The sequence below is a fragment of the Chiloscyllium plagiosum genome, unplaced genomic scaffold, assembly GCF_037043375.1.
Source record: "Chiloscyllium plagiosum isolate Xiang-an unplaced genomic scaffold, Cpla_swu_hap1 HiC_scaffold_40, whole genome shotgun sequence".
Lineage (NCBI taxonomy): Eukaryota > Metazoa > Chordata > Chondrichthyes > Orectolobiformes > Hemiscylliidae > Chiloscyllium > Chiloscyllium plagiosum.
Genome location: NW_028270178.1, coordinates 12538737 through 12610825, shown reverse-complemented (window position 1 = coordinate 12610825; position 72089 = coordinate 12538737). Strand labels below are relative to the sequence as shown.

At 42.8% G+C, this 72089-nt stretch overlaps 3 protein-coding genes across 4 annotated transcripts; 1 reads left to right on the top strand and 2 right to left on the bottom strand.

The window, feature by feature from the left end:
• Positions 1–5400: 5400 nt before the first annotated feature.
• Positions 5401–10317, bottom strand: LOC148138328 (putative G protein-coupled receptor 139). Its single transcript, XM_087981743.1, has 2 exons — positions 10251–10317; positions 5401–6278 (listed from the first exon to the last, which is right to left on the bottom strand). Exons 1-2 carry the CDS (start codon positions 10315–10317, stop codon positions 5401–5403), a joined length of 945 nt encoding a protein of 314 aa, XP_087837869.1.
• Positions 10318–20011: 9694 nt separating this feature from the next.
• LOC148138327 (putative G protein-coupled receptor 139) lies at positions 20012–24913 on the bottom strand. The gene is made up of 2 exons (XM_087981598.1): positions 24847–24913; positions 20012–20889 (listed from the first exon to the last, which is right to left on the bottom strand). Exons 1-2 carry the CDS (start codon positions 24911–24913, stop codon positions 20012–20014), a joined length of 945 nt encoding a protein of 314 aa, XP_087837724.1.
• A 3214-nt stretch (positions 24914–28127) lies between these two features.
• LOC122544134 (uncharacterized) lies at positions 28128–61736 on the top strand. 2 transcript variants are annotated; one of them, XM_087981751.1, is made up of 12 exons: positions 28129–28365; positions 34624–34735; positions 37579–37672; positions 40370–40424; positions 42295–42435; positions 50239–50399; positions 52780–52878; positions 55916–56061; positions 56218–56389; positions 58282–58394; positions 60625–60709; positions 61219–61736. In XM_087981751.1, exons 1-12 carry the CDS (start codon positions 28251–28253, stop codon positions 61273–61275), a joined length of 1350 nt encoding a protein of 449 aa, XP_087837877.1. In that variant the 5' UTR covers positions 28129–28250; the 3' UTR covers positions 61276–61736. The 2 variants fall into 2 exon arrangements, with proteins under 2 accessions (XP_087837876.1, XP_087837877.1); XM_087981750.1 differs by lacking the exon at positions 60625–60709 and having other exon boundaries at positions 28128–28365.
• The last annotated feature ends 10353 nt before the right edge of the window (positions 61737–72089 follow it).

Genomic DNA, 72089 nt, shown 5'->3' with positions numbered 1-72089 from the left:
ACTTACACATTTCTGCAAATCCAGTAAGTTTTCATTTAGTTTTAGGACCAGGAATTGTACTCGAGCCTTCACTTTTGCTGTCCTTGACAATATCTTTGTGCCTGTCGGTGTATGTCTGTATGTGTTTGGACATGTATGTGCCCCTGTGTGTCTGCATGTACGTGTCTGTTTGTGTGGACATGCATCTGAGAGTATCTGCATGTACGCGTGTCTTTATGCATCTGCGTGTCTACCTATTTGTGTTTCTTTGTGTATGTATGTGTCTCTGCACATCTGTTTGTAAGCATGTGTATCTGTCAAGGTGCGCATGCGTGCTTCTGTATCTGTGTATTTGTGCGTTTCTGTCTGTTCTTCTGCGTGAGTAACTTTGTACGTGCGTTTGTAAGTATATGTCTGTGCGTTATTCTTTATTAGTGCATGTATTACAATGTGTATCTATGCTTGTATGCATCTGTGTGTATGTCCGTGTGTCCAATTATGCATGCTTGTGTCTGTCATCTCTTCATGTATTAGTGTGCCCCTGTATATGTGTACCTCTGTGTAATGGGGTCTCTGCTCTTTTGGGGTTGAACGAATTGAGATGGGGTCAATCTCCCCTCTCTGTGTCTGCCTTATCCATAAAATGATTATATTGACGCTCATATTAATATATGCATCTATATGTGTGCCACAATGTTTGTGTGTGTGCGAGTGTGTGTGCCTGTGTATCTATTTCTGCCGAAAACAGGAATCACTTTGTCCTGATGGAGGTTTGAATGAATGGATTACAATACGGAAACTCAAAGGTTCAGAGTCTCTGTCTCCCTTTGCCTAGCGCCTCCTCTTGTGTTTAGAGTGATGTAACGCCATCCTCTGCTGGACTGCGCATGCCAATGCACAAGCCTGTGTTTGTGAATTGTGATTTTGCTGTCACTTTAAAAGGTTAATTTTAACCTTGATTTTTAGAAGAGAGGTTGTAAAGGCAGTGGTGCCGAAGAGACTAGGAAGTTTAACAGTTTAACAATGAAAGGTGAGTGGTCAGTTCTCCCAGTTCAGGTATTTTTCTAGTCTTTTTTTTAACTGTAGCAATCACAAGATGTTGGAGTCCGGAAGAATGTAGAACATTAGAACAGTCCATCACAGTATGTTCTGAGAGACAGGATTTATGATTACTTGGAAAACGATAGCTTTATTAGAGATAGTCAGCATAGTTTTGTGAGGAGCAAGACATACCTTACAACCCTTATTTAATTCTTTGAGGATGTGACGAAACACGTTTATGAAAGTAGAGCGGTAGATATGGTGTCCGTGGATTTTAACAAGGCATTTGATATGGTTCTCCATTGTAGGCTCATTCATAAAATAAGGAAGCATGAGATATAGGAAATGTGGCTGCTCGGGTAAAGAATTGGGAGGCCCATAGAAGAGAGAGTGTGGTAGCTGATGGAAAGTATTCAGTCCACAGCTTGGTGACCAGTGGTGTTCCACAGGGATCTGTTCTAGGACCTTTGTCCTCCGTGATTTTTATAAATGACTCGGATAAGGAAGGTGGAAGGATGGATTACTAAGTTTGCTGATGACACGAAGGTTGGTCGAGTGGTCGATAGTATGGAGGGTTGTTTTAGGTTGCAATGGGACATTGACAGGTTGCAGAGCTGGGCTGAGAAATGGCAGATGGAGTTCAACCTGGAAAAGTATGAAGTGATTCATTCTGTAAGGTCGAGTTTGTGTGCAGATTACAGGGTTAAAGGCAGAATTCTTAGCTGTGTGGATGAACAGAGGGATCTTGGAGCCTACACCCATAGGTCTTTCAAAGTTGCCACCCAAGTTGATAGGGTTGTTTAGAAGCTGCATGGTGTGTTGGCTTTCATTAACAGGAGGATGAAGTTTAAGAGTCACGAGGTTGTCTCCAGTTCTATGGATCTCTGGTTCGACCACACTTGGAATATTGTGTTCATTATGGGAAGGGTGTGGAAGTTTTAGAGAAGGTGAAGAGGAGATTTACCAGGATGCTGCGTGGACTGGAGGGTATGTCTTATGTAGAAAGGCTGGGGAACTCAAGCGTTTCTCATTGGAACGAAGAAGGATGAGAAACGTCTCAGTGCAGGTGTACAAGTTGATGAGAGGCATAGATAGAGTAAATAGTCAGAGATTTTTCCCCAGGGCGGAGATAGCTATCACTAGGGGGTCATAATTTTAAGGTTATTGGAGGAAGGTTTAGGACAGAGGTCAGTTCTTTACACAGAGAGCAGTGGGTGCGTAGAATGCACGACCAGCGGTGGTAGTAGACTCAAATACATTAGAGACATTTAAGCAAGTCATAGATGAGCGCATGTATGATTATAAAATGAATGGTACTTAAGTTAGTTTGATCTTAGGGTAGGGTAAAAGGTCTGCACAACATGGAGGGCTGAAGGGCCTGTGCTGTGCTGTACAGTACTATGTTCTATGCACTGCCCTGTTCAGCAATGCCACTCCCTAATCTCAGTTACCTTCCTCCCTACTCGTTTTGAAACATCAAACCCTGGAACATCCAACAACAATCCTGCCCCGCTGATATCAAGTACCGATCCATGCTCTAAGTTCATCAGCCGAATTCCTAAAACTCCACGCATGAAATAGACACACTGCAACCCATAAACCCATCAAGTATTGCAAGCTTCTTTGTAAAGTAAAGGATTCCTCTGATTTTCTCTGAATTCTCTCTCTGGATGTTTTTTCCTCCTGTTTGTAAGAATCTGTGTTTGAATTTATCATGAGAAAAAGCCAAGGGATGTGTTTTTGGGAAGTTACTATACTGGAAAAGTTAATTAGTAATAGTTGTTGTATCAAGTTGGTTAAGTTTTCCGAAAGTTAAATTATTCCAAATTCCACTTTCTTTTGCTTGTGTTTTAACTGTAGTAGAACACAGGACAAAGAAAAGTACAGCACAGAACAGGCCCTTCAGCCCATGGTGTTGTGCCGAGGATTAATCCTAATGTAAAATAAAATAACCTAACCTACGCACCCCTCAATTCACTGCTCTTCATGTGCATGTCCAGCAGTTGCTTCAATGTCCCTAATGACTCCACCACCATCATTGGCAACGCATTCCATACATTCACAACTCTCTGTGTAAAGAACCTTCCTCTGACGTCTACTCTATACCCTCCTCCCTATATCTTAAAACTATGACCCCGCGTGCCAGTCAATCCTGCCCTGGGGAAAAGTCTCTGGCTATTGACTCTATCCATGCCTCTCATTACCTTGTATACCTTGATCAGGTCACCTCTCTTCCTCCTTCTCGAAAATTTCGAGCTTTGTTAACCTCTCTTCGTTAGACAAGCCCTCCAGACCAGGCAGCATCCTGGCAAACCTTCTTTGCACCCTTTCCAAAGCCAGAATTGGACACAATATTCCAAGTGTGGCCTCACCTGGGTCATGTGGAGCTGTAGCAAAACCTTGGATACAAGATGCATGTATCTGAGTGTGTGTGCATGTGTGCTTGTGTGTATGTGTGTTGTGCTATGAGTTTGGATGATGTTATGTGAGCTGCTGTCCTCCCTCTCTCCCTCTCTCGCTCTCTGACTGTATACCAGATGGTTTCAGACTCCACCACAGCTCTTAACATGGATACTCCTGTTAGTGGAAGTCAAAACAGCACATGCTTTATTAACAAGTGTTCAAATAAATTATGTTTTGCTTAAAGTCGAGTGATTCGACCTGTCGCAGCACCCCGAGAACATTCACTTCACATCTGCCTTAAAAATAAGAAAAAGTTAAGACCTAAGCTACCTTCATGAAATATTTTCAGGGGATTCTGGCCTGATCCTTAAGAGAATCTGTCAAATTAAATGTTTGGTGCATTCTTCAAAGAATGTCTTTGGAGCCACAGAGCAGCTTTGCCCTCTACCTTGTGATGTTGGCTTTGATGTATGAGGAGAAAGAACTGAACACAACTGGTGCTCGTCTCACTCCCGCCACGTTTGAATAATTTCTCACTGACAATTTGTGCAGAAAGTGCAATTAAATTCGTCCTGTCTCCTTACAAAATGGTTCACACAGAGGTGCTTGGGTACAATTACAGCAGAAACACTGTTTAATACATATAATGTGCGGGATCTTGCTGAAAAACAACCCATTTCCATGTTGTGGAGAGAGCAGAAACATTTCTTTGCAGGAGCATGGAGTTCAGTACAATTGCAATCCACTCCACACGTGTGTGTGTGTGTGTGTGTGTGTGTGTGTATATGTGTTGTGGTATCAGTTTGGATAATGTTGTGTGAGCTGCTGCCCTCCCTCGCTCCCTCTCTCGCTCTCTGACTGAATACCAGAGGGTTTCAGACTCCACCACCTCCTCTGCCATGGCGTGGAGAGGCCAGCGGAGGAAGACATTCAATTCCTTTCAACACAAGGCAGCTAGTTTGTATTATTTTGACTTTTGACCCCATGAAAGACATTTCTGTTTGGACTGCATTGGAGAAGCAGCCCATCAGAATCCGGAAATAGCATGCTGAAAAATAGGAAGGTCGGACCTTTATGATCATTTGTTTGGTGAGTGGGTTCGGTAATCACCTGTCATAATTTCTCTATAAAGAGTTTGTCTTTATGTGACATTAATCTGGGCTGTGTTGAATTGTTCCTGTGGAGTGAGACAATGTGTTTAAATAGTCAAATGTTTTCTGATTAACTATTCCATCGAAGTTCATCATAACCATCTAAAGTCTTTAATTTTGATGGACTTACAGTCGATTGCAAACTGCTAGGAATTACCCAGTGGGAAATACCATTTTTCTGGAAATTTTGTTTTAGATTATACTGAAATGAAGAATTTACAGTTTACCAAATAAACTCTCTTACTGCACTGCAATCAGGACTGTCTGTCAGGAGTATAATGGGAGATTCCCCACTTGCCTGGATGGTTGCATTTTAATAAAACTCAAGAAGATTGACGTCATTCAGGATGAAACAACCCGCTTGATTGGCAGTGCATTCACAAACATCCAATCCCTCCCTCACCGAGGGTTATGAGCAGCATTGTGTACCATCTACAAGATGCTCTTCAGAAATTCACCAAAACTGCTTAGACAGCACCTTCCAAGCCGATGACCACTTCCATCGATAAGGGAAAGGGCAGCAGATGCATAGGAACAACGCCCTTTGCAAGTTTCCCTCCAAGCCACTCATCATTTTGACTTGGAATTGTATCACCGTTCCTTCACTGTCGCTGCATTATTTCCACCTGAAGGAATATTGTGCACCTTCCACCTCACATAAATTGCAGTGGTTGAAGAAAGCAGCTCACCACCACCTTCAGACGTTGTTACAGGGAATGGGGACAGTGATATAAAAATCCCAACACTGAAATAAAAATCAATCATTTCATGTTCTGGAACAATACGACCCACCTGTGGGGTTTTATTTATTGGTAACCTGAGGAATTCATGTAACGAGATATTTTACTGCATTACTGATCTTCGCTCTGAACCGAGACAATGTTGCTGCATAAATAAATGTGTTTGTGCAACAACTTAATGTTTGCAGCATGTAACCAACTCTACTGAAGTGTAATAGAAAAGGCGGGTAATTGTCAGGATCAATTTCTTGAATGATGAAATAGAAGAAATTTACAACATAGATTAACCACAGGAGGATGAAGCTCCCAGAGATGGTGAAGAGCAAAACCACAGATCTCCTTCTGCTCTCCATCTCTGGGTCTCTGTGATTCTCTCCTTTGCTGTCACCCTTCAGCCTCTTCCGGACTCGACTGGTCACTAAAATGTGTCTGACTGTCAGAGCATTGAGCAACAGAATTAAAACGAATGGCAGTAAAGGAGTGAAAACTGTATCAAGCCAATTTAATCCCACCCACCAAGTCTCAGTATAGTAGCTTGATTTTGAATCACAGTAGAAAGGCACATTGTTGATAATCCGAACAGGCTGGTACTGAAAATAGAAGGGGATGTTTTTCAAACAGAACAAGGTGCAGGTTGTTGCTAGAACCACAGTCGCAGCTTTCTCAGTGCAATATTTTGTTTTCAGCTTCTGACAACAAATGGTCATGAAACGGTCAAAAGAAAAAGCGACAGTGAACCAAACAGAGCAGTCTCTGGCTGCACGATATAACACCCCATTAATACTACACACAGGAGTGATGTCCAGGAAGCAGCGTGAGTAATAATAATATCGAAATCTCCTCAGTACAATGTCAGTGATCAGGACCATCAGATCGGCAATTGACATAAACACCAGGTAGCGAGTAGTGCGAAGGGCAATACCACACATTCCCCTGCAAAGGATGACAATCGCCAACAAATTTACTGTGGAAAACAAATGGATGTAGAAAGAGTGACTAACTGATCAGGAACTAACTCTGCCTGTTCCAACAAACAAGAATAAGATTTTTATACTAACAACTGTTGCACCGTGTGACTGGAAAGGTTAGTGGTTCATTGAGTTGGAATTTTAACATTTGAGCACCAATGTTAAATTGTCCTCCAGCCCCATCACTGCAGAGATTATGGATTTTGGACAAGGAGTAAAGAAAACAAAAGAAAGTCTGTGATTTTATTCATCTAGCAGGGATCTATTTGAATGAGATGAATAGATTCTTCCAGTTCTCAGCTCCAAATCTGGCAGGTGAGCATCCCATTAGAAACCTTGCTCACAACTCATTCAGAGGATGGACGATTGGAGTGTTGACAAACACTCTCCTCGTCCCCCTGGACCAGGTCATCCACTGCTCTTAGCCCCTGATTGGAGCCACAACAAACCAAGAAAGAGATTATCACAAACTGTGCAAGATTTCAGACAAGACTACTCCAAGTGACTTACACACATGAATCATAAGATATAATGCAGGGCTGCTTTAGTGTCAATGCGTAAATGTTTTGAATGTTGCGATATTTACGTTGTCAATGTACACATATGTCCATAGAACATAGAACATTACAGCGCAGTACAGGTCCTTTGGCCCCCGATGTTGCACCGACCTGTCATACCAATCTGAAGCCCATTTAACCTACACTATTCCATAAGTCCCGAAGACCATAAGACATAGGAGTGGAAGTAAGGCCATTCGGCCCATCGAGTCCACTCCACCATTCAATCATGGCTGATGGGCATTTTAACTCCACTTACCCGCATTCTCCCCGTAGCCCTTAATTCCTTGTGACATCAAGAATTTATCAATCTCTGCCTTGAAGACATTTAGCGTCCCAGCCTCCACTGCACTCCGCGGCAATGAATTCCACAGACCCACCACTCTCTGGCTGAAGAAATGTCTCCGCATTTCTGTTCTGAATTTACCCATCTAATTCTAAGGCTGTGTCCACGGGTCCTAGTCTCCTCGCCTAACAGAAACAATATCCTAGCGTCCACCCTTTCCAAGCCATGTATTATCTTGTAATTTGCTATTAGATCTCCCCTTAATCTTCTAAACTCCAATGAATGCAATCCCAGGATCCTCAGCCATTTCTCGTATGTTTGACCTACCATTCCAGGGATCATCCGTGTGAATCTCCGCTGGACACGCTCCAGTGCCAGTATGTCCTTCCTGAGGTGTGGGGACCAAAACCGGACACCGTACTCCAAATGGAGCCTAACCAGAGCTTTATAAACTCTCAGTAGCACAACGGTGCTTTTATATTCCAACCTTATTGAGATAATTGACAACATTGCATTCGCTTTCTTAAACACGGACTCAACCTTCATATTTACCTTTAGAGAATCATCCGACTAGTACTCCCAGATCCCTTTGTACTTTGGCTTTACGAATTTTCTCACCGTTTAGAAAGTAGTCCATGCCTGTATTCTTTATTTCAAAGTGCAAGACCTCGCATTTGCTCACATTGAATTCCATCAGCCATTTCCAGCACCACTCTCCCAAACTGTCTAGATCCTTCTGCAGCCTCCCCACTTCCTCAGTACTGCCTGCCTGTCCACATAACTTTGTATCATCGGAAAACTTCGCTAGAATGCCCCCAGTCCCTTTATCCAGATCATTAATATATAACGTGAACAGCTGTGGCCCCAACACTGAACCCTGCGGGACACCGCTTGTCACCGGCTGTCATTCCAAAAAAGAACCTTTTATCCCAACTCTCTGCCTTCTGTTAGACAGCCAATCCTCAATCAATACCAGTAGCTCACCTCGAACACCATGGGCTCTCACCTTGCTCAGCAGCCTCCCGTGTGGCACCTTATCAAAGGCCTTTTGGAAGTCTAGATAGACCACATCCACTGGGTTTCCCTGGTCTAACCTACTTGTCACCTCTTCAAAGAATTCTAACAGGTTTGTCAGGCACGACCTCCCCTTACTAAATCATGTTGACTTGTTCTAATCCGACCCTGCTCTTCCAAGAATTTAGAAACCTCATCCTTAACGATGGATTCTAGAATTTTACCAACAACCGAGGTTAGGCTAATTGGCCTATAATTTTCCATCTTTTGTCTTGATCCTTTCTTGAACAAAGGGGTTACGACAGCGATCTTCCAATCATCCAGGACTTTCCCTGACTCCAGTGACTTTTGAAAGATCTCAACCAACGCCTCCGCTATTTCCTCAGCCACCTCCCTCAGAACCCTAGGATGTAGCCCATCGGGGTCAGGAGATTTATCAATTTTAAGACCTTTTAGCTTTTCTAGCACTTTCTCTTTTGTAATGGCAACCATATTCAACTCAACCCCCTGACTCCCTTTAATTGTTGGGATATTACTCATGTCTTCCACTGTGAAGACTGATGCAAAGTACTTATTAAGTTCTCCTGCTATTTCCTTATCTCCCATCACTAGCCTTCCAGCATCAGTTTGAAGTGGCCCAATGTCTACTTTTGCCTGTCGTTTGTTTCTTATGTACTGAAAGAAACTTTTACTATCATTTCTAATATTACTAGCTAACCTGCCTTCATATTTGATCCTCTCCTTCCTTATTTCTCACTTTGTTATCCTCTGTTTGATTTTGTAGCCTTCCCAATCTTCTGATTTCCCAGTGCTCTTGGACACTTTATAGGATCTCTCTTTTTCTTTGATAGATTTCCTGACTTCCTTTGTCAGCCATGGCTGTCCAATCCCTCCCCGGATAATCTTTCTCTTCTTGGGGATGCACCTCTGTACATATCCTCAATTTTACCCACAAACTCCTGCCATTTTTGCTCTACTGTCTTCCCCGCTAGGCTCTGTTTCTAGTCTATTTTCGTCAGTTCCTCTCTCATGCCCTCATAATTACCTTTATTTAACTGTAACACCATTACACCCGATTTTGCCTTCTCTCTTTCAAATTTCAGACTGAACTCTACCATATTATGATCGCTGCTTCCTAAGTGTTCCCTTACTTTAAGATTTTTTTAGGTCTGGACCTAATTCTCCATGTACGTCCATATACCTGTCCAATGACGACTTAAATGTACTTAAAATTGTCGAAGCGTTGGAATCAGGAGGATAATCTGTCAAGATTTGGATCCCTTGACCAGAGATGGTTCAGAGGACAGAGTCCCAGAGGGACGGTTGTTAAATTACCTCAACCCTCTGGAATTTCCTCTCATGAATTCCCTTCCTAATGGCATTGTGGGTCAACCCACAACAGGTGGACTGCACCTGTTCAAGATGGGAGCTCACCACCACCTTCTCAAGGGGAACTTGGGACAGGCAATGAACTGTGGTGAGGCAATGATGCCCACATCCCTCAAATTAATAAAAGAAAGTTAAATGAATTTTTATGAATCAAACAGCGGTACATATACCTTTATGATTTTGCTGAACAAAAGAAAAAAGTTATCTCAGATTTGAAATGAACAACTGGGTGCTATATCCAATGTTGTTTTAGGAAAACAGTTCCAAAGCTGTCCTAGTTTTGCGTGTTGCAGTGCTTCTGAACATCTCTCTCTGGACCTAATTCTTAGACTATGCAGTTATATACCCTGTCATTTCCATGTGGGACTTCATTGAAAGCACCCATTAACCCTGTAAACTGCAGAGAAAATAGGCTTCATCTGTATAATAAAAACAGAAATTGCTTAGCATCTGTGCAACAGGAATCAGAGTTAATGTTTCAACAGGTATAACTTGCTCACACCTTCAAAACGTTATCAAACCGGAAAAGACGGTATAGAAGTGAACACAGAAAATACAGCAGCGGCAGTGAAGTTGGGAGTCTGTCAGTGCAGAATTGTACTGAGAATGCTGCTCAGTGAATTTCAGTCACTGTTCAGCTTGTGACGTTATTGTTCAAAGAGTAAAAACAGACAGCAGATCAGCAACACATTGAAACAAGTTCACTTGTCTTAACGCCATACCAGGTACGCCAATAAACACAAGGGTGGTGTAGAATGCTTTCTCCACGTGTTGAATCGGTCGATGCATTTATCTGTACGAGGTGATCTGTGCCTTCAGACAGCTGACAAGCTCCTCGTTTGATCAGATACATTTCCAGAGACGCTGCCTTATATTGTATGGAAGCTCCTTGGGGAGATAGAGGTTACAGCATTGCTCAGCTTGGTTTTTGCTCTGTTTTTCACATTTCTCTAAATCAACAACTAAATTTCAATTGTTGCCACCCAATACATAGTCATGAAATAACAAGAGCAGATGTGATATGCCAGCAATAATCCTGTCCATTCAAACACCATTAGCCTAATTCCAAGATCACAAATTATTTCAACCGATGTTGCATTGAATCAGATTAATCTAAGAGTGAAAATATATAGTGTGGACTCGAGGTAAGGAGCTTCCCTCTTTAAACAAGAATATTTAACTCACTGATTCAACGTGCGTCTTCTTACAGACTGAATGTGTGCAATGCTGCCGAGGTCAGCATTTACTTCCCAACCACAATTGCCCAGGATCTGGAACCACGTGAAGGCCCAAGAGAGGAGAACATGCTCCCCGTCCCTTACACTCGTCCCAAGGATAAAATAAATCACAAGAAAAGGTTCCCATCACACTGACACACATCCACCATCACAGCAGCACCCCATAATAATGCAGAAGCTGGTGGAATACAAAACCTCTAATCGTCACTAACCATCTGGAATCATCATTGACCTCACTCTTATAGAACATAGAACAGTACAGCACAGAATAGGCCCTTCAGACCACCATGTTGTGCCGACCATTGATCCTCATGTGAGGTAAACCTAATGTACGAACTCTCAAATCTCTGTGACCATATGCATGGCCAGCAGTCTCTTAAATGTCCCCAATGACCTCGCTTCCACAACTGCTGCTGGCAACGCATTCCATGCTCTCACACATGCTTGTCACTCTCAATCCAGATACATCACTACTCCCCTTCTTATTGTCATTCCACATTCAGATACATCACTAACCTCATTCCCATTGCCATTGTGCGTTCAGATACGTCACTGACCTTACTCTTATTATCATTGTCCATCCAGATATATCGCCGACCTCAGTTGTGTTCTCATTAGTCACCCCGCTCCGTCACTGAACTTCTGATAAATCTGAGCTGACCATAGCAACACGACGGTTGGAGGAATAGCACCTCATCTTCCGCCTAGGAACCCTCCAACCACAAGGGATGAACTCAGATTTCACCAGTTTCCTCATTTCCCCTCCCCCCACCTTGTCTCTGTCAAATCGCTCGAACTCAGCACCACCTCCCTAACCTGCAATCTTCTTCCTGACCTCTCCGTCCCCACCCCACTCCGGCCTATCACCCTCACCTTGACCTCCCTCCACCTATCGCATTTCCAACGCCCCTCCCCCAAGTCCCTCCTCCCTACCTTTTATCGTAGCCTGCTGGACACACTTTCCTCATTCCTGATGAAGGGCTTATGCCCGAAACTCGATTCTCATGTTCCTTGGATGCTGCCTGACCTGCTGCGCTTTTCCAGCAACACATTTTCAGCTCTGTTCTCCAGCATCTGCAGTCCTCACTTCCTCTTCTGATAAATCTGTCAGGAAATGAAGATCTATAACACTATATTCGCATATTAAGCATGAATGATTAGTCAAGTGTGGGTTGGGGTCCATAAGGGACAGGGGAGAAAGTGAGGAATGCAGATGCTGGTGATCAGAGTCGAAAAGTTTTGCGCTGGAAAAGTACAGCAGGTCAGGTAGCACCCGACGAGCAGGAGAATCGACGTTTCGGGCATAAGCCCTTCATCAGGAATTCCTGATGGACTCTTAAATAGCCTTCTTCACAGGAGATTACACTGGATTCACTCCGGCAGAGGATTGTTGTACATACTGAAGGCCTGGCACAAGGATTGGTGTTGGGACCACTATTGTTTGTCATTTACATCAACAATTTGGATGACAATATAGGAGGCACTGTGAGTAAGTTTCTGGATGACAGCAAAAGCGGTGGTTTAGTGGACAGTGAAGGGCTCCCGTTTCCACCACTCGTGCTGACAGTGTTCCACACCCAAGCTGAAGCCTTTCTGTTCCGTTTTACCGTTTAATTTATACTATCCCTCCTGCCCTAATGTCCAAAAATCCTCACTAAACATCTCATTGTATTTCGCATGCAGCAGAGGGAGAGATGATAACGTCCCAAGTGTGAGATATGCCCTGGGCTGCAAGGCAGGACTAATACTTCTGAAGGAATCAGTCAGACTGTTTAGTTAGCTGCAAATTCTCGTCTGTCCCTATGGATATTAAAATGTGGTTTCTCGAACATTGTGAAACCGAAGTTGGAAGGAAAACTTTAAACAGTGCATTGAAGATACTTTTAAGACGTTAACAGTATACTTGAGTAAAACCTGTTGTCAAAGAAGGCAGGAAATGATGACATTACCTATATCTTTATTACATTCTGACTTATGTTGACTCTTAGATTTGACGCTTGTTAAAACTTGCTAAGCATGGGAGAATAAAATGCGATTTTACACAACTAATTTCGATTAAATTTCTTATGGTTTTGAACACTTCAACAAACAGCAGTGGGTGCTAGATCACCTGTTAGTTTTAAATCTGAGGTAGATAATATTTTGTTAACCGAAGATATTAAGGGATACAGGCCAGCAGCATTTGCCCAGTGGTGTTAGCACTATTATCCAGAGAGCCCAGTGATGGTCTGGCAGCCCAGGTTCAAATCACACCATGATAAGATTAGAATTCAATAAAAATTCTGGAATTATGAGTCTGATGATTATCACGATATCACCATCTGGGGAAAAAAAAACAAGAAACACTTGGCTCTCTAACGTCCTTTCGCGAAGGAAATCTGCCATTCTCACATGGTCTGGTCGACATGTGACTCCAGACCCATAGCAATGTGATTAACAATGTGACCGGTGATACAAACATCCTATGAGTACATTTCATAAAATCTATAATGCTATGTCACAGATAAGCATTGAGTGCCAGAAGATGTTCGAGGGGCTGAATATCCTCCTCTTGTCCCTATGACCCTAATGTCGAGACATGAACCAAGTCTTGAAAAGTTAACACATATCAGATTTAACTTCACGAATACGTTGTATTGTAAACGGCATAAATTAAAATGGACACAGAACATTTTTAGCTCAGAAACCCGAGAGTCGAACTGTTGTTATAATGTAGTCATCCTGACGGACGGGGGCACACAGTGAGTACCGAGTGGGTTTGGAGACATGACCTTGCTGGTTGACAGACTGTGCCAATAAGACGGATGGTGAGCTCAAGGCAGGTCTGTTCCCGCTCAGTCTGAGGGAATCTGCCACATTTTCAGCACAAAAATCATGTCAGGATTGCTGAAGCTTCGGCCCAGTTCAAACTCTTCAGAGAATTTATGTCTCTCCGTCAATGAGAACATTCTCAGAGAATGCCACTTGCTTTACACGGACTCAAGTCAGGGTAAGATAACGTGGCGGGGGTGGGGTGAGTGTTTGGGGAAAATAGTGAAGTTGTAAATATTTTCGAATCAATCTGTTCAGAAATGGTATTTCACTCTCTGAAGCAGGACTCCCATTTAGGGACAATAGCCACTTCATCACAGGAGGACCCCCACCCCCATCACCCCCCCAGAGTGAAAGATATTTTTAACGTGCTTCCAGTGTACAGCTGAGTTCCTCGTTGCCCTGTTTGAAAGGCAGCAGCTGGCACATTTATTTCAGTGTTTGTGAGTCATTCGGTTCTCAAGTATCATGAATCTTGAATTAGCTGCAGCTGAACTCTGTAATGCAGCATTCAACAGGACTTTTGTAGAACTATCACTGAGATCAGTGGAGTAATGTCACACACATACACAATCTCAGATTTTCTCTCATACACTCTCTCTCACAAACGCGCACACAGGCACTCATACTCGCTCACTCATTAACTCAGTCTCACGTACAATACAAACACATGCATTCTTACAATTTTCAGTAATTTTCACAGTCGCACACATTGACTCACGAACTGACCAACTCACCAATTCCTGATGCAGGGCTCCTGCCCGAACATCGATTCTCCTGCTCCCCGGATTCTGCAGGACCTGCTGTGATTTTCCAGCACCACTCACTCTCGACTACTCACTTATTCACTGATTCACACGCACTCACTCAGGCACTCGCGCGCACTCACATAAAGTCATTCACAGACACAAAGAATTACACACCCACATCCAAATAATTTCACACATACTCGAGAATCAAACAGTCAAACACACATAGGCTCTGTCTCACAGACACCCCCCCCCCCACACCCCTGCACATACAGGAATCACTCCAACAATTCACAGCCTCCTGTTTTAGAACATAGAATGTAGAACGGTCCAGCAAAGTACAGGCCCTTTGTCCCACTCCCGCCCAATTTACTGCCGTCCATGTGCTTGTCCAGCAGTTGCTTAAATGCCCCTAATGTCTCCGAATCTACTACCACCGCTGGCAGTGCATTCCACGCACCCACCATTCTCTGTGTAAAGATCCTACCTCTGAGATCGCCCCATACTTTCCTCCAATCACCTTAACATCATGACCTCTCATGACAGCCATATCCCCCTTGGCGAAAAGTCTCTGGCTATCTATCTGTGTGTACCATGGTTTATGTGGAGGTTTTTGTAGAATTTATACAATTCTATCAATATGCCTCCCTATGTGACACGCTACATATTGAATCTGAGCTGTGCATTTCACTCCAACTTGGAGGGTACTTTCTGCTTTAAAGTCACTGGACCTTCATGCTGCCAGCAAAGATGGGCGTGAATGCCAAGTACAGGAATGGCAATGAGATTTAACGAATGATATAATCGATGTGATATGTACAAAGTGAGAGCAAAAGAGTGAAATTCATGGATGGCGTAACATAGACTGGAATTATCAGAGTGAGGATGAAAAAGCTGTTCACTGGGTGGGCAAACGGTTGGGAGTCCTGCAGAGGGTAGCAGTGGGTTCTTTAGTGAAGGATTAGGAGAGAAATGTGCAACCTGAGTGAACGGACATGTACTTTATGGATTGTGGGCAGAGGGAGTTTCATTTCCAACACGCTGGAATAACAGGAATTTGCAAATCTTCTAATCCAAGTTAAAATAAAGAGGTTACGAGGGAGAGATATTCAGAGTGATTCGATTCAGAGTGAATGCATTGAAAACGTGGGAGTAAGGAGATCGTGAATTTTCTCAAACTACTTCAATGCAACTAATGATGGTGATCAGTCTCATTCCTAAGTATCTGGGTTCACTCCAAATCCCCCGATTCCTTAAGGATGGAAATGGTTGCCTGGCTCAGCCTTAAACATTGTCTTATCCGATAGTCCACACTTCTGCAGGTTTACAGTAATTCACAATCCAGTCAATGACTCATGTGAGGCTTTTGTTTCTAATGTCAAGCGTGATTGATTGAACCCATATCCTCTGACCATGATCCCAGATAATAAACTCCCCAGCTTAAGATTCAGCTTCTCAGTGTCTACCCTTTAAATCTCTGTGGGACTAATGCGTTTCATTTTGACCAACTTCCAGCCTTCTACATCCCAGGGAGTTGTTGGGCAATTGGTGGAATTTTCTAATATTCCAGAATCGAACTCAACTCTCTTTTGTCATGCACTCTGCAGCACAAGGTCATCATTCCTTTGAATGCAATCTAGGACTGAACACGTAGAATCATAGATGAAACAATTTAACCCATTCTGTCTGCACTGGCTCCTGAAAAAGCTACCCAGCTCGTCCCATTCTCCTGTTCTATCTGGGTAGCCCTTGAACTCATCACCTGCAAATATATATGAGCTCTCTTTTGAAACCTCCCATCAAATCTGCCACCAGCACTCTCCCAAGTAGCACAGTTCGAATTCCTGAATAAAGATGTTTCTCCTCTTCTGAAGGAGCGTCACTGGGCCTGGGACATTAACTCTGCTTTCTCTCCGTAGGTTCTGGTGATCTGCTGTGTTGTTCCAGCAATTTCAGATTTTTTTTCTGATTTACAGCATCTGCAATTCTTTCGGTTTTTGTCGTTATCTCAATCCTAGCTCTCTTGCCGACAGTCATGAAATTCTAAAACTTATTACTGACACACGAAATGGAATTTCCATCTTTAGCCACTCAAAATTGATCATAATTTTGAACATCAATAAAGCAACATCTCAATCTTATCTTCTGCAAGTAAATTACGCCCAATTCTTAGCTGTGTGGATGAACAGAGGGATCTTGGAGCCTACACCCATAGGTCTCTCAAAGTTTTCACCCAAGTTGATAGGGTTGTTTAGAAGCTGTATGGTGTGTTGGCTTTCATTAACAGGAGGATTAAGTTTAAGAGTCACGAGGTTGTCTCCAGTTCTATGGATCTCTGGTTAGACCACACTTGGAATATTGTGTTCCGTCCTTGTTGCCTCATTATAGGAAGGGTGTGGAAGTTTTAGAGAAGGTGAAGAGGAGATTTACCAGGATGCTGCGTGGACTGGAGGGTATGTCTTATGTAGAAAGGCTGGGGAGCTCATGCGTTTCTCATTGGAACGAAGAAGGATGAGAAACGTCTCAGTACAGGTGTACAAGTTGATGAGAGGCATAGATAGAGTAAATAGTCAGAGATTTTTCCCCAGGGCGGAGATAGCTATCACTAGGGGGTCATAATTTTAAGGTTATTGGAGGAAGGTTTAGGACAGAGGTCAGTTCTGTACACAGAGAGCAGTGGGTGCGTAGAATGCACGACCAGCGGTGGTAGTAGACTCAGATACATTAGAGACATTTAAGCAAGTCATAGATGAGCACATGTATGATTATAAAATGAATGGTACTTAAGTTAGTTTGATCTTAGGGTAGGATAAAAGGTCTGCACAACATGGAGGGCTGAAGGGCCTGTGCTGTGCTGTACAGTACTATGTTCTATGCACTGCCCTGTTCAGCAATGCCACTCCCTAATCTCAGTTACCTTCCTCCCTACTCGTTTTGAACTATCAAACCCTGGAACATTCAACAACAATCCTGCCCCGCTGATATCAAGTACCGATCCATGCTCTAAGTTCATCAACCGAATTCCTAAAACTCCACGCATGAAATAGACACACTGCAATCCATAAACCCATCAAGTATTGCAAGCTTCTTTGTAAAGTAAAGGATTCCTCTGATTTTCTCTGAATTCTCTCTCTGGATGTTTCTTTTCCTCCTGTTTGTAAGAATCTGTGTTTGAATTTATCATGGGAAAATGCCAAGGGATGTGTTTTTGGGAAGTTACTATACTGGAAAAGTTAATTAGTAATAGTTGTTGTATCAAGTTGGTTAAGTTTTCCAAAAGTTAAATTATTCCAAATTCCACTTTCTTTTGCTCGTGTTTCAACTGTAGTAGAACACAGGACAAAGAAAAGTACAGCACAGAACAGGCCCTTCAGCCCACGGTGTTGTGCCGAGGATTAATCCTAATGTAAAATAAAATAACCTAACCTACGCACCCCTCAATTCACTGCTCTTCATGTGCATGTCCAGCAGTTGCTTAAACGTCCCTAATGACTCCACCACCATCATTGGCAACGCATTCCATACATTCACAACTCTCTGTGTAAAGAACCTTCCTCTGACGTCTACTCTATACCCTCCTCCCTATATCTTAAAACTATGACCCCGCGTGCCAGTCAATCCTGCCCTGGGGTAAAGTCTCTAGCTATTGACTCTATCCATGCCTCTCATTACCTTGTATACCTTGATCAGGTCACCTCTCTTCCTCCTTCTCGAAAATTTCGAGCTTAGTCAACCTCTCTTCGTTAGACAAGCCTTCCAGTCCAGGCAGCATCCTGGTAAACCTTCTTTGCACCCTTTCCAAAGCCAGAATTGGACACAATATTCCAAGTGTGGCCTCACCCGGGACATGCCGAGCTGTAGCAAAACCTTGGATACAAGATGCATGTATCTGAGTGTGTGTGCGTGTGTGCTTGTGTGTATGTGTGTTGTGGTATGAGTTTGGATGATGTTATGTGAGCTGCTGCCCTCCCTCTCTCCCTCTCTCGCTCTCTGACTGTATACCAGATGGTTTCAGACTCCACCACAGCTCTTAACATGGATACTCCTGTTAGTGGAAGTCAAAACAGCACATGCTTTATTAACAAGTGTTCAAATAAATTATGTTTTGCTTAAAGTCGAGTGATTCGACCTGTCGCAGCATCCCTAGAACATTCACTTCACATCTGCCTTAAAAATAAGAAAAAGTTAAGACCTAAGCTACCTTCATGAAATATTTTCAGGGGATTCTGGCCTGATCCTTAAGAGAATCTGTCAAATTAAATGTTTGGTGCATTCTTCAAAGAATGTCTTTGGAGCCACAGAGCAGCTTTGCCCTGTACCTTGCGATGTTGGCTTTGATGTATGAGGAGAAAGAACTAAACACAGCTGGTGCTCGTCTCACTCCCGCCACGTTTGAATAATTTCTCACTGACAATTTGTGCAGAAAGTGCAATTAAATTCGTCCCGTCTGCTGACAAAATGGTTCACACAGAGGTGCTTGGGTACAATTACAGCAGAAACACTGTTTAATGCATATAATGTGTGAGCTGCTGCCCTCCCTCGCTCCCTCTCTCGCTCTCTGACTGAATACCAGAGGGTTTCAGACTCCACCACCTCCTCTGCCATGGCGTGGAGAGGCCAGCGGAGGAAGACATTCAATTGCTTTCAACACAAGGCAGCTAGTTTGTATTATTTTGACTTTTGACCCCATGAAAGACATTTCTGTTTGGACTGCATTGGAGAAGCAGCCGATCAGAATCCGGAAATAGCATGCTGAAAAATAGGAAGGTCGGACCTTTATGATCATTTGTTTGGTGAGTGGGTTCGGTAATCACCTGTCATAATTTCTCTATCGGCTCAGAGTTTGTCTTTATGTGACATTAATCTGGGCTGTGTTGAATTGTTCCTGTGGAGTGAGACAATGTGTTTAAATAGTCAAATGTTTTCTGATTAACTATTCCATCGAAGTTCATCATAACCAACGAAAGTCTTTAATTTTGATGGACTTACAGTAGATTGCAAACTGCTAGGAATTACCCAGTGGGAAATATCATTTTTCTGGAAATTTTGTTTTAGATTATACTGTAATGAGGAATTTACAGTTTACCAAATAAACTCTCTTACTGCACTGCAATCAGGACTGTCTGTCAGGAGTATAATGGGAGATTCCCCACTTGCCTGGATGGTTGCATTTTAATAAAACTCAAGAAGATAGACGTCATTCAGGATGAAACAACCCGCTTGATTGGCAGTGCATTCACAAACATCCAATCCCTCCCTCACCGAGGGTTATGAGCAGCATTGTGTACCATCTACAAGATGCTCTTCAGAAATTTACCAAAACTGCTTAGACAGCACCTTCCAAGCCGATGACCACTTCCATCGATAAGGGAAAAGGCAGCAGATAGATAGGAACAACGCACTCTGTAAGTTTCCCCCAAAGCCATTCATCATTTTGACTTGGAATTGTATCACCGTTCCTTCACTGTCGCTGCGTTATTTCCACCTGAAGGAATATTGTGCACCTTCCACCTCACATGAATTGCAGTGGTTCAAGAAAGCAGCTCACCACCACCTTCAGACGTAGTTACAGGGAATGGGGACAGTGATATGAAAATCCCAACACTGAAATAAAAATCAATCACTTCATGGTCTGGAACAATACGACCCACCTGTGGGGTTTTATTTATTGGTAACCTGAGGAATTCATGTAACAAGATATTCTACTGCATTATTGATCTTCGCTCTGAACCTAGACAATGTTGCTGCATAAATAAATGTGTTTGTGCAACAACTTAATGTTTGCAGCATGTAACCAACTCTACTGAAGTGTAATAGAAAAGGCGGGTAATTGTCAGGATCAATTTCTTGAATGATGAAATAGAAGAAATTTACAACATAGATTAACCACAGGAGGATGAAGCTCCCAGAGATTGTGAAGAGCAAAACCACAGACCTCCTTCTGCTCTCCATCTCTGGGTCTCTGTGATTCTCTCCTTTGCTGTCACCCTTCAACCTCTTCCGGACTCGACTGGTCACTAAAATGTGTCTGACTGTCAGAGCATTGAGCAACAGAATTAAAATGAATGGCAGTAAAGGAGTTAAAACTGTATCAAGCCAATTTAATCCCACCCACCAAGTCTCAGTATAGTAGCTTGATTTTGAATCACAGTAGAAAGGCACATTGTTGATAATCCGAACTGGCTGGTACTGAAAATAGAAGGGGATGTTTTTCAAACAGAACAAGGTGCAGGTTGTTGCTAGAACCACAGTCGCAGCTTTCTCAGTGCAATATTTTGTTTTCAGCTTCTGACAACAAATGGTCATGAAACGGTCAAAAGAGAAAGTGACAGTGAACCAAACAGAGCAGTCTCTGGCTGCACGATATAACACCCCATTAATACTACACACAGGAGTGATGTCCAGGAAGCAGCGTGAGTAATAATAATATCGAAATCTCCTCAGTACAATGTCAGTGATCAGGACCATCAGATCGGCAATTGACATAAACACCAGGTAGCGAGTAGTGCGAAGGGCAATACCACACATTCCCCTGCAAAGGATGACAATCGCCAACAAATTTACTGTGGAAAACAAATGGATGTAGAAAGAGTGACTAACTGATCAGGAACTAACTCTGCCTGTTCCAACAAACAAGAATAAGATTTTTATACTAACAACTGGTGCACCGTGTGACTGGAAAGGTTAGTGGTTCACTGAGTTGGAATTTTAACATTTGAGCACCAATGTTAAATTGTCCTCCAGCCCCATCACTGCAGAGATTATGGATTTTGGACAAGGAGTAAAGAAAACAAAAGAAAGTCTGTGATTTTATTCATCTACCAGGGATCTATTTGAATGAGACGAATAGATTCTTCCAGTTCTCAGCTCCAAATCTGGCAGGTGAGCATCCCATTAGAAACCTTGCTCACAACTCATTCAGAGGATGGACGATTGGAGTGTTGACAAACACTCTCCTCGTCCCCCTGGACCAGGTCATCCACTGCTCTTAGCCCCTGATTGGAGCCACAACAAACCAAGAAAGAGATTATCACAAACTGTGCAAGATTTCAGACAAGACTACTCCAAGTGACTTACACACATGAATCATAAGATATAATGCAGGGCTGCTTTAGTGTCAATGCGTAAATGTTTTGAATGTTGCGATATTTACGTTGTCAATGTACACATATGTCCATAGAACATAGAACATTACAGCGCAGTACAGGTCCTTTGGCCCCCGATGTTGCACCGACCTGTCATACCAATCTGAAGCCCATTTAACCTACACTATTCCATAAGTCCCGAAGACCATAAGACATAGGAGTGGAAGTAAGGCCATTCGGCCCATCGAGTCCACTCCACCATTCAATCATGGCTGATGGGCATTTTAACTCCACTTACCCGCATTCTCCCCGTAGCCCTTAATTCCTTGTGACATCAAGAATTTATCAATCTCTGCCTTGAAGACATTTAGCGTCCCAGCCTCCACTGCACTCCACGGCAATGAATTCCACAGGCCCACCACTCTCTGGCTGAAGAAATGTCTCCGCATTTCTGTTCTGAATTTACCCGTCTAATTCTAAGGCTGTTGTCACGGGTCCTAGTCTCCTCGCCTAACAGAAACAATATCCTAGCGTCCACCCTTTCCAAGCCATGTATTATCTTGTAATTTGCTATTAGATCTCCCCTTAATCTTCTAAACTCCAATGAATACAATCCCAGGATCCTCAGCCATTTCTCGTATGTTTGACCTACCATTCCAGGGATCATCCGTGTGAATCGCTGCTGGACACGCTCCAGTGCCAGTATGTCCTTCCTGAGGTGTGGGGACCAAAACCGGACACCGTACTCCAAATGGAGCCTAACCAGAGCTTTATAAACTCTCAGTAGCACAATGGTGCTTTTATATTCCAACCTTCTTGAGATAATTGACAACATTGCATTCGCTTTCTTAAACACGGACTCAACCTGCATGTTTACCTTTAGAGAATCATCCGACTAGTACTCCCAGATCCCTTTGTACTTTGGCTTTACGAATTTTCTCACCGTTGAGAAAGTAGTCCATGCCTGTATTCTTTATTTCAAAGTGCAAGACCTCGCATTTGCTCACATTGAATTCCATCAGCCATTTCCAGCACCACTCTCCCAAACTGTCTAGATCCTTCTGCAGCCTCCCCACTTCCTCAGTACTACCTGCCTGTCCACATAACTTTGTATCATCGGCAAACTTCGCTAGAATGCCCCCAGTCCCTTCATCCAGATCATTAATATATAACGTGAACAGCTGCGGCCCCAACACTGAACCCTGCGGGACACCGCTTGTCACCAGCTGTCATTCCAAAAAAGAACCTTTTATCCCAACTCTCTGCCTTCTGTTAGACAGCCAATCCTCAATCAATACCAGTAGCTCACCTCGAACACCATGGGCTCTCACCTTGCTCAGCAGCCTCCCGTGTGGCACCTTATCAAAGGCCTTTTGGAAGTCTAGATAGACCACATCCACTGGGTTTTCCTGGTCTATCCTACTTGTGACCTCTTCAAAGAATTCAAACAGGTTTGTCAGGCACGACCTCCCCTTACTAAATCATGTTGACTTGTTCTAATCCGACCCTGCTCTTCCAAGAATTTAGAAACCTCATCCTTAACGATGGATTCTAGAATTTTACCAACAACCGAGGTTAGGCTAATTGGCCTATAATTTTCCATCTTTTGTCTTGATCCTTTCTTGAACAAAGGGGTTACGACAGCGATCTTCCAATCATCCAGGACTTTCCCTGACTCCAGTGACTTTTGAAAGATCTCAACCAACGCCTCTGCTATTTCCTCAGCCACCTCCCTCAGAACTCTAGGATGTAGCCCATCGGGGTCAGGAGATTTATCAATTTTAAGACCTTTTAGCTTTTCTAGCACTTTCTCTTTTTTAATGGCAACCAAATTCAACTCAACCCCCTGACTCCCTTTAATTGTTGGGATATTACTCATGTCTTCCACTGTGAAGACTGACGCAAAGTACTTATTAAGTTCTCCTGCTATTTCCTTTTCTCCCATCACTAGCCTTCCAGCATCAGTTTGAAGTGGCCCAATGTCTACTTTTGCCTGTCGTTTGTTTCTTATGTATTGAAAGAAACTTTTACTATCATTTCTAATATTACTAGCTAACCTGCCTTCATATTTGATCCTCTCCTTCCTTATTTCTCTCTTTGTTATCCTATGTTTGTTTTTGTAGCCTTCCCAATCTTCTGATTTCCCAGTGCTCTTGGACACTTTATAGGATCTCTCTTTTTATTTGATAGATTTCCTGACTTTCTTTGTCAGCCATGGCTGTCTAATCCCTCCCCGGATAATCTTTCTCTTCTTGGGGATGAACCTCTGTACATATCCTCAATTTTACCCACAAACTCCTGCCATTTTTGCTCTACTGTCTTCCCCGCTAGGCTCTGTTTCTAGTCTATTTTCGTCAGTTCCTCTCTCATGCCCTCATAATTACCTTTATTTAACTGTAACACCATTACACCCGATTTTGCCTTCTCTCTTTCAAATTGCAGACTGAACTCTACCATATTATGATCGCTGCTTCCTAAGTGTTCCCTTACTTTAAGATTTTTTTAGGTCTGGACCTAATTCTCCATGTACGTCCATATACCTGTCCAATGACGACTTAAATGGAATTAAAATTGTCGAAGATAGAAGAGTCGACGCTTGGAATCAGGAGGATAATCTGTCAAGATTTGGATCCCTTGACCAGAGATGGTTCAGAGGACAGAGTCCCAGAGGGACGGTTGTTAAATTACCTCAACCCTCTGGAATTTTCTCTCATGAGTTCCCTTCCTAATGGCATTGTGGGTCAAGATGGGAGCTCACCACCACCTTCTCAAGGGGAACTTGGGACAGGCAATAAACTGTGGCGAGGCAATGATGCCCACATCCCTCAAATTAATAAAAGAAAGTTAAATGAATTTTTATGAATCAAACAGCGGTACATATACCTTTATGATTTTGCTGAACAAAAGAAAAAAGTTATCTCAGATTTGAAATGAACAACTGGGTGCTATATCCAATGTTGTTTTTGGAAAACAGTTCCAAAGCTGTCCTAGTTTTGCGTGTTGCAGTGCTTCTGAACATCTCTCTCTGGACCTAATTCTTAGACTATGCAGTTATATACCCTGTCATTTCCATGTGGGTCTTCATTGAAAGCACCCATTAACCCTTTAAACTGCAGAGAAAATAGGCTTCATCTGTATAATAAAAACAGAAATTGCTTAGCATCTGTGCAACAGGAATCAGAGTTAATGTTTCAACAGGTATAACTTGCTCACACCTTCAAAACGTTATCAAACCGGAAAAGACGGTATAGAAGTGAACACAGAAAATACAGCAGCGGCAGTGAAGTTGGGAGTCTGTCAGTGCAGAATTGTACTGAGAATGCTGCTCAGTGAATTTCAGTCACTGTTCAGCTTGTGACGTTATTGTTCAAAGAGTAAAAACAGACAGCAGATCAGCAACACATTGAAACAAGTTCACTTGTCTTAACGCCATACCAGGTACGCCAATAAACACAAGGGTGGTGTAGAATGCTTTCTCCACGTGTTGAATCGGTCGATGCATTTATCTGTACGAGGTGATCTGTGCCTTCAGACAGCTGACAAGCTCCTCGTTTGATCAGATACATTTCCAGAGACGCTGCCTTATACTGTATGGAAGCTCCTTGGGGAGATAGACGTTACAGCATTGCTCAGCTTGGTTTTTGCTCTGTTTTTCACATTTCTCTAAATCAACAACTAAATTTCAATTGTTGCCACCCAGTACATAGTCATGAAATAACAAGAGCAGATGTGATATGCCAGCAATAATCCTGTCCATTCAAACACCATTAGCCTAATTCCAAGATCACAAATTATTTCAACCGATGTTAATCTAAGAGTGAAAATATATAGTGTGGACTCGAGGTAAGGAGCTTCCCTCTTTAAACAAGAATATTTAACTCACTGATTCAACGTGCTTCTTCTTACAGACTGAATGTGTGCATTGCTGCCGAGGTCAGCATTAACTTCCCAACCACAATCGCCCAGGATCTGGAATCACGTGAAGGACCAAGAGAGGAGAACATGCTCCCCGTCCCTTACACTCGTCCCAAGGATAAAATAAATCACAAGAAAAGGTTCCCATCACACTGACACACATCCACCATCACAGCAGCACCCCATAATAATGCAGAAGATTGTGGAATACAAAACCTCTAATCGTCACTAACCATCTGGAATCATCATTGACCTCACTCTTGTAGAACATAGAACAGTACAGCACAGAATAGGCCCTTCAGACCACCATGTTGTGCCGACCATTGATCCTCATGTGAGGTAAACCTAATGTACGAACTCTCAAATCTCTGTGACCATATGCATGTCCAGCAGTCTCTTAAATGTCCCCAATGACCTCGCTTCCACAACTGCTGCTGGCAACGCATTCCATGCTCTCACACATGCTTGTCACTCTCAATCCAGATACATCACTACTCCCCTTCTTATTGTCATTCCACATTCAGATACATCACTAACCTCATTCCCATTGCCATTGTGCGTTCAGATACGTCACTGACCTTACTCTTATTATCATTGTCCATCCAGATATATCACCTACCTCAGTTGTGTTCTCATTAGTCACCCCGCTCCGTCACTGAACTTCTGAGAAATCTGAGCTGACCATGGCAACACGACGGTTGGAGGAAGAGCGCCTCATCTTCCGCCTAGGAACCCTCCAACCACAAGGGATGAACTCAGATTTCTCCAGTTTCCTCATTTCCCCTCACCCCACCTTGTCTCTGTCAAATCGCTCGAGCTCAGCACCGCCTTCCTAAACTGCAATCTTCTTCCTGACCTCTCCGCCCCCACCCCACTGCGGCCTATCACCCCCACCTTGACCTCCCTCCACCTATCGCATTTCCAACGCCCCTCCCCCAAGTCCCTCCTCCCTACCTTTTATCTTAGCCTGCTGGACACACTTTCCTCATTCCTGAAGAAGGGCTCATGCCCGAAACGTCGATTCTCCTGTTCCCTGGATGCTGCCTGACCTGCTGCGCTTTTCCAGCAACACATTTTCAGCTCTGTTCTCCAGCATCTGCAGTCCTCACTTTCTCTTCTGATAAATCTGTCAGGAAATGAAGATCTATAACACTATATTCGCATATTAAGCATGAATGATTAGTCAAGTGTGGGTTGGGGTCCATAAGGGACAGGGGAGAAAGTGAGGAATGCAGATGCTGGTGATCAGAGTCGAAAAGTTTTGCGCTGGAAAAGTACAGCAGGTCAGGTAGCATCCGACGAGCAGGAGAATCGACGTTTCGGGCATAAGCCCTTCATCAGGAATTCCTGATGGACTCTTAAATAGCCTTCTTCACAGGAGATTACACTGGATTCACTCCGGCAGAGGATTGTTGTACATACTGAAGGCCTGGCACAAGGATTGGTGTTGGGACCACTATTGTTTGTCATTTATATCCACAATTTGGATGACAATATAGGAGGCACTGTCAGTAAGTTTCTGGATGACAGCAAAAGCGGTGGTTTAGTGGACAGTGAAGGGCTCCCGTTTCCACCACTCGTGCTGACAGTGTTCCACACCCAAGCTGAAGCCTTTCTGTTCCGTTTTACCGTTTAATTTATACTATCCCTCCTGCCCTAATGTCCAAAAATCATCACTAAACATCTCATTGTATTTCGCATGCAGCAGAGGGAGAGATGATAACGTCCCAAGTGTGAGATATGCCCTGGGCTGCAAGGCAGGACTAATACTTCTGAAGGAATCAGTCAGACTGTTTAGTTAGCTGCAGATTCTCGTCTCTTCCTATGGATATTAAAATGTGGTTTCTCGTGCATTGAGAAACCGAAGTTGGAAGGAAAACTTCAAACAGTGCATTGAAGATAATTTTAAGACGTTAACAGTATACTTGAGTAAAACCTGTTGTCAAAGAAGGCAGGAAATGATGACATTACCTACATCTTTATTACATTCTGACTTATGTTGACTCTTAGATTTGACGCTTGTTAAAACTTGCTAAGCATGGGAGAATAAAATGCGATTTTACACAACTAATTTCGATTAAGTTTCTTATGGTTTTGAACACTTCAACAAACAGCAGTGGGTGCTAGATCACCTGTTAGTTTTAAATCTGAGGTAGATAATATTTTGTTAACCGAAGATATTAAGGGATACAGGCCAGCAGCATTTGCCCAGTGATATTAGCACTATTATCCAGAGAGCCCAGTGATGTTCTGGCAGCCCAGGTTCAAATCACACCATGATAAGATTAGAATTCAATAAAAATTCTGGAATTATGAGTCTGATGATTATCACGATATCATCATCTGGGAAAAAAAAATAAGAAACACTTGGCTCTCTAACGTCCTTTCGCGAAGGAAATCTGCCATCCTCACCTGGTCTGGTCGACATGTGACTCCAGACCCATAGCAATGTGATTGACTCTGAACTGCCCGGGGATCAATAAATGCTGACCTAACCGGTGATACAAACATCCTATGAGTACATTTCATAAAATCTATAATGCTATGTCACAGATAAGCATTGAGTGCCAGAAGATGTTCGAGGGGCTGAATATCCTCCTCTTGTCCCTATGACCCTAATGTCGAGACATGAACCAAGTCTTGAAAAGCTAACACATATCAGATTTAACTTCACGAATACGTTGTATTGTCAACGGCATAAATTAAAATGGACACAGAACATTTTTAGCTCAGAAACCCGAGAGTCGAACTGTTGTTATAATGTAGTCATCCTGACGGACGGGGGCACACAGTGAGTACCGAGTGGGCTTGGAGACATGACCTTGCTGGTTGACAGACTGTGCCAATAAGACGGATGGTGAGCTCAAGGCAGGTCTGTTCCCGCTCAGTCTGAGGGAATCTGCCACATTTTCAGCACAAAAATCATGTCAGGATTGCTGAAGCTTCGGCCCAGTTCAAACTCTTCAGAGAATTTATGTCTCTCCGTCAATGAGAACATTCTCAGAGAATGCCACTTGCTTTACACGGACTCAAGTCAGGGTAAGATAACGTGGCGGGGGTGGGGTGAGTGTTTGGGGAAAATAGTGAAGTTGTAAATATTTTCGAATCAATCTGTTCAGAAATGGTATTTCACTCTCTGAAGCAGGACTCCCATTTAGGGACAATAGCCACTTCATCACAGGAGGACCCCCACCCCCATCACCCCCGCAGAGTGAAAGATATTTTTAACGTGCTTCCAGTGTACAGCTGAGTTCCTCGTTGCCGTGTTTGAAAGGCAGCAGCTGGCACATTTATTTCAGTGCTTGTGAGTCATTCGGTTCTCAAGTATCATGAATCTTGAATTAGCTGCAGCTGAACTCTGTAATGCAGCATTCAACAGGACTTTTGTAGAACTATCACTGAGATCAGTGGAGTAATGTCACACACATACACAATCTCAGATTTTCTCTCATACACTCTCTCTCACAAACGCGCACACAGGTACTCATACTCGCTCACTCATTAACTCAGTCTCACGTACAATACAAACACATGCATTCTTACAATTTTCAGTAATTTTCACAGTCGCACACATTGACTCACGAACTGACCAACTCACCAATTCCTGATGCAGGGCTCCTGCCCGAACATCGATTCTCCTGCTCCCCGGATTCTGCATGACCTGCTGTGATTTTCCAGCACCACTCACTCTCGACTACTCACGTATTCACTGATTCACACGCACTCACTCACTCACTCAGGCACTCGCGCGCACTCACATAAAGTCATTCACAGACACAAAGAATTACACACCCACATCCAAATAATTTCACACATACTCGAGAATCAAACAGTCAAACACACATAGGCCCTGTCTCACAGACACCCCCCCCCCCCCCCCCCCCACACCCCTGCACATACAGGAATCACTCCAACAACTCACAGCCTCCTGTTTTAGAACATAGAATGTAGAACGGTCCAGCAAAGTACAGGCCCTTTGTCCCACTCCCTCCCAATTTACTGCCGTCCATGTGCTTGTCCAGCAGTCGCTTAAATGACCCTAATGTCTCCGAATCTACTACCACCGCTGGCAGTGCATTCCACGCACCCACCATTCTCTGTGTAAAGATCCTACCTCTGAGATCTCCACATACCTTCCTCCAATCACCTTAACATCATGACCTCTCATGACAGCCATATCCCCCTTGGCGAAAGGTCTCTGGCTATCTATCTGTGTGTACCATGGTTTATGTGGAGGCTTTTGTAGATTTATACAATTCTATCAATATGTCTCCCTATGTGACACGTTACATATTGAATCTGAGCTGTGCATTTCACTCCAACTTGTAGGGTACTTTCTGCTTTAAAGTTACTGGATCTTCATGCTGCCAGCAAAGATGGGCGTGAATGCCAAGTACAGGAATGGCAATGAGATTTAACGAATGATATAATCGATGTGATATGTACAAAGTGAGAGCAAAAGAGTGAAATTCATAGATGGCAAAACATCGATTGGAATTATCAGAGTGAGGATGGAAAAGCTGTTCACTGGGTGGGCAAACGGTTGGGAGTCCTGCAGAGGGTAGCAGTGGGTTCTTTAGTGAAGGATTAGGAGAGAAATTTGCAATCTGAGTGAACTGACACGTACTTTATGGATTGTGGGCAGAGGGAGTTTCATTTCCAACACGCTGGAATGACAGGAATGACAAGAAAGATTAACCGGGGAGGGATTAGATAACCTTGGCTGACAAAGGAAGTCAGGAAATGTATTAAAGAAAAAGAGAGATCCTATAAAGTGGCTAAGAACAGTGGGAAATCAGAAGATTGGGAAGGATACAAAAGCAAACAGAGGATAACAAAGAGTGTAATAAGAAATGAGAGGATCAAATATGAAGGTAGGCTAGCCAGTAATATTAGAAATAATAGTAAAAGTTTCTTTCAGTGCATAAGAAACAAACGACAGGCAAAAGTAGACATTGGGCCACTTCAAACTGATGCAGGAAGCCTAGTGATGGGAGATAAGGAAATAGCAGGAGAACTTAACAAGTACTTTGCGTCAGTTTTCACAGTGGAAGACATGAGTAATATCCCAAAAATTAAAGGGTGTCACGGGGCTGAGTTGAGTATGGTTGCCATTACGAAAGAGATAGTGCTAGAAAAGTTAAAAAGTCTTAAAAGTGATAAATCTCCTGGCCCCGATGGGATACACCCTAGAGTTCTGAGAGAGGTGGCTGATGAAATAGCAGAGGCATTGGTTGAGATCTTTCAAGAGTCACTGTAGTCAGGAAAGGTCCCGGATGATTGGAAGATGGCTGTTGTAACCCCCTTGTTCAAGAAAGGATCAAGGCAAAAGATGGAAAATTATAGGCCAATCAGCTTAACCTCGGTTGTTGGTAAAATTCTAGAATCCATCATTAAGGACGAGGTTTCTAAATTCTTGGAAGAGCAGAGTCTGATTAGAACAAGTCAACATGGATTTAGTAAAGGGAGGTCATGCCTGACAAACCTGTTGGAATTTTTTGAAGAGGTAACAAGTAGGTTAGACCAGGGAAACCCAGTGGATGTGGTCTATCTAGACTTTCAAAAGGCCTCTGATAAGGTGCCACACGGGAGGCTGCTGAGCAAGGTGAGGGCCCATGGTGTTCGAGGTGAGCTGCTGGGATGGATTGAGGATTGGCTGTCTAACAGAAGGCAGAGAGTTGGGATAAAAGGTTCTTTTTCAGAATGGCAGCCAGTGACGAGCGGTGTCCCGCAGGGTTCGGTGCTGGGGCCACAGCTGTTCGCATTATATATTAATGATTTGGATGAGGGAACCGGGGGCATTCTAGTGAAGTTTGCCGATGATACGAAGTTAGGTGGACAGGCAGGTAGTACTGAGGAAGTGGGGAGGCTACAGAAGGATCTGGACAGGTTGGGAGAGTGGTCCAGGAAACGGCTGATGGAATTTAACGTGAGCAAGTGCGAGGTCTTGCACTTTGGCAAAAAGAATAAAAGCATAGACTACTTTCTAAATGGTGAGAAAATTAATAAAGCCAAAGCACAAAGGGATCTGGGAGTGCTAGTCGAGGATTCTCTAAAGGTAAACATGCAGGTTGAGTCCGTGATTAAGAAAGCGAATGCAATGTTGTCTCTTATCTCAAGAGGGTTGGAATATAAAAGCAGAGGTGTACTACTAAGACTTTATAAAGCTCTGGTTAGGCCCCATTTGGAGTACTGTGTCCAGTTTTGGTCCCCACACTTCAGGAAGGACATACTGGCACTGGAACGTGTCCAGTGGAGATTCATTCGGATGATCCCTGGAATGACAGGTCTAACATATGAGGAACGGCTGAGGATACTGGGATTGTATTCGTTGGAGTTTAGAAGATTAAGGGGAGACTTAATAGAGACGTACAAAATAATACATGGCTTGGAAAAGGTGGATGCTAGGAAATTGTTTCCGTTAGACGAGGAGACTAGGACCCGTGGACACAGCCTTAGAATTAGAGGGGGTCATTTCAGAACAGAAATGCGGAGACATTTGTTCAGCCAGAGAGTGGTGGGCCTGTGGAATTCATTGCCACGGAGTGCAGTGGAGGCCGGGACGCTAAATGCCTTCAAGGCCGAGATTGATAGATTCTTGTTGTCTAGAGGAATTAAGGGCTACGGGGAGAACGCTGGTAAGTGGAGCTGAAATGCGCATCAGCCATGATTGAATGGCGGAGTGGACTCGATGGGCCAAATGGCCTTACTTCCACTCCTATGTCTTATGGTCTTATGGAATTTGCAAACCTTCTAATCAAAGTTAAAATAAAGAGGTTACGAGGGAGAGATATTCAGAGTGATTCGATTCAGAGTGAATGCATTGAAAACGTGAGAGTAAGAAGATCGTGAATTTTCTCAAACTACTTCAATGCAACTAATGATGGTGATCAGTCTCATTCCTAAGTAGCTGGGTTCACTCCAAATTCTCCGATTCCTTAAGGATGGAAATGGTTGCCTGGCTCAGCCTTAAACATTGTCTTATCCGATAGTCCACACTTCTGTAGGTTTACAGGAATTCACAATCCAGTCAATGACTCATATGAGGCTTTTGTTTCTAATGTCAAGCGTGAATGATTGAACCCATATCCTCTGACCATGATCTCAGATAATAAACTCCCCAGCTTAAGATTCAGGTTCTCAGTGTCTACCCTTTAAATCTCTGTGGAACTAATGCGTTTCATTTTGACCAACTTCCAGCTTCTACATCCCAGGGAGTTGTTGGGCAATGTGTGCAATTTTCTATTCTTCCAGAATCGAACTCAACTCTCTTTTGTCATGCACTCTGCAGCACAAGGTCATCATCCCTTTGAATGCAATCTAGGACTGAACACGTAGAATCATAGATGAAACAATTTAACCCATTCTGTACAGGCTCCAGAAAAGGCTACCCAGCTCAGTCCCATTCTCCAGTCCTATCTAGGTAGCCCTTGCATTCATCATTTTCAACCATATATCACTCACGTTTGAAACCTCGTATCTAATCTGCCTCCAGCACTCTCCCAGGTAGCACATTCCAAATTCCTGAATGAAGGCATTTCTTCTCATCTGAAGGAGTGTCAATGGACCAGGAACATGCTTCCTCTCCACAGGTACTGGTAGATCTGCTGCGTTGTTCCAGAATTTTCAGTTTTTGTTTCCGATTTCCAGCATCTGCAGTTATTTCGGTTTTTGTCATTATCTTACTCCTCGCTCTCTTGCTGACAATAATGAAATCCTGACACTTACTACTGACACATGAACTATTGGGAATGGAATCTCTGTTTTTACCCAGTCAAAATTGTTCAAATTTTGAACAATTCAATAAAACAACTTCTCAAACTTTTCTTCTGCGAGGAAATTAAACCCAATCTCTCTAACATTTCATTTTATCTATAATCCCTTGTTCCGAGGATCATTCTCGTACATCTACTTTGCACTCTGTCCGGAACTCCAACATTCTTCATTATATAATGTGCCCAGAACAGAATGTAATACTCCAAATGTGATTGGACCAATGATTTGTAGAAGCATAGCATCACTTCCTCGCTTTTAAATTCTTTACCTGTATGAACCCAAAATTCCTATAAGACTTCTTAACAAGTGTGTCAAGCTGCCTGGCCATCACCAGAGAATCATGGGCATGAAATCAGAGGTCTCTCTGCTCCTTTACGCCCTCCCCCAAAGTTGTATCATTCATTCTGTTTTAAGATTGATTTTAATAAAGTCTTATGTCATGTATGAAACCATCACCTTACCCATCCTATAAATTGTAATAACAAACGACGTGCCTTCTGTGCAAGAGTAGGGCATTCAATCCCTCGAGTCTGTTATGCCATTCAAGGGAATCGTGGTTGATCATGGACTCTTAAATTATTAAAAAGTGTGCTGTTATACTTCACTTGTGTCTTTTGCATTGGTGATCCCAAGGATTCATGTGCAGCAATATCATAAAAGCTTATGTTTACAAGCAGCTATTTAGTTCTTCTCTTATGATCAATTTTAATAAAGGAAACTGACAATATTTTAATCTATTGCTGCTGTATTGCATATTGAACTTACATAGAAGAAATTTGTTCATGCTTTCAAAATAATTCATTTAGCAAATGACATGATAAAGTGGAGAAATGTGAATGTGATGATAATGCAATTACAAATTGGTCAAATTGGAGTTAAATTTACAGATGTAGGAACATAAGTTAGAGCCTAGTATACTTCTAATTCAAGAGAAAGAGACAGAGAGAGCCACAGAGAGAGAGAGAGAGCGAGAGAGATAGACAGAGTGCTGGAGAAAACCATTAAATCAATGGGACGTCACGTTTTGTCTCATTGCCCGAGCTACAAGTCGCATTCAAGCGTTAAGAGAATGAGATGTAGCAGAAATGAATGCCTCCTTTTACTAAGGAAGCAATTGTAATTCTGTGATTAAGTTTCATAATTGCAGAATCTCTATTCTTCTGTCGGGTCATATCCAATGCATTGAAAACTCGGCCTTGGTGTTAAGCAACAAATGTCACTAGATATGATCATCACTCAAGTGCTCTTATATATTTCCTTAATTTTTGTATTAAAAAAGATGAATAAGGAACAGATATATATTCTCTGTTTAATTGAGCTATTTTATTCATCAAGCGACACCCTATACTGTAGCTGCAAAGTGAAATGGATGCAATGTGAGTGAGTTGCCTCTGATGTCAAAGGGAAACCAATCAACTAGTTTCTAGCGGAGGTAATCACATTCACGCCATTCATCCACAAGTAAACTTTTATGGGCATAACACCAAATTTCTGATTTAAAAAAAAATCTGCTCTCGATAGGACTGGTGGGAATCGCCAAGCAGCTGGGCCTCAGACTCTTGGCTCCAAGGAAGAAGATCACAGTGATGCTGATGGGCAATCATTCAGCTGGGAAGAGCTCCTTCATCAATTGGTAAGCAGGCCAGTTTCACTGTTGTATTTGGGAAGGCTGGGCTGGGTGCATTTATGAGAAATGCTTGAAGAATATTGACTGGATCTGAACATCCAACTTAGCCAGGAGGGGCATTCTCCAGCAGATAGGGCGGATTCATAAAACGTTGGCATGACTTGACTGATTTACTCTGAACGATACTCTTAAGTAGGGACGGTCTGTATAAAATGGAACAGGATGTCAATTTTGTAAATAAAACACAGCAAAAAGTTAAAACACGATCAACAATCTGATTTGATAAATTATGCAAGATCAGGCGATTGTGGTCAGAAAATTAAAACAACTCAGACGTCAGTCAGTGTATCCAGTCAATGTAGTGATTGTGGATTCAGGAGTGTCGCTGGATACAGAATGGAAATTTCATCTTTTAGTTCCAAATCGATGGTCCATACTTTTCTGGAATGGATCGGCTGTGGGTCCCTTGGCAGCGCCCTCGGCTACGTGTTCCAGCACAATCATTTGCCTTCCCACCTATTTTTATGTTATTCGCAAATTTGGCAAAAGTTTGTTCAAATTTCATTGCAGGTTCCTGCTGATTCCAATAGTAATAACTAGTTTGTAGAGAGAGGCAATGAAAGGGCAGAAGGGCCGAGTGGAGTTTGTACCCTATAATATGAATGAATTCTTGGTCATTTCGAGTCTCCCAGATAATCACACCTGCAGCACTCTCACCATTTGCAAAAGTCCGGATTCTGGATTCAAAGCGAAGTTTCGAGTCACTGATGTACGCTCAGTAAACAGTACCTACCTGGAGATCACGTGTAGGAACTGTTTACCTGCAGATTACCAGTGTTAGGGCAGAAGGGGAACGAATGATCATGAGGTTACCTAATGATTTCGAGATGCCAGTGTTGGACTTGGGTGTACAAAGTTAAAAATCACACACCAGGTTATAGTCCAACAGGTTTAACTGGAAGCACACTAGCTTTCGGATGAAGGCAGATTATGGTGCTGGAACACGTAGCCGAGGGCGCTGCCAAGGGTCCCACAGCCGATCCATTCCAGCGAAGTATGGACCACCGAATTTGGAACTCAAAGATGAAACTTCCATTCTGTAACCAGCAACACTCCTGAATCCACAATCACTACATTGACTGGATACACTGACTGATGTTTTAGTTGTTTTAATTTTCTGACCACAATCACCTGATGAAGGAGTGTCGCTCCGAAAGCTAGTGTGCTTCCAATTAAACCTGTTAGACTATAACCTGGTGTTGTGTGATTTTTAACTTTGAGGTTATCTAAGAACAGCATGCAAGCAGTGCACGAGCCACCCCCCCCCTCCCCCCCCCCCCGCCCTTGGTCTACCTTGCTAATCCATAATCAAGTTGGAAATCGATGGAAGCAATGGCTCTCCTTTTAAGTGCAGACAGAGTCCAGTCTGTGACAGCACCGTCAATTGAGATGTACAGGCGAGGAAGTGGAGGAAGTCAGGATGAGGAATAGTTATTGGCGATTCCATCATCACAGCAAGAGATAGGCGTTTTAACAGTAATGTGATGTGCTGTCTCCCTGGTGCCAAGGTCAAGGGCATCACGGCTGCAGGACTTCTCCCGAATGGGAGGGCGATCATCCAGCAGTCATGTTCCGTATTTCTGTCAATGTCACTGGGGGTAAGGTTGGGAAAGAAAAGAATCAGGGAGTTCTGAAGGAAATTAGAAAAAAAATACAGTCCATCAAGATCAGTAATCTCAGGAGTGTCGCCAGTTTCATGTTTGAATGATTGTCAGGACTATCGGATTGCTGGATTCAGTTTGAGGCTGGAGATCTGCTGTGGGAGATGCACATTTCCGTGTTACACTTCCAGTAGGCCGGGTCTGGTATTTTTGCTGGGAGATTTGTAAATGCTGGTAGGATTCCTTGCAACTCGATCCCAATCGAGGTTGAACCAAAGTCAAGCTGGGAATAGGAAGTCGGAACAATTGCATGAGGGCTATAAATATAAAGTCGCTATAGTCTCATCAGACCACAGGGCTATTCCCTTATTACAGAGAGATGACTAGTGGTGGTTTTACTTGAGGGTCACAAAGCCTCAGGCAAGCAAAGATGTTGAGAACGTCATGACCACATCAGGCAGTGTGGGAGTATATCCACAGTGTTGGCATGACTGTCCAGCCAAAAGTGCAAGAGAAACGGAAGAAAGCTGAGTGTCAGTTTCCCTTCACAAGCAGAATGATGACGAGAAGATAAAGTTAAGGGCACGAGTGCCATCGGTTCCTTTCCTTGTCTGTTCCTCTCAGTGTTGCTCTACAGTGGTCCTGAAATGCTCTGCCGTCCAGTTGATGCTGACTGCCTGAGTGAGAACACTCACAATGTCCATTCATGAATGATATTTACCGCCTGGCACATGCTCTCCACTACCTCTGCTCCGCTTAGTGATGTTGACTGTTTATCACAGAGTCCATACTGCCTATATTCCTCTCAGTAATGCTGACTGAGTCTCTCGGTACCCTCACCTTATCCACTCTTGTAACCGTAGAAATAGGAAGAACACAACCTACCCTCCAGAACAACCTTCACTATGATCAGTCAAAAGGGACTGAGTACACATTGTGTACAACTCAACAGAAGACAACTTTTCCCATGACAGCAGTTCATTAGTCAGTCCACTTGTCAACTCATGACCCGTCTCTCTTGATGAGGTGTTGTTCTCCCTTTACTTTGATGTGTGTTGCTAATTATCCTGATGGCAGCAGGTCAAACATTTTCAGCGAAATGTGCCTTTCCTTAGCAATAATCAAATATTGTATTATCCACGGGACTTTGAGTGTGATATTTGCGTCTCTAACCATTGAAACTTGTAGGTACATTGAAGAACATATACTGAAAACAGGAGTTGCAACCGAGACACAGGGATTTACGTTTGTCACCAGTGGAAAGAAAAGGGAGTCACTCCTGGTGAGTAATGGCTTGGATCATCGTCGAGCTTTCACTCATCCGAGATCCCTGAAAGATAGTGGCTTATGTCAAAAAGCTGGAAGCCTCTTTCAAGTGCACTTCACTGGAATTCTTAGTCATCATCACATTCGATATCATTCTCTTCTCCATGTACCTCTGGCGGGTTTGACCCGCTTTCTCACTCCCAATGCCACTGAACGGAAATCAGAGATGACTAATAATAATTTACTCTGTATTTAAACTGTTTGAATTGTGCAATGCTCGACCATTGACCATTCCTGTAATAATAGAAACCAGACCCAGCTTCCAGCTGTGTGTGCCAAAGGCAAATCATAATGCTGTTGCAATCACCGGACAATTGAAGAGAAACATGTATAGCACTTGTACAGTTTACTTTGCTCTTTGATAAGTTGTGGGGAGTTGCTGACAATACCAGAATTTGCTGACCAACCCAAACTCCCCTTAAACTGTAACATAAAACTAACAACTGTGAATGCTGGAAATTTGAAACAGAAGTAGAAACTACTTCAGAAACACAGAAGGTCTGGCAGCATATGTGCATTGCGAAACAGAGTTAGCGTTTCGGGTGCACGGATCTTTCTTCAAAACTGATGGTAGCTCAGGAAAGGGGGTACATATGACAGGGGATGTGGGGCAAAGGAGTAGGTAATCTCGCCGCATTTTCATTTTCCTCTTGGGGACACTGCAGCTTTCAAGGTTGAGTTCAGCAATTTTAGAGCCTGACCACCTTCTCCCATGTACTTTATCCTCTCACACACTCCAGGGCCTGTCATGACATGGTCTGCTTTCAGCATAGACTTCCCACTATGAACCAGCAATGGTCCCCATTAGGAGATTTGCTTCCCTATCTCCTGGCTCACTATTATCCATCACTTTGCCTACCTGGCTGCCTTCCTGCTCCTCTAGACTCCTTCTTCACCTATCAGTCACAATCTCCCCCCCCCCCCCCCCCCCCACCACCCCCCGACCACCAACTTTTTCTCTCCACAGGTGCTGTCAGGGGTTGGTGACAATTTGCCACGACAGAGTCGCTGCCGATGATTAGCCACTGCCAGTTCTCCACCAGCATTTCTCCACTGGGGTCGTTGACCTCTGGAGATTATTCACCACCGGAAATATATATACGTACCGATTGTTTTCCCTCCCACCTGTTCTTTCATACTTCTCATTCCCCTTTATTTAGTCACCGACATTCTACATACTGATTTTAAAAAAGAGGTAAAATAAATATCATTTTATTGGTTTATATATTAAAATGAGTTACAAACTTTAACCCCCAAAAGAAAATATATTTTAAAAATCTTTATAATGACAGTAAAATCTCACATTAATATTAAACAATGAAATTTTAGTTCATTTGATAGTTATGCTCTATTCCTCTAAGATATTCCGAAACAATCTCTTTCACCGTATTCAAGAACAATATTTTGTATTCTATCGTTTGCGTCGCCTATCATTCCTTTTTTGCCGAATTATTTTCTTCATGTTGTCGGTAAAGATGCTGGGACTGACTGCAGGACATCGGCTACACATTCGTTAATAAGAACACAATAAGAATGTTCACATCGCCAAAACTTAATACTTGAATCACTCTTGGACAGTTTATCAAAAACATATATAAAACCATCGTGGTAAAACTTCTTATATCCACGTTTACTAATAATTTGTGTTTCCATTTTGAAGACTTGAGGGTAAATGGAAAAAAAACACAAGCTTAAAAAAAATCTCTCCTGTAACGAAAATAAATTGTTACTGAAAGAACGCAAACACTACCTTAACCAAAATAACGACAATTTTATGTAGTTTAGATATGCTTGTTCTCTAACATTTTAAACTTATTTGCAGTGGCGAATCGTCTTCAGTGGCCAATGGGCGGTGGCTAATCGTCAGCGGCGAATCTGCTGTGGCAAATGGTCTTGTCCCGGCTGTCGGACGTGCTGAGTTTCTTGAGAGATGTCTGTGTGTGTTGTCACTGAACTGGTCAGTTTGCTAGGCTACTCCGCAGGTCTGTAGGCGTCAACCATATTGCTGTGGGACTGGAGACATATGGAGGACCAGACGACATATGGACATAAGAATTGTTTGCCTAAATGGCTTTAGTAATTAGGTGTCCTGCTGTTGGATGGGAGTCACATGTCGGCAAGATAAGACAAGGTCAACCTATTTCCTTCCTTAAATAGTCTCAGTGGGTCAAACGTTTCCTTCTTGTTTCATAAATGAGGAATTTTGACGATTATTATTTTGTCAGTTAAGTCTAGTTTCATTATGTACACAGTAACTCCATTAGTTGTTCTGGTAATCTTTGAACCATGTTCCCAAAATGTTGCAATTATTCATATGGTTACAAACATCCCCTCTGGACTGGTTCAGGATTTGCATTCTTTTGAACAGTACTCCGTGAATACTCCTATATCAAATTCTAAAGACCCTATCATCCTACTCTCTCATTGTAGAGAGAGATCTCAGTCACCATGTCTCAGGTGAGGGGAGAGTTTAAGAAGCGAGTCTTTCATGGTAACCTCAACTTGCATGGGAATTGAAGACATCATGTTGGTGTTATTCTGTCGTGTAAAACGTCTCTCGAGGCAACTGAGGTAACTGAAACCCCGACACCACCATAAATTGTTTGCAGGACTTTTCGTCTGTAACCTGTATTCATTTTCTTTGTTTTCACAGGGTAATGCTACATTACATGTCTACCCGCAATTCCAAGGTCTCGAACAGGTCAAAGGTACATTCACGTGAATGTAAATTTTGGAAAGAATAGGAGGACAAATAGTAGTTATGACTGTCATATCAAATAAATAAAGCTTCACAACGTTAACTTTTTATCTTTCAATGTAATAATGTCCTAATACTAATCAGGTACAGTCAACATTAATTTGTCAAGGGAATGTGGTGCTACATAAATGCGCCAAAACGATTTGTTAAAGTAACCAGAAGTGTCGATGATGGTCATGCATTTGATGTTTTGCTATGGATTTAGCAAGGCTTTTGAGAAGGACACTCATGGCAGATTGGTGAAGAAGGTAAGAAAGTCCATTGAGACAGGACTAAGTAGTGCATTGGACTTTAAATTAGCTGAGGGTCAAGAGGCACAGTTTGATGGTGGACCGATGTTTCTGGAAGCAGAGTAGTTTCGAGTAGTGTTCAGTGGACTTTGACTTTGGGGCACCTTCTCTTTGTGGTGTACATTAATGTTTTCGACTGAAATGTATAGATATAGTCAAGAAGTTTCTGGATGTCATAATATTTGCTAAGGTAATTAATAGGAGGACTGAAGGAGGCCTGGACACATCGGTAGAGCAGTGTCAAATGGATGTAACCCAGAAATGTGTGAGGTTTGGCCCTGCTCGAACAAGGCAAGGAATTGTTCTCTGAATGGTAAGACCCTGGAAAGTACTGAAGAGCAGACATACGTTAATGTGCAGATTCACAGATCCTTGGTGTCATCAAGCCAGTTCCTTTTTTTTCAAAAAAACTATTCCTTGGCTCAAGGATACTGTGTTTTGATTGTTTTCAGAGGGATAATGAACCAGACTGGGCTCCGATCAGTCTGATTTCGTGCCAAGGTGAAAAGGGTATTGAGAGGCTTTTTGTTTATATGTAATCAGACGAGACTTCAGGCCAAAGTGGTCATGTTTTAGAAACGGCCTGGAGAATAAAAGGGGACTGATCAGCTCTCGAGCTGAGCACAGCAGTTTAGTTCAGTTTTGAACTGATGAGGAGTTCAACAGTGAGCTGTGTGGAAACTCTGTCTCTCTTTCCTCCTGCCCTTCAACTTCAACCCGTCAGCATGTGTTCCATTTGTACTGGGTTTTAAAGGGTGTTTGCACATTGGGGCCGTTGTGCATATTCGGAACAGCATAATTAAGACATGTTTGGATCGACTGATTTCTGTAGGGGTTCTTTATTCTGTTCTTTGTGTTTCATTGTGAATTTTTGTGAATAAAGTTTTGTCTGTTTTAAAATCTAGTAGTCAACCTAGCTGACATTCTCCGGGTTATTCTCAGTGTACACTTACCGAAGCAAATTGCATAGTTATGGTCTGGGCTGCCTGATTAAGAAAGTTTTGAGTGGTCTGGCCTATTCCATAACACTGGAATTGGAAGGAGCATTTGTATAAGACGATTCAGACGGCGTATGGATGACTTCTATGTATTTGGCAAGACAGATTGTCGAGGAGCATGGAGGTTATGTTGGAATTGACTTTAAATGGAAAAAAGGATGTAAAATGATTTGAATTTATTATTGTGGACACACGAAGGAAAGTTCTGTGGGGTTAACAAAGCGGAAATTACGTTCAGTCGATTGCTATTTCAGGGAGAATGGGTAGTCACTGTGAAGAGTTGGAGTTCCTTCCGCATTGCAAATCCTGTTTCTCTGTCTGCTTTTACAATCTAATGCCATTCTGCACAAAATTGAAGATACTTTGCGTTCGATGTGTCTCTCTTATATATTGAAGGTGAAAGTATAATGCATATATTTTGATTTAACTTGGTGACCTTTGATGTAGACTGAACATAACTTTGCAAACAAAAAGGTATGCGATGGAAAGTCACTTTTGACCTTTGACATTCCTGGTTTCTGTGTTTCTGCAGGAGTGACAGACTACCTGACGACCGAGATCAGCACCTCAAAGCAGAAAATGTTTTTCTTGGTGACTTTCATAGATACTCCAGGTCTTGTGGATGGAGACATGTTGTACGAATTTGATGTGGATAAGGCGCTGATCTGGCTGGGTAACCCTTTTTGGTATTTGTATTTTATCGCCTTTCTGCTAATCAAACTGTTTTCAGACCTTCTTCAGGGTTAATGATTGAAACTCGAGAGCTGATCAAGGGAAAGGTAAAGTCACGGCGACACTACTCAACCACAGGGCTGCTATCTCCTCAGAGAAAGATAACTGTGGTTTAACCTGAGGTTCACAACTCCTCAGGCGAGGGGAAAGGTTGAGAAGGCGAGTGCTTCATAGTAACTTCAGCCAGTGCAGGAATTTAAAAAAAAGCAAAGAACAAAGAAAGTTTACAGCCCAGGAACAGGCCCTTCGGCTCTCCAAGCCTGAGCCGATCGAAATCCACTGTCTAAACCTGTTACCCAATTCTTAAGCATCTGTCTCCCTCTGCTCCCCACCTACTCATGCATTTGTTTAGACGCATCTTAAATGAATCTACCGTGCCTACCGCTATGACCTCTGCTGTCAACGCGTTACCGGCACCTACCTGGGAAGAAGGTTATCTCTATCTACCTTGTATATATCTTTCATGATTTCATAGACCTCAATCAGATCCCCCCTCAACCCTCTTTTTTTCTAATGAAAACAATCCTACTCAACCTCTCTTCATAACTAGCACCTTCCACACCAAGCAACATCCTTGTAAACCTTCTCTACACCCTCTCCAAAGCGTCCACATACTTTTGGTAATGTGGCGACCAGCAATGTACACACTATTCTAAATGCGGCTGAACCAATGTCGTGTACAATTTTAACATGACCTGCCAGCTCTTATACTCAATACCCCGTCTGATGATACCATATACCTTCTTGACCACTCTATCCACCTGTGCAGCAACCTTCAGGGTACAATGGACCTGGACTCCCAGATCTCTCTGCCCATGAACTTGTCCCAAGGCTTTTCCATTCACTGCATATTTAGTTCTCGAATTAGACTTCCCAAAATGCACCACCTCACATTTGCCTGGATTGAACTCCATTTACCATTTCTCCGCCCAATTCTCCAGTATATCTCTCTTCTCCTGCATTCTTTGACAGTTCCCTATGCTTTCTGCTACTCCACCAATCTTCGTGCCACATGCAAACTTGCTGATCATACCCTCTTCCAGATCATTTATGTATTTCACAAACAACAGTGGCCCCAGCACTGATCCCTGTGGAACGCCACTGGTCCATTTTAAGGAACTCCCTTCAACTACTGCTCTCTGTTTCCTGTTGCTCAACCAGTTCTTTATTCACCTAACCAGAACACCCTGCATACCATGTGACTTCACTTTCTCCATTAGTTTAGCATGGGGAACTTTATCAAATGCCTGACTAAAGTCCATGTATATGACATCTACAGCCCTTCCCTCATCTATCAATTTGGTCACTTCCTCTACTAAGTTGGTAAGGCATGATCTACTCCGCACAAAACCATATTGCCTATCACTGATGAGCCCATTTTTTCCTAATATAAAGATTTTATCACTCAATACCTTCTCTAGCAACATTCCCAGCACTGACGTCATGCTCACTCATCCACAGTTACCCGGAGTATTCCTACTACTCTCCATTTACAGGGGGACAACATGAGCAGTAATCAAGTCCTCCGGCACCTCACCTGTGTTTATGGATGTTACAAAGATATCTGTCAGAGCTCCAGCTATTTCCTCTCTCGCCTCCCTCAGTAACCTGGGATAGATCCTATTTGGTCCTGGGGATTTGTCCACCTTAATAGCCTCTAGCTTATCTAACACATCTTTCTTACTTATGTCAACGAGGTACAGAGTAATCAAGCTTCTATCTCTAATCTCAACATTCATCATGTCCCTCTACTCAGTGAACACTGATGCAAAGTAATCGTTCAGAACCCCACGCATTTTCTCATGTTCGACACACAGCTTTCCTTCCTTCCTTATCCTTTAGTGGTCCAACCCTTTCTCTACTCACTCGCTTACTTATATAAAAAAAGGCTTTGGGATCCTCCTTAATTCTGCTCGCTAAAACTATTTCATGACGCCTTTTAGACCGCTTGATTCCTCGTTTAAGACTGGTCTTACTCTCCCTATATTTCTCCAGGGTCCATTCTGTTCTTAGCTGCCTGGACCTTATGTACACTTCCCTTTTCCTCTTGGCTAGTCATACGATTTATCCTGTCATCCACGGTTCATGAATCTTGCCTTTCCAATCTTTTGCTTTCAGCGGGACATGCTTATCCTGCACTATCTTCAACTGATCTTTGAAAGCCTCCCACATATCAAATGTGGACTTCCCTTCAAATAGCTGTGGCCAATCCACATTTCCCAGCCCCTGCATACTTTTGATATAATGGTTCTTGGCCCAGTTTAGTATTCGTCCCTTAAGACCACTCTCATCTTTATCTACAAGTATTCTAAAACTTACAGAATTGTGGTCAATGTTCCCAAAGAAATCCCCCACCGCATCTTCTCCCCCCGGCCTGGCTCATTCCCCAACACCAGGTCAAATATAAACCCTTCACTCGTCGGACTATTGACATACTGCTCTAGAAAACTCTCCTGGACTCTTCTTATAAATTATGCCCTGTCCAGACCTCTGACACTTAGTGTATTCCAGACAACGTTGGCAAAATTAAAATCTCCCATCACCATCACCCTGTTGCCTCTACATCTTTCTATAATCTGTTTTTCGATTGGTTCTTCTAGCTCATGCTCACTGTTGGGAGGCCTGTAATATAGCCCCAAAAGTGTGACTGCACCCTTCTTATTTCTCAGCTCCACCCATAATGCCTCACTACTCAAGCCCTCCATAGTGTCCTCCTTTAGCACAGCCGTGATATCATCCCTGACCAACAATGCAACTCCTCCCCCCCCCCCCCCCCCCCCCCCCCTTTTACTTCCTTCCCTGTCCTGTCTGAAACGTCTATATCCTGGAACATTTAGTTGCCAATCATGACCTTCCTTCAACCAACTCTCTGCGATTGCAACAACGTCATACTCCCAGGCACCAATCCGAGCTCTAAATTCATCTGCCTTACACACGATAGTCCTTGCATTAAAGTAGATACACTTCAGGCCACCAGTTCTTTTGCGTTCATCTGCACTTTGCCTACTCTTCCACTTATTAATGCTAACTTCATGATCCTTACAGTCTCCAGTTTCCACCTCGTTGTCTACTAGCCTTCTCTTCTTGTTCCCAGTCCCCTGCCACATTAGGTTAAAACCTCCCCAACAGCAGTAGCAAAAACTCCCCCAAGGACATCAGTTCCAGTCCGTTTCAGGTGTAGACCGTCTAATTTGTAATAGTCCCACCTTCGCCAGAACCGGTCCCAATGTCCAACAAATCTGGACCTCCTACACCATCCCTCAAGCCACGTGTTCACCCTGCCTATTCTTTCATTTCTATGCTGGCCAGCACGTGGCACTTGTAGTAATCCGAGATCACTACATTTGAGGTCCTCCTATTTATCTTCTCTCCTAGGTCCCTGAATTCTGCTTTCAGCACCTCATCTAGTTTTTTTTATTTATATCATTGGTGCCTATATGCACCATGACAATTGGCTGTTCATCCTCCCCTTTTAGAATGCTCTGCAGCCGATCAGTGACATCCCTGACCCGAGCACCTTGGGAGGCAACATACCATCTGGTAGCCCCGTTTTCGGCCACAGAACCTCCTTTCTACTCCCCTCACAATAGAATTCCCTATTTCTATGGCTATACCAGTTTTTTCCCGCCATTCGAAACAGCAAAACCCGCCACGGTGCCATGATCTTGGCAACTGCTGCCCTCCCCCGGTGAGCCATCTCCCCCAACAATATCCAAAACGGTATACTTGTTTGGAGGGAGGTGACTGCTTTTCCATTCTTTTTCTGCCTTTTGGTCACCCATTAACTGTCTCCCTCAGCAATCCTAAACTGCAGTGTGACCAGTTCACTAACCGTGCTATCCACGACCTCTTCAACATTGCAGAAGCTCCACAGTGAGCCCATCTGCAGCTCCAGAGCCGTCATGCGGTCAAACAAGAGCTGCAGCTGGACACACTTCTTGCAAGTGGAAGAGTCAGGAACGTCAGCCACGTCCCTGAGCTCCAACATCAAGCAAGAGGCACATGCCATGGCTCTGAGGTCCCCTGCAATTGTAAGCCTTAGCTTTATATCAACTAACTAAAAGCAAACAATGCACTTCAATATATGAAGAAAACCCACATGGTTAGCATCACTCACTAGCCGTTCAGCCAATGGAACTGCCGACATTACATTTGGTAACCATATACATTGGCTGACATGAATGTTAAAATGGAGTAAACAGATGCCTTCACCTCCCACTGAAGTACTTGATCACTCCAGTTTGAGTTTAGATGACCTCCCTGTTAATTTAGTTGATATTTGGCAAGATCAATACTATATACTGTTTGTAATTGTAAATTACCTCAGCGACAAATGTCTTCAAAACAGCCACGTACGTCAGCGACAGAATGAAATGATGGGTGAGATTTCATGCTTTTTGACATTAAATTTAATAATACAAAATGCACAAATGAAAATTCATGAACAGACAACAAAGACCTCGATGTACACAGGAAACAAAAATCATGTTTGCATTAGCTAACATTTTATATTTTGGGTCATACTGTAAACATTCCTGCAATAATATCTGAATGACTCCATTGGAAGCTTCCTTTGTTGGAATTGCTGCTGTCCTTTGTAAATCCTTGCATTCAGCCAGATTGAGAATAATAGAACCCACATCATGTGGATACAGGCCATTAGGCCCAACAACCAACCCTCCAAAGAGCAACCCACCCAGACCTATTCCTGCACCCTATTATTCTAAATTTACCCCTGACTAATACACCTGCACATCCCTGAACACTATGGCAATTTAACATGGTCCATTCACCTAATCTGCACATGTTTGGACTGTGGGAGGAAACCGGAGCACATGGAGGAAACCCGCGCAGACACGGGGAGAATGTACAAACTCCACACAGGCAGTCGTTCGAGGCGAGAATCGGAGCTGGGTCCCTTCTGCTGTGAGGCAGCAGTGCTAATCACTGATCCACTGTGATTTCTGATCAAACAAAAAGAGAACTCCCAAAAGCACCTCTCTCAGTTGATCCCAGAAAACAGAGCCCCCATATCACCTTTTACTCTCTGCTGCTAAATCAAAAACGTTTGCCCCCCCTCTTTGAGACTCTGTGCAATCCTCCTACTGCAGTCACTTGATATTTCATTGTCTGAGACTCTGTGAGTTTCCAACAAACTCATAAAATGGAAAAGATTCCGAACTTAAATATTCCAATTTCTAAAGAACTTCCTCTTTGCAAATTTCTGTGCCTTTGGAAATTAATGTATAATTTTAAAACGCAACGGTTATGTAGCGTCAAGCGCACATCACGCAATTTAATCTTTCTCTGGCGTGTTGATTTCATGATTGATAATCTATCTTGCAAGATTTTTGAATAAGTAATTCACCAGTTACCAGCACAAGCCAAACCAAATGTCAGAGAGTCGTGGAGATGTACAGCACGGCAACAGACCCTTTGGTCTAACTCATCCACACAGACCAGATATCCCAATCTAATCTATTCCCACCTGACAGCACCCAGCCCATATCCCTCCAAACCCTTCCTATTCATATACACATCCAGATGCCTTTTAATGCTTTAATTATATCATGCATGTACCACTCTCTGTGTGAAAAAGTTGCCCCTTAGATCTGTTTTATATCTTTCCCCTCTCACCCTAAACCCATGTCCTCTGGTTCTGGACTCCCTCACCCCAGGGAAGAGACTTTTTCTGTTTTTCCTATCCATGCCCCTCATGGTTTTTTGATATTCTGCAAGTTCACCCCTCAGCCTCCGATGCTCCAGGGAAAACAGCCCCAGCCTGTTCAACCTCTCCCTATAGCTCAGACCCTCCAACCCTGGCAACATCCTTGTAAATCTTTTCTGAACCCTTTCATGTTTCACAATATCGTTCCGATAGGAAGGAGACCAGAATTGCACGCAGTATTCCAACAGTGGTCTAACCAATGTCCTGTACAGCCGCAACATGACCTCCCAACTCCTGTACTCAATACTCTGACCAATAAAGGAAAGCATAACTAACGTCTTCTTCACTATCCTATCTACGTTCAACTCTACTTTCAAGGAGCTATGAGCCTGCACTTCAAGTTCTCTTTGTTCAGCAACACTCCTTAGGACCTTATCATAAAGTGTATAAGTCCTGCTAAGATTTGCTTTCCCAAAATGCAGAACCTCGCATTAATCTAAATTAAACTCCAGCTGCCATTTGTCAGCCCATTGGCTAATCTGATCAAGATCCCATTGTAATCTGAGGTAACCCTCTTCGCTGTCCACTACACCTCCAATTTTGGTGTTATCTGCAAACTTACTAACGATAAATCCTATGCTCACATCCAAATCATTGCCATTAATGACGCAAGGTACTGGACCCTGCACAGATCCTTATGGCAATCCACTGGTCACAGGCCTCCAATAGGAATAACAACCCTCCACCACCACCCTCTGCCTTATAACTTTGAACCAGTTCTGTATCCAAATGGCTATTTCTCTCTCTATTCCACGAGATCTAACCTTGCAAACCAGTCTCCCTGGAGAAATTAGTTGGCCATGGAAAGAAGAATAGCCTGACAATATAACTTGTGTTGTGAGTGCAATTCACCATGAACGGCAATAAAGTATGAAATCATATAACGAACAAGTTGCATTCCGAAGTTAACAATTATGCATTCTGTAATGTTAGGAATTTGTAGTTTTGGCAAGGGTTTATACGATCATATCAAATATAACCCATATGCAATGTCAAAGTGACACGCAAACTATACACACTTCCCATGACTTGAAACCAAGCTGACAAATCACTCAGTTTTTATCAACACCACAATCTTGTCAAGGTCAACCGGGAACGGATATAAATCCCTGAGAAGGTGGTGGTGAACATGAGATCAGATCAACCACGATCGTATTTAACTGCACACAGGCTCAAGGGGCTGATTAGAATCCTACTGCTCCTAATTTCTATGGCTGTCTTGAAAATCCAGATATATTCCTTGAAATTGACGTTCTGCCACAGGAAAACTTGAACCCACGCAAAATCTTTCATTTGCAATCATTGATGAGAAGGTAAAAAAACGCTTTCTTTTCAATCCCTTCTCCATTCTGGATAACGACCTAGATGTGAAATGTGAGTACTAGTGAAATGCCACCAGCTAATCGGTCCAGGAAGGTTTTCTAGGAGAAAGTGAGGCCTGCAGAGTCGAGAGTGTGGCGGGTGAAAAGCACAACATTTCAGGCAGCATCTGAGGAGCAGGAGAATCGATGTTTCGGGCATAAGCCGTTCATCAGGAAACTGATGAAGGTCTTGTGCGGGAAACATCGATTCTCCTGTGCCTCGGATGCTGCCTGACGGGCGGTGCTTTTCCACCACCCCACACTCTCGACTCGGAACGTTTTCTACAGGTTTCAGGCAGATCACTTCACCAACTGGAAGTACATTGCTGTGCTCAGGCACAAGAGACACAAAGACTTCATCTGGGAGAACACACTTGCAAGCACATTGAAAGGACACTCATGAAGAATTTGAATTGGACCTTGATCAGATGCCCTATTGAATTGTTCAACGTTGTAGGAGCCAGGACTTTTTGGTGGAGAACTGTTAAACCCATACATCTCTTGGTGTGAAAATTGAAACCATCAACTTGACAACTTCCAGGAGATCTTACTTCATCGAAGATCTTGAGTGACATTTGGAAAATGCAACTTAAACACTGGAGGACCTCCGAGCACGGTGTGGTAATCTAACGTTATACTCGCTTATTTGCTGCAGGTGAACAGGCCGATCTGATCCTTGTCTTCTTTGACCCAATGGGACAAGCCTTGTGCAAACGGACGCTGAATGTTGTAGAAAAGATAAACGAGATGCACGGCGAGAAACTGAGATTCTATCTTAGCAAAGCTGATGAGGCTGGGCACGAAAGTGACAGACAGGTATGCATTTCATTTCATGTAATTGAAGCTTCCCTTCATGGGGAATTGAATCCCTGACCCCTATGACTGTTGCATTCCAACAGAATGTAAAGCAAAAAAAAACAGAAGTACGATCACGTGGTTTTCTACTGTCTAGGAATAATGTCTAAAGGTTATCATTTTATACTCACGTGCTTTAGCTAAATATGAATTATTGACAGTAAAGGAGTATTGCAAAATTAAATCATGAGGACTGAACCCCCTGCACAGTCATGTTTGTCTTGATGAGAAAATCATTTTCAGGTCCGACAGTCTAATCCCTAAAGAAGAAGCAGAAAGTGATGGAGAAATTCAACAGTTCTGGCAGCATCTGTGGAGAGAGAAAAACCGAGTCAATATTGCCATTCCAGTAGCCATACCTCAGTCTAAGACTTGATGGTTGTTGGAGACTTTACTCATTGCGTTTTTATTTTGACATCAAAGATATATTCACTGTGGGTTAAATGCAAAGTCGACTACTAAAACTGTGAGTCTAGATTAGAGTGGTGCTGGAAAAGCTCAGCAGGTCAGGCAGGATCCGAGGAGCAGGACAATCGACGTTTCGGGCAAAAGCCCTTCATCAGGAATAGAGCCTGTGGGTGATGTCGTCATCGAGCAACAGTTGCACTAAACCTCCCTGTTTGGAAGGGTGGGTGACACAGAAATCCTGATAGCATTTAAGGTGTATTTAGGGACACATTTGCAACTCCAAGGCTGACAGGGCTATGGGCTAAGTGCTGGAAAATGGGATTAAAATAGTTATTCGGTAGATTTCTTTACAGCACAGACCCGATGGACCACAGAACTGTTTTCTGTCGTGTAGACCTATCGAAAAATGACAAGCCACATTAGAAACCAGGTCAGAGAAGGCGATATTAGAATAGGTGATGCATGATTGGTTAATGTTTTTGGGATGAAAATGAGACAGAGAGGTTAAGCAGGACATTCTGGAGCTCAGAAGAAGAAGAAGAGAAAAATAAAAGCTCTGTTCCTGAAACATCGATTTTCCTGCTCCTCGGATGCTGCTTCACCTGCTGAGCTTTTCCAGCACCACTCTAATCTAGACTCAGGTTTCCAGCATCTGCAGTCCTTGGTTTTACCTAATAAAACTGTGACACTAGTTTAGCAAGGTGTTTCTATAACAGAAATGCCACAGCTCAGGAATGCATCTGTCAACATCCTCGTTCCATTATTGAGAATGGCGCCTTTAATTGAAAGCTTTTGAGTAAATAATGAAGTTTTTAGGAACCAATGTTGAGGTTCGATTGTGGTTCCTTCTGACACTTTCTTTCCCAGAACATGCAATGTAACAGATGAAATCCTTTGCACAGTTGTACATGAATATGCACTGCCAACGGAAATGATTGGTATGATAAAACAGTTTACTCGATGTGTCATCCATATATTCACATTCATAAATACTCGCGCTTCAATTGTCTATCCCCATTTCCTACTTCCCATTCTTATTTTCCCCACAACGTGACTCCACTCATTCTACTGAATGTTTTTTTGTTGGGTTGTGGATTCTTTCCGTTTTCATTTTTTTGTGACAGATCATCGTATACCGCACAGATTTCGGTTCTGATGGTTTGACAGACTATCGGCATGGTTTGTCTCAATGATGCTTTCAGAGTTGAAACGGAAATGAGGGACAAATCCTTCTCTCACCACGTTGTGAGTCCGTTATGTTCCCTTTCTCACCGAGCAGAGGAGGTTGGACTATTCAAGTATACAAGACTGAGTTAGATCGAGGCTTGTATGCAGAAGTGAATGGAATATTATGAATCGTAGAGAGGCAAGGGGAGCTAAGAGCACAGTCAGAACTGCCATAGACTTGTCTTACCTGTTCACCAGGCGACTCGTGCTGATGTGTTAATGTTATTCATCCTCAGTTTAATATTTCGGGTGGCAAATTTGCGTTGCTGCCTAGTTCTTGCTCATAATAATTGTACGTGCGAGTTGTCACAAATTTGTTTGGAACAACAAAGAGAAATTTAAACTCTTTATTTTAATTTTAAAAACAAACATGAAAACTACACAGGCTGATGCTGCTTATAAAATAAATAGTCATCACACATTTAAATTTTAATAGACCCTGGAATTAAGCAGACGAGTTGTTTATTTATCTCATTTTTGCCTGAAGGGCCAACAAGTGTTCATAACTGCACTTGTATTTTCTGCAAGACAGTTTTGAGCTGCTCTGAATTGACAGCCATTTATTAGTGGTGAAATTCTTTGAGAAATTCTGAGAGTTTGCGCACCTCCAATATGGTATAACCCGTTACTTTCTGATGGTATGTTCGATACTAAAGTGGGAAACGTGCTTATATTTGTCGGATAATATATTTGTTTTCATCTCTAGCGCGTAATGATGCAAATAGTGCAAGAACTGTGCAAAAGACCCGGACTCAACAAGTGTGGCTTTGATATGCCAACAATTTACATCCCAGAACCAAACAAGGTAGGGTTGCCAGTCTCAGCCGTTCACAAAATTATACAGATAACTGTAAATATATGCATGATTTATGATTTCTTAAATGTGAATATATGTATGTGTGTGTGTATATATAAACACTTTATTTATAATACCATTATACATACATATTTATATATACATAGATAGGTTTGTTATATATGCAAAGAGTGAGCACGAGACAGAGAGAGGTGCTAGACCTAACTTAGTCCAGTATTGAAACCAAATCAACAGGTTTCATAGTGTTATATCCATGACCAATCTATTACAAACACAGCACTGATATGCAAATCTATATCAGGATGGAGACATGCTTTGGTTCAAGCTTTGGCCGTGCAGCTGTTGTAATGTGTAAACACAACCTCTTGACAACGGGGAGTGTTCATGCCTTGGTCCGAATTTCTTGGTACCTGGATGTTTTCTTTCTGGACCCAACACTCTTCGTCTGAACTTTTCTCTAACAATGCTCCTCATACGATAAAGGGACTTTTTCGTTTTTCATTCGTGCCAACCAAACTTTAATGAGAAGGTTTTTAGTGAAAAAGGCAGAAGATAAATAATTTGTTCCATTCAGTATGTTTTCTCAGACTCTCTGTCAGACTGGGTTCAAAATTCAGCACCTTTAACTGCCATAGTTATGTGGATGAACAGAAACAGACCCTTTGATCAATGCTGACCGATATTCTACATTAATCTAGTTCGATTTTCCAAGATTTGGCTACATCTCTTCGAATCTTCTATTCATTTCCCCCCTGCCCTTACACAGTTCTAGGGATTCACTCAATCACTATTGGCTGGACGTGACAAATTTCCTTAATGTGACCCCACCACCTCACATTACTTGTTTAAATCTTTCCGAGTAGCTCCAACAAATCTCCCTGCCAGCATTTTTGTGCCTTTCCAACTCAGGTGCAACACATCCTTCTTAGACAGGTCACGTCTACCCCAGGATAGATTCTAATGATCTAAAAATGTACCTGCACCCCTTTTCACCAGCTTCTCAGCCACGTATTCATCTGTTCTATCCTCCTATTCCTACTCTAACTAGCTCGTGGCATCGAGAGTAATCCGTCGAGGACCTATCTTTTAACCTCTTGCCTATTTTCTTATATTATCTCCTCAGAATATCGTCCCTTTCTCTCCTTATATCGTATTAATGTGAGCAATGGCCTTTTGCTTGTCACTCTCCCCTATGAGAATATTCCGCATCGTTTCTAAGACATTCTTGACCCCGGCATACGAAAATGCTGTCTCTCTCTGTCTGCTCCAGAAACATCCGTTTATGCCTCTGACTAGAAATTCCCCTATTAATAATTGATTGCTTGGAATCTGACGCTGCACTCGTTACAGTTGAGCCAGTCTCTATACTTCAAACCTACTTGTCAGTGTTGCATTCCCCTAACAATCAATCCCCCTTCCACATCTTGTGACAGAACACACTTCCTGAGTTTGGGATATCCCCAAGATACTCCTACTGTGCTTGCTTATTTACCCCCACCCCTCCCTACATCACCTTTACTACAGGCAACCCATCTACCTGACTCGATCTGCGGGCTTGGTACCTTCCTGATACATCCATCACCGAGCTTAGCTTCTGTTAATTCTGCTGTGCCAATCGATCCATGCAGTTTGATAGGATTTACAATCAACATACTCCTTGTGGGCATAATCATCAGGAACACTGACATTCTCCCTAAAATCCCACATGCGACTGGAAGAGCACATCATCTAGTAAAGTTCGTATTTGAACTCTAACAATCTACAGACCGAGGAAAAAGCACAGCTTGCCTGCTCAAAATACCTGCTGCTACAAGACAACTTAATCCCTATGCTACAATTCTTAAAAAAGTTCCATTATGAGACAGATCCCAGCAGATCGAATATAAAAAAATCCTTACTCACTATTGTCGATTTGCTCAAATAAATAGATTAAGATTTAGGAATCTTAAAAAGAACACTGAGCTGATCGCCAGCTGTGAGCAGTATCCAGTAATGAAGTCTCTCTAATGTCAGCTGTGAATTTCACAACTTGTTTGTTTTACTTGGACAGAACACCGATCTCCAAAGATGCTTGTAACTTCACAGTCAGTGAATTGTTTACTGCTCTGCCTATTTCTGGACCCTTCAGAAACAATCTGCCACGTGGTCTGCTGCACTGTCTCTTTACTCCGGTTTTAAAGTACTGTTGGTTTGATTTTTGAAGAAAGAGCTGATAAAACAGTAATTAGCGAGTTTTGAGAAGATTTGTAGCTCAGGTTGAGGTTCTGGATGTAGGTTCGCTAGCTGAGCTGGAAGGTTAATTTTCAGAGGTTTCATCAACCACAGGAAATGACATCACCAATCCAAGGAAACCCAAACCTATAAATAGAAAGCAGAAAACACCTAATCCGGAGGCTCACTGATGACATTACCTCGTCTGGTGACGAAATGTCTGAAAATGAACCTTCCAGCTCAGCGAGCAAAGCCTGCATCTGAAACAATAATCGCCGTTTCATGAAAGGGAACAAATGACCTCCAGCATTGAAATAAAAACTTTAAAAAAGAAGCAGCTCTTAGAGCCCCATGATTTTCTCCGATCCAGCATCTAGAATTCAAAACAGTTAGTTTTGGGAGGCACAGAATGGTGAAACAACGAGTTTTCAGAATCAGGAACATGCTCAAAGTGACACAGGTAGGACTTATACTTCCTTGTTATAGAAATTGGAAGAATACATTGACAAATTTCTTGACGGAACTGTCAGGTTTGTGGATATTGAACACAGAATTCTAAAGCCGACTTGCAACCTACAAAGTTAGGTTTCAAAGAACCTTTGGTTTATATTTCCTGAGCAAAGTTCTCTGGAATCAAATATTTTCAGAGGTCTTGGGCTCATGGAGGGTTCGTGGGAGAGGAGAGCATGTAATAGAAATGCCCATTGATTCCTTGATGTGAAGATAAGCATGGTCAACATGTTCCCTGGATAAAGCCAGCATTAACTTATCACTGTGCGTTTCCCATCTCTGTTCATATTGTTTGTATCGGCAGCCGGCTCCTTGTATGAATCGAATCCAAGAGGTCTGTACAACAATCGAAAAAACTATCAACAGATCCGTCCAGAATACTTTGAACCAACTCGGGAAAGACTGTGAATTGATCATCTACACAGCGGAGTGTAAACTGCAGGAGAGCAGGTGATGCTTTGGCCTGTATTATCATTCTGGTTCCGAATTTCAAGCTTCAGGCTTTGTACAGAAAGTTGGCACTGTCATTTAAAGAGCACACTGGGGCAGGGACTTAACAAGGAAAGTTTGAGTTAATGGAGACAATGTTTCTCGCTGTCATTTCAGTGAGCAGGCTTCCAGGAACAGGAGGGCATGGATCAAATATATGTTTTTCAGCGCCCTGGTTTACTTGGCTCCATTATCACTGCTGTCATGTTTCATCATCTCAGAAACATCAAGAGAAAATCTCGCAGATATCATCGGCGATGACTCGGCAAAAATCTTACTCATCTGGGCGGTATGGCTCTTTTGTTTGAAAAGGCATTGTCATGGCAGTGTTGGATCTCTGATACAAATCCCGTGGGGTGCCTGAGTAAATTGGGATTGAACATATGGAGTTTAGAAGAATGAGACATGATCAAAATAAGCCACTTACAATTGTGATATACGTTGATAAGAGAAACTGCAGGAGCCTGTTTACCCCTTGTGGGTTAACAGAAATTTGGTCTAAAGCCACATAATACGGTTGTTGATCACGTAAGACTGAAATGAATCGAAATTTGTTCACTCAGATGTTGTGTAAAATCTCTTGGTACAGCCTGCTCAGTGTTGTTAGATTAGATTAGATTAGATTACAGTGTGGAAACAGGCCCTTCGGCCCAACAAGTCCACACCGACCCGCCGAAGCGAAACCCACCCATACCCCTACATTTACCCCTTACCTAACACTACGGGCAATTTAGCATGGCCAATTCACCTGACCCTGCACATCTTTTGGACTGTGGGAGGAAACCGGAGCACCCGGAGGAAACCCACGCAGACACGGGGAGAACGTGCAAACTCCACACAGACAGTTGCCTGAGGCAGGAATTGAACCCGGGTCTCAGGCGCTGTGAGGCAGCAGTGCTAACCACTGTGCCACCGTGCCGCCCACAGATGTAGATGTAGTCCTGCTTAAAACTGATCGATTTTTTTACATTATTTAAATGAAAACAAGGCAGATGTTAATAGGTAGGAGTGTGGAATGAGGTTCAAAGGTCAGCAATGTTTGTGCTGAACGGTGGAATATGCGTAAGTGGCTAAAATGTAGATTTGTGCTCTATATCCTTATCGAAAATGGATTGCAAAATAAGGGGGACAGCTGCAAATGCTGGAAATCTGAAAAGAATGAACAAACAGAATATTCCCAATGTGCCCAGTAGGTCAACCATGCTCCTGGGTAAAGACATGGAGGTTACTTCTTTGATAGAAGGTTTTTCATCCACATGACCTGCTTCTGACTATACACTTCACTTTTGGTAATGTTGGTGTGTCTCTTTACGGGGAACGGTTCCCGAATAGTACACAGGACAATGTCAGAGGCGTCTCGGCTCCCTCAACCGTCATTTGACACGTCCCGTTCGTCATTAAAATACTTTTATCTTCTCTTTTTTCGAGTCATTTTTCCGGGCCATCCTGCCACACGTGCAAGTTATTGTATTTAGTTTTATATTTCATTTAGAGAAAAGGAAGAATCTCTCTGACGTGTTTTTAAAAATATTTCGGCGGTGAATCTCAGGTTCATTTTTCTCTCTGCCCAATACATTCACATTTTTCTGAAGGTGTGGTGCTGACAACTGTCCACAATACCCCAGCTGAGGTCTAAGCTTCAATAGCTTCTATAGCTTCAACATCACCTCCTTGCTCTTGTTCTATATGCTCCTATGAATTAAAATGAAGGAAATATCTGCTTTATTTACTTTTCTCTCCCACTGTCCTGCCAACTTCGACGATCTGTGCAGATACACCCTCACATCTCTCTGTCTCTGCACCCCCTTTAGAATTGTACCCCTATGTCTTAATTGTTCTTCCAATGTTCTTCTGACCAAAAAGCTTCACCTCACACATCTCTACATTGAGCATCATCTGCCATCTATCTGCCCACTCCACCAACCAATCAATGCACTTTTGGAGTTACAGGCTGCCCTGCTCCACAGTTGACAATTCTTCCAAGTTCAGTGTCTTCTGCAATACTTCTCTCTTATGATGATCCAACGTGTTATTTTGTTAAGAAACGTCCAAAATGAACGACAGTGTATCATGATAGACGAAACGTGAGTTACACAAATAAGAAAATGTACGAGATGTGTCCGTCTTTTTGCTGCTCTCTTTCTCACTGTGATATTTTGGTCCTTCTTTTCTTATCCGCAGTGGTGTGTTTCTACGATCTGGAACTGGTTAACTGGAGGCAGTTACCTCCTGGCTGCCATCATGATGATCGGGTTCATGCTCGTCTCAATGTTGCTTGCAAAGTGTTGCAACTGGTAACTATCACGTTTTCGATTTGGGGAGGTGGCAAACTGAAAATAAACAGACACGTTCTTAGGATTTATTTTGACATCCAAAGCATTTCTGACAAGATATTTAGGAAACATTCCATCAATCAGTGACAGGAATCTGGAGGGTTATGAAAGTACATTGATAAAGTGTGCAAGAGAGACTTCATTAACAGAATTTCAGATAGGGAAGAAAGAGATCTGGAGAGAGAGAGAGAGAGAGAGGTCTAATGATCCAATCCTGTTATGAGTACATGTATAAGACGATGTATATTTACTGACATTTTGCCACGGCCAACACTTATTGCAAGTCCATAACTACACTGAAAACGTTAGAGGGAGCTAAATTCTAGGCTGCTTCTCACTGTGGCGTGTTGCTCCACCACAGTGCAGACAGAAACTGAGTTTGGTTCAAACACACCAATATTCAGGATATAGTGTACGTTGGAGAGGAACATGCATGTAATGGTGCTCCCATGTATCTTCCTTCCTCGTCTTTGAGCTGGCAATTATGATGACTTTGGGAAGTATTGCTAAGTAGCTGTGATGATTTGCAACATGGAAGTTTTATTTAATTAGATTATATGCACAGTGGTCCATTTATTATGCTGGCTGTGATAGCTCATGTTTTTTGGATCAGTGGGGGAAGCAATGAAGAGTACCATTTCGAGAACCATCGAATTTATCGTTTATACAGTCATAAAATAAATAAGAGCCAGGCAATATGATTCTACACATTATGAAATACAATGGTCTTACAAGATGCTAACTACTTGCTAAATCTTTAAAAGAAAATTAGTTGCATTCTGTTTATTTTCTTTGTGCACTTCCATTCTCAAGTTTTGAAGCAACCAAAAGGAATGGCCCTTCTTTTGAGCAGCAGATCAGCTTCCAACGCCACTCAGATTTAACTCGCCTAGTAACATCAGTATCTTATTCATACCAGTTTGTGAACTCATTGACAAGTCCCTCAATCCTGGCTGTCGGTTTTTTTCAAATCGATTGTAAACCTTTAAAACCTATTGGTCGAATTCAAAGGTAGCTGCATAGTCTCAAAACGTCTGTATCTATCTGTTATATTCCTTTTCTCACTGCTATTTTGAGACCCATTCTGTTTTCCCCCGTTTTGAATGGTAGTAGTCTCACTCTGCAACCACCATTACTGCTGTCAAATTCCAACATATTGTGAATATTTGTCATGCTACACAGCAAAGGATGTCCTCTATCTTTATATTTACAGCCACACGCCTTTCCGAATTTAATGTATAAGACAACATAATATTTGTTGTTTCACTCATCTGATATCTTATATCAACACAGAGAAGTGTCTGGATGTTCTGATCCTGGAGGGAGTTTAAGGCAAGTTTACAAGGATGGTACCTGGATTTCAGTAGTTATGTTATGAGGCGAGATTAGACAAAATTATTCCTTTAATCTCTAGAATTTAGAAGGTGAAGAGGGATGTAATTGGGGTCTTCAGGATATTGATAGGGAAAGACAGAGTGGGTAAAGATAAACTTATTCCACTTGCTTGGAGATTCTTGAATCGGGGATGTAGTCGAAGAATTACGGCCAGTCCATTCATGAGAGATATTTAAAAAAAGACAGGTTGAAACAGAAAGTGTTGGGGAGGTTTGGAACTCTCTTCCTCAAATAACGTTTATGCTAATTAAATGAGAGGTCACCAATCAGTCGTGATTTTACTGAATGGCAGAGCAAACGGAAGGGGCTGAATGGTCTACTCCTTGTCTTCTGTGTTTCCTATGTTTTCACGCAAACTCACTCTCTCACTCTGCGAACCCCTCACTCACTTTCTCACGCACTCACTTTCACAAACTTACGCTTTCAAGGAATCACCCACTTACTCACTCACGGACTCACACAATCATTCACTCACTCGATCATCCCCTCACACACACCCTCGCTCACTCTCGCAAAACAAAACTTACTTTTACACACTCCCTCACTCACGCACTCACTTTCACTCACTCATTCACTCATTAACTCACTCATTCACTCAGACAAGCATCTACAACTGCAAGCCTGTTTTAGAAATTATTTTGAAACAGTGACATGGCAGGTACTTCCTCGGGAAATGTTCTGCAGTAGCCAGCTTGTGGGTGTTCAATAATGTTAGATTATGTCCGAGGTCAATAGGAAATGTCTGATCCACGGAGGTTATCCTGCTCATTTTCAACTTCCATCTCTCTAACTTCAGCACAAAACTGACCCTATCGAGGAAGGAGAGAAAGCAACTTCGAGCAAAATGCAATTATGTTCAACATGTTGTGGTTGAGAGAAAGGTAACTTTTGCCTTTTATTGTTTTACTTCAGTGATTCTAAAATTACCTCCATCAAATCCCAAAGCAGTAGATGTGCACTTATATGTCTCTCAACAATCGATGTCACCGTATTTTCCATATACATCATATTACTTAAAGAAGGATGAAATTTATGACCGAGATGAGGTGGAATTTGTTCTGTTGGGGTCGTGAGTATTTGGAACTCCTTTGCCACACAGAGCTGTTGAGGGAGGGGGGTGCGGGTGGTGGGGGTGGGGGTGGGGGGTGGTTGGAGGAGATGGGGGATTTGGACGCAGACTCCTAGTGCATTTTAAGGTTGAGAAAGTGAGATTCTTGATCAGTTAGGGAAAGCAAGTGTTGTGGGGAAAAGGCCAGGAATTTCAGATCACCCAACGTCATCCTGTTGAATGGCAGAGCAGACTCAAGTGGCTGAATGTCGTCCTACATTTGCTATTTCTTATTGTCTTGTGGTCTTATATCATTACTTTTATCAATCTCTATGTTTTCAGGAACGTCTTTATGAGATGTATCTCCAACAGTGCATATCGGAACAGGAGATATGTTAAAACAGCAACGGACTTATGCTGGAACAGGCATAACATGATGCAAGTTCTAACTCCATACTTTAGTGCAAATATGCTGCAAATGCAAATATAAACTTGTTGCCATTGGACAGAAACCAAACATACAGTCCAGTCACATCGACTTGACTGTTCCATCCACTATTGCCAGATTTACCTTACAGTGTGCAGAAGGATCATAACATTTGACCCTTCTCTGTCTGCATTATCAAGCATTTCCACATATTTCATCATTCTGTTTGAATGACGTCATAGCTGGACATCACTTTACCCTTCACCTCTGAAAGATAACCCTCGCCTACCACAGCTTCTAAAGACTCAATCACAAATTTTAGAAAATGCAATTCTTTCGCACCATTTTGTGACTTAATAGCCCCCTCCATGACATAGATGTGGACTGCAATCACCGGCTCGATGTATTGTATTAATAAACCTTATAAATCGTTCTTTGTGCTCTATGTCTCAAGGATTTTGAAACATATGGATTTGTCTTACATTTCTGGTAGAATGGCGTTGATTCATTCTGGTGACAGTGCAAGGTTATTTTTCTGCTCATGTGTTCTTATTCACTTCAGGGGAAAATGGACTGCTCCTTTGAGGGACTGTGTGCAGAACATTTCTGGTAGTAGGACAAAATGGGATCTGTTACAGTTCTATGGAACCATGTTTGTTCAACATGGCTGTTCTTAAAGAGTGTATTCTGACGCCAGATTTAGCTTCAGTGATGAGGTTATTTCAATCTATAGTGACTGGGACAGCGTGTCCTGTGATTTGTCATCTCATGGGATAGTACACCGGAACGAATTATTTCATCAGACTCGGCATCCCTTATCCATCAGTCAAAATGCATGTACCTCATTATCGACATCCAGATTACTTTGGAAGTTCGATTATGAATGTTTTCGGGACATAAATTGACATATTTATGAATATAACGGCATCAAGGAAACTGAAATGGTCTGAATCGAGATAGAGGCTATAATGGCCTCAATTACGGGAGGATATAGACACACTGGTCATTTAGAGCGATTAGTGGCAAATGGAATTCAATCTGGATAAATGTGAGTTGACGCGCTTAGGCAGAAAAAAAAACATTAAGGTAATACAAGATGATCAGTAGGATCCTCGGAATATTGATGAGCAGAGAGATATTTTTATGGAAGGACGCTAGACCCTGAAGGTATCAGGAAATGTGGATAAAGTGTATAAGAAGGCATTTGGTATACTCTTGTTTATTAGAGTTTAGGTTTATGCTGAAACTGTATAAAAAAACTGGTTAGCCAACAGCCAGTGTGTTGTATTCAGTCTGGAATTCGCATTACAGGCGGAATCTGATCACATTGGAGAGCATGCAGAGGTGGTTTACCTAGATGCTGCCCGGGTTATAGACTTACAGTTATTATGAAAGATGGGACAGACTGGAATTATTTCCATCAGAGCAGAGACGTTTGAGAGGAAATATGATTGTGATGGATAAACTTAGGAGGGGCACAGATCGGGTAGACAAGAATCAAGTTCACCCCTGATGGAGGCTCAATGAGCAGGTGGCATCAATTTAATTTAAAGGGCAGGGGTTTTAGAGGAGATGGAACATGGAACATGGAACATGGAACATGGAACATGGAACAGTACAGCAGAGTACGGACCCTCGATGTTGTATCGACCTTTTATCCTACTCTAAGTTCGAACTAATCTACATTCCCTTCATCTTAGTATCATCAATGTGACCGGCCAAGAGTCGTTATGCCTATTCAAGAGTCACTGAGCCTAACCAAGAGATGTGAGGAAACAAATCTGACCCAGATGGTAGTGAGAGTCTGGATTTCACTGCTTGTAAAGGTGGAAAAGGGAGAAATGCTCATTACATTAAATAATTGTTTAGGTGCACACTTGTGATGCTAAGGTATACAAGGCTTATGGCCAAGTGCTGGATGGGGGTGGATTAAGATAGTGAGATGGTTGTTTTTGCTGGTGCAGACACAATGGGCTGAAGATCGTTCTTCAGTGTTTCTCTATGACTCCATGACATGCACCCAGACACGCAGGCACCTACAAACACACAAACACAAACACACACACTCTCTCTCTCACACACACACACCCTCTACACACACAGACACACACATACACCCATCCACCCATATACACACACTCTACACACACATATCCTACACCCACACACACTCACATATACACACGCACCTACACACAAACACATACCCACCCACACACATCTACACGCACACACCTATACACAAAAACCCACATACACCCGCACACACACACACAAACCCCTACGCACACACCTGCACACACTAACCTACATACATCCACACACACCTACACACAACCTACACAGACACCCCTACACACAGCTACACCTACACACACACACACACAAGTTCATGACATCGCGTTACATCATAGCAGATTGGGAATTCTGAATTCATTACAATCTGTAGTAAAGATCTAAACTCCCTGTGACTTCTGGGAAACTCTGTTCAATGGAAATTCCAGCTTGGTCACTCAGTTCTACTTTAGGGAAAGGAAATCTGCCGTCATTTACACGGTCTGGCTCACTCCAGACTGTGGCTGACCTCTGAGTATTCGAGCTGCGAAGTAAATGCTTTCTTTTCTTCCTATTTCATTTTATTCTCGCTTTTTTCTTTCTTCATTTTAGTTCTTTAGATTTTTCTTTCTCTACTTACCTTCTGGAGGGAGCTCGGTCAAGGCAACATTAGCAGCTGGGGAGCATTGACAGTCAGCCATGAGGCAGCTGGTGTGCTGGGTAGAATTCTGGTGCTTAGCAGCATCATGGCTTCATCAATGCCCAGAGTACCAGAGCAGGACTCTGAAAGGAGACAGCTAACACAACAGATTGTAATACTGAACTTTTTAACGTATTTCTTTATTCTTCCACTTTTGTAACTAAGATTTTGTAGCGAAGTGGGCACCGTGTGTGGCAACTTTATATACTTTTCACTAAGCCGTTTTCTTAAACTGTACTTGAGTACGCGTGACAACAAAATCTAAATCTAAATGCTGGTTTAGACCAGCAGCGCATTGCAACACATGAACAAACAGAAAATACACAGATAATCATACTCGCATACACTTAGATTTAAAGATCCAAAGTCAAACGCATGGATTGTATTGCGATTTGTCAATAAGCTGTAGGGTCTGAATGTAGGTTTGCTCACTGAACGGAAAGGTTCATTTTCAGACGTTTCATCACCATACTAGATAACATCTTTAGTGAGCCTCCGGATGAAGAACTGGTGGTGCAGCCCATTTTCTATTTATATGTTTGGATTTCCTTGGGTTGGTGATGTCATTTCCTGCGGTCACGCCATTTCCTATGGTGATGTCATTTCCTGCTCTTTTTCTCAGGTGGTGGTAAATGGGATCCAAGTCAATGTGTTTGTTGATAGCATTCTGGTTGGAATATCATGCTTCTAGGAATTCTCGTGAGTGCCTCTGTTTGGCTTGTCCTAGGATGGATGTATTGTCTCAGTCGAAGAGGTATACTTCCTCATCTGTGTGTAAGGATAATAGTGAGAGAGGATCATGTCGTTTTGTGTCTAGTTGATGTTCATGTATCCTGGTGGCTAGTTTTCTGCCTGTTTGTCCAATGTAGTGTTTGTTACAGTACTTGCAAGGTATTTTGTAAATGACATTAGTTTTTCTTGTTGCTTGTAGAGGATCGTTCTAGTTCATTAGCTGCTATTTTAGTGTGTCGGTGTGTTTGTGGGCTACCATGATGCCTTGGGGTTTGTGTAGTCTGGCAGTCATTTCCGAGATGTCTCTGATGTAGGGGAGAGTGGATAGGGTTTCTGGACGTGTCTTGTCTGTTTGTTTGGGTTTGTTGCTGAGAAATCGGCGGACTGTGTTCTTTGGGTACCCGTTCTTTTTGAATACACAGTATAGGTGATTTTCCTCTGCTCGGTGTAGTTTCTCTGTGCTGCAGTGTGTGTTGGCTCATTGAAATAATGTTCTAATGCAGCTTCGTTTGTGGATATTGGGATGATTGCTTCTGTAGTTCACTGTTTGGTCCATATGTGTTGTTTTCCTGTAGATGCTGGTGTGAAGTCTGACATTGACTGTTTGCTCTACTGTGACATCTAGGAATGGCAGTTTGTTGTTGTTTTCCTCCTCTTTATTGAATTTAATGCCAGTAAGGGTATTATTGATGGTCTTGAAATTTCTCCTAGTTTATTTTATTTAGTGATGACAAAGGTGTAATCCACATAGCAGACCCAAAGTTTGGGTTAGATGGTTGGCAGAGCTGTTTGTTAGAGTCAATAGACAATAGGTGCAGGAGTAGGCCATTCTGCCCTTTGAGCCTGCACCACCATTCAATATGATCATGGCTGATCATCCTTAATCAGTATCCTGTTCCTGCCATATCTCATTAACCCTCGATTCCACTATCCTTGAGAGCTCTATACAACTCTTTCTTAAATGATTCCACACAGCCACCACTCTCTGGATGAAGACGTCTCTCCTCATCTCTGTCCTAAATGGTGTACCCCGTATTTTAAGCTGTGTCCTCTGGTTCGGCACTCACTCATCAGCAGAAACATGTTTCCTGCCTCCAGAGTGTCCAATCCTTTAATAATCTTATATGTCTCAATCAGATCCCCTCTCAGTCTTCTAAACTCAAGGGTATACAAGCCCAGTCGCTCCAGTCTTTCAGCGTAAGGTAGTCCTGCCATTCCAGGAATTGACCTCGTGAACCTACGCTGCACTCCATCAATAGCCAGAATGTCTTTCCTCAAATTTGGAGACCAGAACTGCACACAGTACTCCAGGTGTGGTCTCACCAGGGCACTGTACAGCTGCAGAAGAACCTCTTTGCTTCTATACTCAATCCCTCTTGTTATGAAGGCCAGCATGCTATTAGCCTTCTTCACTACCTGCTGTACCTGCATGCTTACCTTCATTGACTGGTGTACAAGAACACCCAGATCTCTCTGTACTGCCCCTTTACCTAAATTGATTCCATTTAGGTAGTAATCTGCCTTCCTGTTCTTGCCACCAAAGTGGATAACCATACATTTATCCACATTAAACTGCATCTGCCATGCATCTGACCACTCACCCAACCTGTCCAGGTCACCCTGTAATCTCCAAACATCTTCCTCACATTTCACCCTGCCACCTAGCTTAGTATCATCGCAAATTTGCTAATGTTATTACTAATATCATCTTCTATATCATTAATATATATTGTAAAAAGCTGTGGTCCCAGCACTGATCCCTGCGGTACCCCACTGGTCACTGCCTGCCATTCCGAAATGGAGCCGTTTATCACTACTCTTTGTTTCCTGTCAGCCAACCAACTTTCAATCCAAGTTAGTACTTTGCCCCCATTACCATGCGCCCTAATGTTGCTCACTAACCTCCTATGTGGGACTTTATCAAAAGCTTTCTGAAAGTCCAGCTACATTACATTCACTGGATCTCCCTCGTCCATCTTCAGAGTTACATCCTGAAAAAATTCCAGAAGATTAGTCAAGCATGATTTCCCCTTCATAAATCCATGCTGACTCTGTCCTATCCTGTTACTACTATCCATATGTGTCGTAATTTCATCCTTTATAATAGACTCCAGCATCTTCCCACCTCTGAGGTCACACTAACTGGTCTATAATTTCTTGCTTACTCTCTCCCACCTTTCTTAAAAAGTGGTACATTAGCCACCCTCCATTCCACAGGAACTGATCCCGAATCTATCGAACTCCGGAAAATAATCATCAACGCATTCACGATTTCTCGAGCCACCCCCTTCAGTACCCTGGGTTGTAGACCATCAGGCCCCAGGGACTTGTCAACCTTCAGACCTAACAGTCTCTCCAACACCAATTTTTGGCAAATATAAATTCCCTTCTGTTCAGGTCCGTCAGCCACTGTTAACTCAGGGAGATTGCTTGTGTCTTCCCCAGTGAACACAGATCTGAAGTACCAATTCAATTCTTCTGCCATTTCTTTGTTCCCTGTAATATATTCCCCTGTTTCTGTCTTCAAGGGTCCAATTTTAGTCTTAACCATTTTTTCCCTTTCACATACCTAAAAAAGCTTTTACTATCCTCCTTTATATTTTTGGCCAGTTTACCTTCGTACCTCATTTTTTCTCTGCGTATTTACTTCTTAGTAATCCTCTGTTGTTCTTTAAAAGCTTCCCAGTCCTCCGTTTTCCCACTTATCTTTGCTATGTTATACGTTTTCTCTTTTAACTTTATATGTTTCTTAACTTCCCTCATCAGCCACGGCCACCCATGCCTCCTCCTAGGATCTTTCTTCCTTTTTGGAATGAACTGATCCTGCATCTTCTGCATTATACACAGAAATATCTGCCATTGTTCCTCCACTGTCATCCCTGCTAAGGTATTGAGGAGAAAGTGAGGTCTGCAGATGCTGGAGATCAGAGCTGAAAATGTGTTGCTGGAAAAGCGCAGCAGGTCAGGCAGCATCCAGGGAACAGGAGAATCGACGTTTCGGGCATAAGCCCTTCTTCAGGAATCCTGAAGAAAGGCTTATGCCCGAAACGTCGATTCTCCTGTTCCCTGGATGCTGCCTGACCTGCTGCGCTTTTCCAGCAACACATTTTCAGCTCTGCTAAGGTATTTCACTATTGAACTTTGGCTAGCTCCTTCCTCATAGCTCCATAGTTCCTTTTATTCAACTGAAATATTGTCATTTCCGATTGTATCCTCTCCCTCTCAAATTGCAGATTGAAGCTTATTGTATTATGGTCACTACTTCCCAATGGCTCCTTCACTTCGAGGTCCCTGATCAATTCTGGTTCGTTGCACAATACCAGATCCAGAATTGCCTTCTCCCTGGTAGGCTCCAGCACCAGCTGTTCTAAGAATCCATCTCGGAGGCACTCCACAAAGTCTCTTTCTTGAGGTCCAATACCATCCTGATTCTCCCATTCTACCGGCATGTTGAAATTCCCCATAACAACTGTAGTAACATCTTTGTGACAGGCCAATTTCAGCTCCTGATTCAGCTTACATCCGACATCCAGACTACTGTTTCGGGGCCTGTAGATAACTCCCAAGAGGGTCTTTTCACCCTTAGAATTTCTCAGCTCTATCCATACTGACTCTGCAACCTCTGATTCTAGGTCCTCCCGCGCAAGGGACTGAATATCATCCCTTACCAACATGGCCACCCCACCCCCTCTGCCCGTCAGTCAGTCCTTACGATAGCATGTGTAGACTTGAATATACATTTCCCAGGCTCTGTCCACTTGAAGCCACGTCTCAGTTATCCCCACACTATATTATCTGCCAGTTTCCAAAAGAGCCTCAAGTTCATCCATCTTATGTCTAATGCTTCGTGCATTGATATATTGTATTTTTAATTTGTTACTGCCCTCACCCTTCCCATCAACTCCTATTTCACTCAACCTTACAGCATTATTCCTTTTTGAGTTTTCTGCTTCATTGATACAGTTGTCTTTCTTGACTTCCCTTGTTTTAACTTTCCCTTCAATTTCCTTCTTAAACATCCAGTTTGTCCCCTCCCCCCCCTCCATAGTTTAAACACAGCTGTGTTGCGGTAGCAAACCTACCTGCCAGAATGCTGGTGTAAACCGTCTCTCTTGTGTAATTTGTGCTTACCACAAAACATGCCCCAGTGATCCAAGAATTTAAATCCTTCCTTCCTGCACCAGTCCCCAGTCACATGTTCAAGTCCATTATCTCCCTGTTTCTGGCCTCACCAGCCCGAGGAACTTGAAGCAAACTGGAGATAACCACCTTGGACGTCCTGCTTTTCAGCCTTCTTCCTAGTTCTCCGAATCCCACTGTAGTATGTTCCTCCTCTTCTTCCCGACACTGGAACACACCCATTCAAATAACAATCACTTACCTTCCCGACCGGCTTTGCGCTCCGACCAGCACCCACCGTTCTCTGCTGCCACTCTGCATTACTGCCTCTGCTAAGAACCCTGATATCGGAGATCCCATGGTGTTCCGTTCGTTTGTCTGTAAGTTTTGTTGTTGAATGCGAAGTTGTTGGTAAGGCATAGGTTCTACTACCTCGACACTATTCTCCTTGGGGATGAAGTTGGTGGTGTTTGGTGGATGTGTCTTTGGTGCATCTAATAGTGTAGTCACTGTTTCTTGGCCAGGTTGATGCTGATGGATGTGAACAGGACTGTTACGTCAAAGTACACCATTATTTCATCGTCTTCTAGCTTGGTGTCTTTGACGGTCTTCAGGAATTCTTGGGTGGAGTGGATGGAGTGGCGTGAGTCTTCTACTAAGTATTTTAGTCTTTGGTGTAGCGCCTTGGCCAATCTATAAGTTGGTGTTCCAGGTAGCGAGACTATGGTTTTGAGTGGGGCTCCTGGTTTGTTAAGTTGGGCAATCCATCGAAGTGTGGTGTGTTAGATCCATCTGATTTCACTAATGTTTAACAAAATGCCTTGTAAGAACTGTAACAAACACTACATTGGACAAACAAGCAGAAAACTACCCACCAGGATACACGAACATCAACTAGGCACAAAACGATATGATCCTCTCTCACTAGTATCCTTCCATACAGGTGAGGAAGGACACCACTTCGACTGGGACAACACATCCATCCTAGGATAAGTCAAAGAGAGGCACGCACGAGAATTCCTAGAAGCATGACATTCCAACGAAACTCAATCAACAAACACATTGACTTGGATCTGTTTTATCACCCTCTGAGAAAACAACCGGAAATGACATCGCCATAAGAAATGACGTGACCACAGGAAATTACATCACCGACTCAAGGCAGCTGAAACACATAAAAAGAAAGCCGGCTACATCACCAGTGCTCCCTTCAGAGGTTCACTGAAGGTGTTACCTGTATGGTGACGAAACGTCTGGAAACAAACCTTTCTGCTCAGCGAACAAACCTCCATTCAGAACCTCAACCTGTGCTGCAAATCTTATCAAAGCTCTATAAGCTGTCGGATGCTAAAGGATGGGTGGAATGCATTCGCCATGACAATGTGGATGGATATAGGTGATACTATATTGAGTAGAGCACTCTGTAATTAGTTGGAAGTTGAACTATCAATGTCTTTGTTCCTGGACTTTTCAGGTTCGAAACGAATATTAGATTGCATGAGACAGCTGTCACTCAGAGACCGCATTCAGTTGGACAGCGGATAGGTGAGTCACCCTTAATACCCTCTCCAATGGTTATGACGGCTACTGGTCACAGTTAGAGGCAAAAAAAAAGCCTTTGGATGCTGGAATCCAAAGTAGGCTAACAGGAGGCTAGAAAAGCACAGCAAGGCAGGCAGCATCAACAGGTGGAGAAGTCAACGTTTCAGGTGGAACCATTATTTTAGACTGGAGAAGTGTTATTCACGAAACGTTGCTTTCACCTCCTGATGCTGCCTGGCTTGCTGTGTTCTTTCAGTCTCCTATTTGTCTACTGGGGGTCACAGCTCAGCCTTTCTTGTATTTACCAGCGTGTCTCCCTGATGGCAGGTACCACAGGTCAGCTTCTTGTTTTTCCAGTGCTCTTTGTCTAAGGGTGGGCATTGGTTTAGCTGTTGTGTCAGCCTGTGACTTCGGTGGTCTGATTGGCTGATTCAGGTTTCAATCACTGCGTAGAGCTCTCTGATTGGCTGTCCCGCCCTTGGGCAGGTCTCAGTTTTTTTTACCTTTTTATTAATTGAACAATTGCTGCAATCAGGGGCTTCAATATTTTCTCGATCTGTTCTCAAAACTTGGACGGAGTCAATCCATAAATGAGGGTGTTTATGCCACAATTTAGGCTGAGCAACATCTATCCAATTTGTTGAAATATAAATTCAGAAAGTGCGTTGTTTCCTGTAATTTTAGTGTGCAGTGACCACATCTGCAGCAAAGTGTTGATTGCTCGAGGAACTTCGGCTCAGATTTGATGATTTGGAATCTGAGTTTCGAGCACTCTGGCACATGTGGAAGGGGGTGAAGTACCTGGACGCATTGTTTCAGATGGTGGTCACATCTGGTAGATTAAGTGTTTCAAATTCAGTCATTAATCAGGGACAGCAGGGTGAGATTGGAAATGAGGTACGTGGGGGGCTTCTTAATTCAGGAATGGAGAAGATTGAGCTCTTGCCCTTGTCCAACAGGAACTTGCTCCCTCTAAGATTGAGGAGAAGAGCTGTAGGGAGGATCAGCCCATTGACTACTGTACCATGCTATAGGAGGCCATTCAGGAGGTGGAGCAAAAAGACAAGTGGCAGTTGTCGGGGACTCAATACTTAGGGGGATTGATAGCATCTTTTCTCAGCAGTAACGATGAAATAGCAGAGGAATTGAATAAATACTTTGCATCAGACTCCATGCTACCGGACACATTTAACAATACGAAATGATCACGAGAGAAAGGTGAAGAGGAAATACAGGCAATACCTGTCTCTAGAAAAGAATTACTCAGAAATCTCATGAATTTCGATATTGTCATGTCCCTTGGATCTGATGAGTCGTTTTCAATGATCCGAGGTATCAGTCTAATCTGAGCTTGTCAACGGGTCAGTGCTGCTTCAGGCATCTGGAGGAGTGCCCAGCAATGTCAGAAGAATGTCAAAGGCCTTCTGCCTTCCATCAGTCAGTGTTCCATCATCATCACTTTGATCCTCACACTGACTCTATCGCAACTAGGGCACCCACTTTCCACCAAGGCGCTCAATATTTTATTTTTCAGTGCGGAAACAGGCTGTACAGCCCAACCAGTCCACACCGACCCTCCGAAGAGTAACCCACCCAGACACATTTCCCTCTGATAATGCACCTAGCACGATGGGCTAT

Excerpts from the sequence above, each read along its gene's own strand:
- LOC148138328 (XM_087981743.1), bottom strand. The coding sequence starts at position 10,317 with ATGCATCGACCGATTCAACACGTGGAGAAAGCATTCTACACCACCCTT. Across the intron at positions 6,279-10,250 it reads TGTGTTTATTGGCGTACCTG|TAAATTTGTTGGCGATTGTC; the intron begins GTATGGCGTTAA and ends TGTTTTCCACAG.
- LOC148138327 (XM_087981598.1), bottom strand. The coding sequence starts at position 24,913 with ATGCATCGACCGATTCAACACGTGGAGAAAGCATTCTACACCACCCTT. Across the intron at positions 20,890-24,846 it reads TGTGTTTATTGGCGTACCTG|TAAATTTGTTGGCGATTGTC; the intron begins GTATGGCGTTAA and ends TGTTTTCCACAG.
- LOC122544134 (XM_087981750.1), top strand. The coding sequence starts at position 28,251 with ATGTCAGGATTGCTGAAGCTTCGGCCCAGTTCAAACTCTTCAGAGAAT. Across the intron at positions 34,736-37,578 it reads AAGAGCTCCTTCATCAATTG|GTACATTGAAGAACATATAC; the intron begins GTAAGCAGGCCA and ends TGAAACTTGTAG. Across the intron at positions 52,879-55,915 it reads ACATCCCAGAACCAAACAAG|CCGGCTCCTTGTATGAATCG; the intron begins GTAGGGTTGCCA and ends TTGTATCGGCAG.